The sequence below is a fragment of the Miscanthus floridulus genome, chromosome 9 (genome assembly GCF_019320115.1).
Source record: "Miscanthus floridulus cultivar M001 chromosome 9, ASM1932011v1, whole genome shotgun sequence".
NCBI classification, from domain to species: Eukaryota; Viridiplantae; Streptophyta; class Magnoliopsida; order Poales; family Poaceae; genus Miscanthus; species Miscanthus floridulus.
In genome coordinates, this window is record NC_089588.1 from 10,169,448 (window position 1) to 10,241,536 (window position 72,089).

Below are 72,089 nucleotides of genomic sequence, written 5' to 3' on the forward strand. Positions count from 1 at the left end.
AAAACAGATATGAGACACTCTTTTTTTTTTTGTCTCTTATATTATTACAAAAATTGGAAGCCCTCATAATACAACTTTTTTTATTAAGACAATGTTTGCTTAGAGGACTCAAAAATTGTGTAGCCCATATCTTTGCCGAGCTTCCTAACGCTTATCATTGTTAGGCACTGTAAGTGCAATCAAGTTCTAAGTGAGTTTTTGTGATGTTGACCACATAATTAAAGAACTAATGGCTTTGACAAGTGCTTGACATCATCAGCCTGTTTGCTTGTTGGTTTTAGCCAGTCCAAACCAGCCAGCCAACAGTATTTTCCTCTCACAACAAACCAGCACCAGCCAGCCCAAACCAGCCCAGAAACCAACCAGCGAACAGGCCGCATATCTTTAATCGTAGATACAAAGAAATAAAGGAGGAGACCCCCAACTCAAATGGATGGCTTGCAACGGCTCCAAGAGCTAGTTTAATTTATTTTATATTTTGAAATTGAGTCATAGGACAAGCCGTACTATCAAGGGGATACTAATGGTGCGCTGGGTGGAACCAAGTGCTCACTACATCTCAAATAATCCTAGCCACAAAAAGCTAGCCGAGCTGAATTCTTATCTGCTCTGGCCTGCGCGGAACCTCCGCGCTTTGGCGCCGAACCTCCGCGGCGTGGAACCTCCGCGTCCTGACGTAGAGGCTCCGGGGTTTGACAGACCCGGTCGTTTTGTGGGTGACGTGGGTGGTATTTACACCATACCCCTTCACCCCAACGGTCATCTTCTCCATTCCTTCATTCCTGACGAACAGAAGCTCTCTCTCTCTCTCTCAAAACTCAATGCTCCCAACTTCCTTGCTCAAATCTTTGTGATTCCTTGAGGGATTTGGCTCTAGAGAGTGTGAGAAAGCTTGAGAAGATCCTTCTCCTCCGTTCTTGTGCACTTGGTGAAGCCCTAGCCGCTTGGTGTGTTCATTAATCTTCGAGCTTGGCTCCTAGACGGCTAGCGGTCGCCCGGTAGCTCCCAATCTGCTGTGGTTGAGCACCGAAAAGTTTGTATTACCCTTTGTGACTTAGTTGAACCCTTTAACCTATTGCCTCGGTGATAGGCTGGAGAAGAGGAGCGAGTTGAAAAAGACTCTATAGCCTTTGTGGATAACCTCAACAACGTGAACGTAGACAAGCCTTTGTGGCAAGTTAAACCACGGGATAAATCCTTGTGTTCACTGTGATTTCTGTTGTTGTTGCTATTACTTGTAATTTAGATTGATTTTTAGGGTTTGCATCCGATCTACGAATTCCTCATCTTCTAGGTGCAACCGACTGTTTGGATAGCTGAACATACTCCTCAGGAAGGCTGGTATTACATTCGATCTATTTTTCATTCGTTAAATTCTGCAGTAGATTGATTTTATATTCTGATCACCGAAGGTTCCACGCCCAGTCCCGGAACCTCCATGCTCAAACCCGGAGGTTCTACGTTCTGACTGTTTTCATAAGTTGATTAAATTTCAGAAAAAGGCCTATTCACCCTCCTCTAGACCACTTGCTAGATCTTTTCAATTGGTATCAGAGCAGGTTTCCTCATGATAGCACTTAACCGTGTGAGGAAATGGCAAGTCCTGTAGAAAGGTACCGGAGGAAGATGGAGAGGACCGCTTTGAGGATGTTCCTAGTGAAGAGGGCCCCGAAGCTCCTGAGGATGATCCCACACCAGCGCTTGAGCAACTTCCAAAGCTCAAGCTTGGTGCTAAGGGATCCTCCAAGGGAGACAAGCAAAGGGACAAGAACAAGAACAAGGAGAAGAAGAAACACAAAGCAAGAAGAAAGGTGCAATCAAGCCCACAACCAAGCATCGAGTTGGAGAATGGATATGATGATGATGAGTACTATGCTCAAAGGCTACCAAAGAGGACGCTCAAGTCCAACACCAAGAGATCATATTCGAGTGTATCCTTTAATTATGATTTCATAAATTTACTTACTAACACTCACATCAACATACCCACGGGCAAGTTACTCCAATTTGATGGGACTAACTTTGCCAAGTGAAAGCATATGATGAAGGTTTATCTTATTGGACTCCATCCGGAGATGTGGAATATTGTGTGTGTAGGTTTTGAAGATCCCGTTGATCCCAAAAATCCCACACCAAGAGAGATTCACATGATACATCGCAATGCTCAAGCTACTAGTGCTCTTCTAAGTGCATTAAGCCCGGAAGAGTACAACAAAGTGATTAGTTTGGAGATTGCTAAAGAGATTTGGGACACCCTTCACCTTGCACATGAAGGGGTTAGTAAGGTAAAGAAGTCCAAGATTGATCTATTGATGGCTCAACTCAATAGGTTTGTCATCAAGGATGGAGAAGACCCTCAAGAGATGTTTGATAGATTGATGGTGATAGTTGGTAAGATTAGAGGCTTGGGTGGGGATGACTTGGATGATCATCATGTTGTAAAAGTGATGTTGGAAACATTTGCACCAAGAAACCCAACTCTTGTAACATTGATTAGAGAGAAGGAGAGGTTTGAAGAGTTCACCCCTAGTGATGTCCTTGGAAGAATACTCACTCATGAGCTCATGGAGATGGAGATACAACAAAGGAAGAAGTTTGGAGAACTAGAAGCAAAGATGGAGAACTTGAAAGTCAAGGAGGTAGCTCTCAAGGCAAACAAATCAAACAAGGCCTTCACCTCAAGCAAGCCACCAAGATCAAGATCAAGCAAGGTTGAGATGGTTGATTCATCAAGTGACTCAAGTGATGATGAAGATGATGAAGTGTCTTCCAGTGAGATTGGTGATGTTGCTTTGTTCATGAGGAAGTACAAGAAGGAGTTAAAAAGAGAAGGGTACAAGTTTGTGAAGAGGAGATTTCCCAACAAGCAAAAGAGAAAATGCTATAATTGTGGAAGCACGGAGCATTTCATTGCCGATTGTCCTTATGAGAACAAAGAGGACAAGAAAGACAAGAAGAAGAAGAACTACAAGAAAGATGATAAGACCCAACACAAGAAGAAGAACTATTCGGGTCAAGCTCATATTGGTCATGAATGGGATTCAAATGATGATAGCTCAAGTGAAGAAGAAACAAAAAAAGTTGCAACAATTGCTATCAAGAAGCATTCTTCTTCACCAAAGCTCTTCACCAACTTGACCGATGATGAGGAGAGGTCTACACTCTTTTGTCTCATGGGCAAAGGAGAAAAGGTAAAACATAAATCCAAGCCTAAACGCTCTCCTCCATCTAGTGATGAATCCAACATAGACTCTAGTGATGAATCTAGTGATGATGAAGTAAAAAACTTGGTAAGTAAAATATATAAAAAATCTAAGAACTTCATAGCCAAGGTGGTAGATGAATTAGAGAGAACTCAAGCTACTCTTGCCAAACAAGGGAAACTCTATGTTACTTGCAAGAAAGCTCTTGCATCGGAAAGAAGTGAGGTTGAAACTTTACGTTTGGAAGTTGACCAAGCGGAAAGTGTCATAGCTACCCTAAAGGATGATCTAAATACTCTTCAAGAAAAGAATAATGCCCTCAAGACAAGAAATGAGGAGTTTGAAGAGCAATTTAGCATCCTTTGGGATAAAACCTCACATCCTATGAAGGCAAGTGAGATCTCTAATGCATCTACTAGCAAGGGTTGTGATAGATGCTACAATGTTGATTTAGAAGCTTGTGCCACTAACCTTGCTAATATGGAAGCTATGAAGAAGGAAATTGCAAGACTCAACAATATCATAGCTAGTGGGTGGATGGATGATGCAAGCAAGAATCCCAAGTTCATTCAAGGAAGACATCCTTTCATCAAAGATGGTTTCAGCCACAAGAAGGGTGGCAAGATCGGTGGAAGGAAGATGGTGAATGGAGTGTCTTGCATTGGTGAGGTGCAGCCTATGCAGCACATGGAGGCTCCGCGTAGAAACATGAAGGTTCCGCACCCTAGAGGCTCTGCACCAAAGCATGGAGGTTTCGGGGTCTATAAGCATAGCAGCACCAATAAGAACAAGACACAACCTCAACCAAGGCAGCAAGCTCCTAAGGCTTCTAACACTCGTCTGTGGGTTAAGGAGAATCCAATTGTGCCCAAGAGAAACAAGTATGCTCACAAGCCCAAGACCCATGTATCCCAAGAGAGCATGTCCTCTAGCTATGTGTTGAGACACAACAACCTTGGTAAAGTTGTTGCCACTTATGTTGGAAATGATCTCAACATATATGTGAAAAGATCTCTATGGGTTTCTAAGATTCTAGTGGCTAACACTCAAGGCCCCAATGCTAATTGGGGACCTAAAAGAAGGAACTAAACTTGTTTTACAGGTATACTCCTCCGGTGGATCAAGTTGGGTGCTTGATAGTGGATGTATAAATCATATGACCAGAGAGAAGAGTATGTTCTCATCTTATGCCCAAATGGAAGGTCCAAGTGAAAACATAGTATTTGGGGATAATTCAAAAGGAGAAGTGCTTGGTGTCGGTAAAATCTCTATAACTCAAGATCATTCAATTTCCAATGTTTTACATGTTGATTCGTTAAGTTACAATTTATTATCTGTATCACAATTGGAAAACATAGTATTTGGGAATAATTCAAAAGGAGAAGTGCTATGATTGTCACTTTACAGATAAAGGTGTTGTAGGGTCGAGATGAAGGACTAGAGGGGGTGAATAGTCCTTTCTAAAACTTAATCGCACTAGCTAACCGAAATAAGTACGGAATTAAAACTATCGGTCTAGCCAAGACTATACCCCTCTATCTATGTTCTTTAGCACCTTGCAAAGATCCTAATTAAGCAACAAAGGTGCCAAGCTAGCTAGAGCTCACCTATCCAATTCTAGAAGCAAGGTCACACAAACCTATACCACTAGTATTTTACACACCGGGGAGCTCCTACACAATTCTAGTAAGCAAACGCACAAAGCTCCTAAGCTAACTAGCAATGCTCAATAATAAGGCAACCAGTGCCAAATTAGAGAGCGCAAATACTTAGCTACATAAACTAGGCAATGTGACTAATAAGGTTACACAAACCAAATTAGCCACATAAGGGAGCTACTTTTATGCTACACAAGCAAGAAGATAACTAGTGAGCTACACAAGCTAACCAATTACAAGAGCAACTACATAAGCACAATGTATATGAAAGTAATTACAAGCTTGTGTAAGGGAATTGCAAACCAACAGGAAGAATAATGTTGACACGGTGATTTTTCTCCTGAGGTTCACGTGCTTGCCAACACGCTACGTCCCCGTTGTGTCGACCGCTCACTTGGTGGTTCAGCGGCTAATTGGCATCACCCGCCAAGCCCGCATGTCAGGCACCACAAGAACCTACCCCAAAAATGAGGGTAGCTCAATGACACGCTCAACTAGAGTTTCTCTTCATGGCTCCCACGGGGCGAGCACAATGCCCCCCACAAAGCTCTTCTCTGGAGCACTGCACAAGCTTCTTGCGGGCTTCGACGGAGACCACCACCAAGCCATCTAGGAGGTGGCAACCTCCAAGAGTAACAAGCACCACTGGCTTGTAAGACGACCATCTAGTGCCACTCGATGCAACCTCACGATGCAATCGCACTAGAATCGCTCACTCACTCGATCAGATGAACACTATCAAGCTCAAGTGAGTTAGAGGGCTCCCAAGCACACCTACACAAGCCACCAAAGCTCAAGGGTGCTCAGCCCATGGCTAAAGGCTGACCAACACTTCTATTTATAGCCCTATGGGCTCAAATAGCCATTACCCCTTCACTGGATAGACTGCGCATCGACCGGACACGCAGGTCCACTTGATCGGACGCGCTGATCCCTGTGTCCGGTCGCTGCCGTGCTTCCACGTGTCACTAGCCGTTTGGACTAACCGTTGCTGCCAACGACTATCTCCTGTGCACGCCAGTAGTCACTGACTGGACACGCTGCTTGGCTTGACCTGACGCTGCCCCAAGCCGCATCCGATTGCTTCTAGTAATGGTCTAGAGAAGCTTTTACGCGATCGGACGCGTCCGCTCCTGCATGACCGGACGCAGACCAGCGTCTGACCAGCTCTACACCCGCACGCCAACTCCAGAGCCGCCTACATCACCGTACGTCACCTGTGACCGGACGCGCCTCTGCTCCATGACCTGACGTGCTACCTCCTAAGTTTGGTCATTTCTAGTGAGCTCCCCGAGCCTCTGTTTTACGACCAGACGCGTCAAGTGAGTCACAATCGGACGCAGCACCTGAGTCCGGTCCTTCACCGCCTACCACATGTCAACGCTACGCCCGCGCCACTGCGTCAGCATACATCAAAGACAACTGGACATGGCCCCTGAGCGTTAGGTCACTCTTCGTGCCAGTGTCCGGTCATAAGACCGAGACCGCGCGCTCTCTGCTACCACTAGACCGGACACGCTGGTCCTGCCGAGGCCAGCGTCCGGTCACTCACAGTGACCTGTTTCACCTCCGTTTCTTTGTCAAGTTGATCCGTTTCAACTTCAACTTTTTCTCCTTTGTAAATGTGCCAACACCACCAAGTGTACACCACCATGTGCATGCGTGTTAGCATTTTTCACAATAATTTTTCAAAGGATTAGTCACTCAACTTGCCACGCCACTCAATCCTAGCAACGATGCAAAGTTAGATCACTCGAGTGGCACTAGATGACCAATATACAAATAAGTTTGCCTCTCTTGATAGTACGGCCATCTATCCTAAACCCAGTCATCAACTTCTCTACACACCTATGACCGGTGAAATAAAATGTCCTAGGTTATACCTTTGCCTTGCGCATTCCATTCCATCTCCTCCAATGTCGATGCAACACATGCACCAACATGATCAATAATGATATGATCCACTTCATATCATCACGTGATCATATTGATTCATCGATCTTGACTTCACTTGCTCTTCACCGTTGCCTTGGTCCATCGACGCTAAGTCATCACTCAACTTACCCTTCACACTTGCAACCGGTCTGTCGAGCCAAGTCATGTCTTGATTTTCTCCACCTTGATCACATGACTCAATGTCATATCTCATGTGCAATGAGCTCCTTCATCATCACATGTGTGAGCTTTGCAACATCTCTGAGCCATTTCCACCTCCATGGCATATGTTGCTCATACACATATACTTGTGGACTAATCACCTGTGTATCTCATATAAACACAATTAGTCCACCTAGGGTTGTTACTCAATTACCAAAACCAAACAAGGACCTTTCAATCTCTCCATTTTTGGTAATTGATGACAACTCTACAAAGATATGGAAATTAAGCTCTTTTGGATTCATGTTGCTTGCCCAAGCAATTTTACCATGTGTAAATGATTTTGGACAAGCACCACACACCTGAAATGGTAGTATTAGCTCCCCCTACATATGTGCTAGAGTGTTTGGTTTGAAGCTCGCACATATGCATAGATTAGAATTGTGGGAGAGTAATTACTACCAAATGATGCTAAGGTGTATAGAATAAACCTTTAAAGTGTGATACCAATCGGAGTTGCACTTTTAACACCATCCTTAGCACCATGAGTAGCTAGTCAACAAAAATACTAGAGACTCCATGAGATCAACATTATAAGCAAGGTTCTAGTACCGCGTGTAAAAATACAAGTCTAGCTACCATCCTATGCATGCTAGTTATCAAATCATCATTGAAGTTCTACAACTAGCATACACCACACAAGCATGCATATCAAATTAAAAAAAATTATGCAATGCAAGCAAGCACATGACTATGCACATATCAAATGCAACCAATCAAAGTTCATGAGCTTGCTCCCCCTACTTGTGTGCTTCTCTTGTCAAGAATTTTGATCCTCCCACATTCTTCAATGTTGCTCCCTCTTTGTTCATGTCCATGTCCAACCTCTACTTCTTTGTCTCAATCTCTCCCAAAGCTTTCATATCTTTGTATAATATCTCCCCTTTTGTCATCAATTTCCATAAAAGGTGTGCTTCTCATTGATGCAAAGGCTTGCATTGGGGTAGATTGTTGAGGCTTGAATCTTTGCATTTTTGATGGACACTACCAAATATTGGAATGACCTCACTTGTATAGCTCTTAAGATACCACACATAGGATCTTTGACCTTGATACAAATCGGTGGGACACCTCCCCCTAAGTCATTGCATGGGTCATCCATTTGCTAAACTTGAGCTCTTGTAGATGAGGGATGCATTCTTTATTTGATGATCACTTAAAGTTGACAACCACTTATGGAACCATTGTCTTGCATGATTGATACCACGTGTAGATGTGATACCACTTGAAAGAATTTTCTAGTATGGAACCACTTATTGGATTTATCAATAAAAACCATTTCTTGAACCTTTGCTATCTTCATGAGTACCACTTATAGGATATCACTTGTGAGTTGATCTAGACATCACTTGTGAATTCTTGATGAAATACTTGAGTCTAGATACCACTTGAAACAAACAAACTATATATCCATTTGCATTGTTGTCTTATGCTTGTACTCTTATCACTATCATGAGCTTCTATGGTTGACTTAAACTAAATTGATTTGCCTAAGCTTCCAAGTCCGGTTTGAACCCTCTCTAAGCTTCTTCACACTCATTTGGAGGTTATCTTATCGAGGTTATACTTGTCACTTGTTGGCAATCCAAATTAAATCAAGTACTTGGGTTCACTAGCTCATGAACAAATTCATATACCAACCACTTGTAAGGTTGAGATGACGGACTAGAGGGGGGTGAATAGTCCTTTCTAAAATTAATCGCGTCGGCTAACCGAAACAAGTGCGGAATTAGAACTATCGGTCTAGCCAAGACTACACCCCTCTATCTATGTTCTCTAGCACCTTCCAAAGATACTAATCAAGCAACAAAGGTGCCAGGCTAGCTAGAGCTCACCTAACCAATTCTAGGAGCAAGGTCACACAAACCTATGCCACTAGTACTTTAAGCAATAAGGGAGCTCCTACACATGCTAGTAAGCAAAAGCACAAAGCCAACTAAGCTCACTAGCAATGCTCAATAACAAGACAACCAATGCCAAATTAGAGAGCGCAAATACTTAGCTATACAAACTAAGCAAAGTGACTAACAAGGTTACACAAACCTAATTAGCCACGCAAGGGAGCTACTTCTATGCTACACAAGTAAGAAGGTAACTAGTAAGCTACACAAGCTAACTAGTTACAAGAGCAACTACACAAGCACAATGTATATGAAAGTAATTACAAGCTTGTATAACGAGGATGCAAACCAACGGGAAGAACAAGGTTCACATGATGATTTTTCTCCCGAGGTTCACGTGCTTGCCAACACGCTACGTCCCCGTTGTGTCGACCGCTCACTTAGTGGTTCGGCGGCTAATTGGCATCACCCGCCAAGCCCGCACGTTGGGCACCACAAGAACCTACCCCGATAGTGAGGGTAGCTCAATAACACGCTCAACTAGAGTTGCTCTTCACGGCTCCCGCGGGGCGAGCACAATGCCCCTCGCAAAGCTTTTCTCCGGAGCACCGCATAAGCTTCTTGCAGGCTTCAATGGAGACCACCACCAAGCCATCTAGGAGGTGGCAACCTCCAAGAGTAACAAGCACCACCGGCTTGCAACTCGATCACCTAGTGCCACTCGATGCAACCTCATGATGCAATCGCACTAGAATCGCTCTCTCACACAATCAAATGATCACTATCAAGTATATGTGAGATGGAGGGCTCCAAAGCACTACTACACAAGCCACCAAGGCTCTAGTGTGCTCAGCTACCAGCTCAAGGCTGACCATGGCTTCTATTTATAACACCACGAACAAATAGAGCCGTTACCCCTTCACTAGGCAAAAGTCGGGATGACCGGACGCTCCGGCCTGATCGACCGGACGCTGGACCTCAGTGTCCGGTCGTGCGATGCACGCCACGTGTCCCCTTCTGCAAACAAAGTTTGTCTGATCTCAATGATCATCTATCGACCAGACACAGTAGCTTGAACTGACCAGACACAGCAACCCCAGCGTCCGGTCGTTTCCAGTAAGGTACCAGACATGACCGGACATATCCGGTCGATCGTGATCGGACGCAGCACCAGCGTCCGGTCACTTTCTGGCCTTTCTGCTCTGCCTACGTCACCACATGTCATCCTGACCGGACGCACCCTATCAGCATCCGGTCACTTCCAGCGCCAGCGTCCGGTCGAAGATCGATGCCTGCCCGCTAACTGCCACTACTGACCGGACGCTGGAACCCAGTGTCCGGTCCACTCTGTGAGACCCTATCTTTTCAGAACAGGGCGCTGGTGGCACCGTCGGACTGTCCGCACTCTATGGGCGGACACTCCGTCGATGGAGTTTCGAACCCTTCTCACCTCCATTCCATCGCCGAGTTGATCCACATCATCTCCAACTTCATCTCCTTTGTAAATATGCCAACACCACCAAGTGTACACCACCATGTGTATGTGTGTTAGCATTTTCACAATCATTTTTCAAAGGATTAGCCACTCAACTTGCCACGCCACTCAATCCTAATGACGATGCAAAGTTAGATCACTCGAGTGGCACTAGATGACCGATATGCAAACAAGTTTGCCTCTCTTGATAGTACGGCCATCTATCCTAAACCCGATCATCAACTTCTCTACACATCTATGACCGGTGAAATGAAATGCCCTAGGTTATACCTTTGCCTTGTGCATTCCATTTCATCTCCTCCATTGTTGATGCAACACATGCACCAACATGATCAACAATGATATGATCCACTTCATATCATCACGTGATCATATTGGTTCATCGATCTTGACATCACTTGCTTTTCATCGTTGCCTTCGTCCATCGGTGCCAAGTCTTGCTCAAGCTTCACCGCCACGCGGTCCATCGCTCCAAAGCCTCCGACTTGCCCTTCACGTCTGCAACCGGTCCATCAAGCCAAGTCTTGTCTTGATCTTGTCCACCTTAATCACATGACTCAATGTCATGTCTCATGTGCAATGAGCTCCTTCATCATCACATGTGTGAGCTTTGCAACATCTCCAAGCCATTTTCACCTTCATGGCATATGTTGCTCACACATATATACCTGTGGACTAATCACCTGTGTATCTCACATAAATATAATTAGTCCACTTAGGTTGTCACTCAATTACCAAAACCATACAAGGACCTTTCAATCTTCCCCTTTTTGGTAATTGATGACAACTCTACAAAGATATAGAAATTAAGCTCTTTTTGGATTCATGTTGCTTGCCCAAGCAATTTTACCATGTGTAAATGATTTTGGACAAGTACCACAAACCCGAAATGGTAGTATTAGCTCCCCCTACATATGTGCTAGAGTGTTTGATTTGAAGGTCGCACATATGCATAGATTAAAATTGTGGGAGAGTAATTACTATAAAATGATGCTAAGGTGTATAGAATGAACCTTTGAAGCGTGTACCAATCGGAGTTACACCTTTATGTTCATCCTTAGCACCATGGTTAGCTAGATATCACTTGGAAATAAAAGCACTAGATACCTTGTGAGATCAACATTAAAAGCAAGGTACTAGCATTACTTGAAAAACATACCAAGTGTCTAGCTATCATCCTATGCATGCTAGTTATCAAATCATCATTCAAGTTCTACAACTAGCATACACCACACAAGCATGCATATTGAATTTGAAAGCTTATGCAATGCAAGCAAGCACATGAATATGCACATATAAAATGCAATCAATCAAAGTTCATGAGCTTTCTCCCCCTACTTGTGTGCTTCTCTTGTCCAAGAAATTTTGATCCATCTCTTTTCTTCAATGTTGCTCCCTCTTTGTCCATGTCCATGTCCAACCTCTACTTCTTTGAGCTTTTATATCTTATCTCCCCCTTGTACAATCTTAATCTCAAAGCTTTCATATCTTTGTACAATCTCTCTCCCATTGTCATCAATTTTCATAAAAGGTGTGCTTCTCATTGATGCAAAGGTATGCATTTGGGGTAGATGGTTGAGGCTTGAATCTTGCATTTTTTATGGACATCACTTGATTGTTGGAATGACACCACTTGTAACTTGTACTACTTGTATCTTGTGTAGGGCTTCTTGAGATATCACACATAGGATCTTTGATCTTGATATCAATTTGTGGTACACCTCCCCCTATGTGATAGCATGGGTCATCCATTTGATACACTTGAGCTTTTGTAGGTGAGGGATGCATTCTTCATTTGATGATCACTTAAAGTTGAGGATCACTTGTGGAACCATCATCTTGCATGATTGATACCATGTGTAGACATGATATCACTTGAAAGAATTTTCTAGTATGGAACCACTTGTTGGATTTATCAATAAAAACTATTTCTTGAACATTTGTTATCTTCATGAGTACCACTTATAGGATATCACTTGTGAGTTAATCTAGACATCACTTGTAGATTCTTGATGAAATACTTTAGTCTAGATACCACTTGTAACAAACAAACTAGATATCCATTTGCATTATTGTCTTGTGCTTGTACTCTTATCACTTTCATGAGCTTCTATGATTGACTTGAACTAAATTGATTTGCCTAAGCTTCTAAGTCCGGTTTAAACCAATGACAAGCTTCTTCACACCTCTTGCAAGGATTATCTTGCTAATGTTGTACTTGTCACTTATTAGCAATTCAAATTAAGTCAAGTAATTGGGTTCACTAGCTCATGAACAAATTCATATACTACCACTAGATCAAGTAATCATTCAAGTAATAGTGGTAGGCTATGAATTTAAGCATTTCATTTGTTATGCATGATCCTATGAAGCATGTACTATATGCACTAACCGCATACTAGTACGGGATGAAATGATCATGCACATTACAATGATACCTTTGCTATGTTGGAGTAGAGGATAGTCACATAGATTCCAATTCATTACTCCAATAGCAATGTGAAGTCCAATTATAAGCTTGGTGAAGACCAATAGATACCATGTTGAATTTTATTCTTCACTCATATAAAATGAATACCACTTATGATCAAGTGCACTTTCTTGTTGTGGTTGGTTTGCTTTATCTTTTGATCTTTGCTTGTATGAGAGTATCAATTTGAGAATACCACTTGAAATATCATGACTAGCTCTCTTTTGGGTGTTGCTTGCTTTTCTTGATCAACCCTTTTGATTGCTTCAACTAAGCATCTCAAATGTTTCTCGGATCACCACTTCCATGTTAGCCTTCCAAGTACCACACTTGGTTCACCTACACATAGGCGGCAAGCCCCTACACTAGGGAGAAGTGACCTCTTTCCAAGAATCATTCTTGATACTCACTTGAAATGACTTGATTTGATTGATCTAAGTGATGGACTTAACTTGGTGAGTAACCTTGATTCCTTCTTTAAGTCCTTTTCTTTCTACCAAATGATTTTTAATAGTCACTAGAACTTAAACTTCAACTTCATCTTGAGTTTGATCTTGATCTTCCAATTTGAGTACCAAATATATGCAAAGTACACTCCACAATCAAATGGCCTTGTACTCTTTGCTTGTCATGCTTTTAGATCATCTCAAAACCAAACTTATATGCCTCAATTAGTTATAAACATGTTTCCAATTTGAGGACCTTTCAATCAAAGTGACTCTAGATCAATCCAACATTTATTATTTTTCTGGCAGATTTTGTACCCTTCAAAGAAATAAGCATATTTCCCAAAGTACAAATCCAAATACCACGAAATTTGGTGGAGGTGTGCATTACTAAGTTATCTAGCAGCTCTAAAAATTTGAGCTTCATTTGACTTCTAGATTGCTACCAGATTTCAATTATTTCACCACTGCTATATGCTGAAAACTGCTGCACTATAGCTGACAAGATCTACTTCAAAACCGAAGCATCTCTTATCTATTTTTCATGAAAATTGTACAACATCTTATACCATAAGTCTAGAGCATGTACACCAATTTTTATGCCAATCCAATAACTTTTGATTTCTCAAACATGGCTAAGATTACAGCTCACTCAGATTTTTAATATAGGACAGATTTCAATCACTTGAGCTATACTTCATCAAATATGAATCAAACTTGAAATTAACTCATTTGAATACTTTCACAAGACATAAATCCATTCAATTCACTTACTAAATATCATCTTATGAACTTATCCAACATAAATCAATTTAAACTTGACTACTAATCAATTATCTATTCAATCATCTCATAGAAAGCAGCATTGCATATTTATCCAATTCAATCAACTCATATGCACCCAAATGAAATGATCAACAAGAGATATACCTTGGTTAGCTCATGATCATCCAACTAGCAAGCTTCAACTCAATTATTTGCAAGTCATCAAATATATCCAATGAATTACCAACAACTTGAATTATAGCACTTGTATGTTGATAGCACTTGGACTTCACTCAATTTTCACTTGACATTGGGTTTGGATGTGCACTAAGCTTCATAACTTGATTCAACATATGATGAACAATGTGAGATCAATTGAATTAAGTCTCCAATGCCGATGGTACCTACAAACAATCATCCACTTTTTAATGGTACCCAAATAATTTTGGGTCCTCTCAAGTTAGGTGCAACATACTTAGACAGCGCCTTAGTATGAGTAGCGGGATGTTTTGCAATACAAACCATAGAGGTACCATTACCATCCTTTCTAAGCACATCATTATCAACAATTGAAATAGGCTTAGAAATATCACCTAGGGGACATGAATGTGCTATGTGTCCCCTTTCCCAGCATGAGTAACACTTTCTCTTTGCTTGAGTCTTCTCTTCTTTGCTCATGTGGTGCTTCTCATTGCCTTGCCTCTCATGGATTGCTTGAGCCTTCTTCTCAAACTTGGTAGGACACTTAGAAGTAAAGTGTCCCACACTTCCACACTTGAAGCACTTGATGTGAGCATGATCTTTCTTCTCATCTTCATTTTTGCTCATCATCTTGGCATCTTGAGTTTGCATTGGATGCCTTGCCTTTCCACCCCTTCTTGTTTTCTTCTTCTTTATCATCAAGTCACCACCATCTTCATGGTTGATCTTGATTTGAACTTGGGGTGTCTTCTCTTGCTCAACTTGTGGCTTTGGTTGAGGCTTCACTTGTTGCTTCACCAATTGCTTGGTTGGGCATATTGAGGTAAGATGACCCCAAGTGCGGCACTTGAAGCACTTGACATGCTTGAGCCTCTCATCTTCTTTTATCTTCTTGAGTTTCTCAATGTTAGGGCAACCATTTGCAAGTAGAGGATAGTAACATAGATTTCAATTCATTACTCCAATAGCAATGCGAAGTCTAATTATAAGCTTGGTAAAGACCAATAGATACCATGTTGAATTTCATTCTTCACTCATATGAAATGAATACCACTTATGATCAAGTGCACTTTCTTGTTGTGGTTGGTTTGCTTTATCTTTTGATCTTTGCTTGCATGAGAGTATCAATTTGAGAATACCACTTGAAATATCATGACTAGCTCTCTTTTAGGTGTTGCTTGCTTTTCTTGATCAACCCTTTTGATTGCTTCAACTAAGCATCTCAAATGTTTCTCGGATCATCACTTCTATGTTAGCCTTCCAAGCACCACACTTGGTTTACCTACACATAGACGGCAAGCCCCCTACACTAGGGAGAAGTGACCTCTCTCCAAAGAACCATCCTTGATACTCACTTGAAAAGACTTGATTGATTAATCCAAGTGATGGACTTAACTTGACGAATAACCTTGAATCCTTCTTTAAGTCATTTTCTTTCTAATTGTTTAAGTCATTTTCTTTCTTCCAAATGATCTCCAATCATCACTTAGAACTTAAACTTCATCTCCATCTTAAGTTTGATCTTGATCTTCCAATTTTAGTACCAAATGTGTGCCAAGTACACTTCCACAATCAAATGGCCTTATACTCTTTTCTTGTCAAGCTTCTAGATCATCTCAAAACCAAACTTAGGTGCCTCAATTACTTATAAACATATTTCAACTTGAGGACCTTTCAATTAAAGTGACTCCAAATAAATCGAATAATTGTCACTTTTCTGGCAGATTCTGTACTCTTCAAAGAAAAATGCATATCTCCCAAAGTACAAATCCAAATACCACAAAATTTGGTGAAGATGTGCTTCACTAAGTTATATAGCTTTTGTAAAAATTTGAGCTTCATTTGACATCTAGATTGCTATCAGATTTCAATTCTTCCACCACTATTATATGCTAAAAACTGCTGCACTATAGCTGACAAGATCAACTCCAAAACCGAAGCATCTCTTATCCAATTCTCATGAAATTTGTACATCATATTATACCATAAGTCTAGATCATGTACACTAATTTTTATGCCAATCAAATAAGTTTTGATCACTCAAACATGGCTAAGATCATAGCTCACTCAGATTTTCAATACAGGACAGATTTCAATCACTTGAGCTATACTTCATCAAATGTGAATCAAATTTGAAATCAACTTGTTTGAATACTTTCACAAGACATAAATCCATTCAATCCACTTACTAAATATTATATTATGAACTTATCCAACACAAATCAATCCAAACTTGATTACTAAGCTATTTATCCATTCAAACATCTCATAGCAAGCAACATTACATATTTATCCAATTCAATCAACTCATATGCATCCAAATGAAATGATCAACAAGAGATATACCTTGGTTAGCTCATGATCATCCAACTAGCAAGCTTCAACTCAAATAATTTTTCAAGCCATCAAATAATCCAATAAATCACCACAACTTGATATATGACACTTGTATGTTGATAACACTTGGACTTCACTTAATTTTTACTTAGCATTGGGTTTGGATGTGCACTAAGCTTTATAACTTGACTCAATATGTGATGAACAATGTGAGATCAATTGAATCAAGCCTCCAATGCCATGGTACCTATAATCATTCATCCACTTTTTGATGGTACCCAAACTAGTTTGGGTCCTCTCAAGTTAGGTGCAACATACTTAGGCATAGCCTTAGTATGAATAGCGGGATGTTTTACAATTGCAACCAATGAGGTACCATTGCCATCCTTTCTAAGCACATTATTATTAACAATTGAAATAGGCTTAGAATTGTTACCTAGGGGACATGAATGTGCCATGTGTCCTCTTTCCTGGCATGAGTAGCACTTTCTCTTTGATTGAGCCTTCTCTTCCTTGCTCATGTGGTGCTTCCCATTGCCTTGCCTATCATGGATTGCTTGAGCCTTCTTCTCAAGCTTGGTAGGACACTTAGAGGCAAAGTGTCCCGTATTTTTACACTTGAAGCACTTGATGTGAGCATAATCTTTCTTCTCATCTTCATTCTTACTCATCATCTTGGCATCTTGAGTTTGTATTGGATGCCTTGCCTTTCCACCCCTTCTTGTTTTCTTCTTCTTCGTCATCAAGTCAGCATTATCTTCATGATAGATCTTGACTTGCTCTTGGGGTGTCTTCTCTTGCTCAACTTGTGGCTTTGGTTGAGGCTTCACTTGTTGCTTCACCAATTATTTTGTTGGGCACATTGAGGTAAGATGACCCCAAGTGCGGCACTTGAAGCACTTCACATGCTTGAGCCTCTCTTCTTCTTTCTTCAACTTGAGCTTTTCTTCATTAGGGCAACCATTTGCAAGATGTCCCACTTCATGGCATTTGAAGCACATGAAATAAGAGAGCCTCTCTTTTTCTTGCTTCTTTATCTTTCTTTCTCTTTTTCTTTCGCCCTTGGTCATGCTCTTCTTGTTGAAGCCGGTGCCACACTTGTCCCCATAGCTTCTTTGAGTCTTCAACATACGCTCAAAGGCGACTTTTGAGTTGTAGCACCTCTCTAACTTGTTGCTCAAATTCTTCACTTCATTTTTGAGCTCATTGTTCTCCTTCAAAAGGTTAGTCTCACAAGACATAGAAGTAGAACAAGCATCTATATGTGAAGAGCATGGCATATCTAATAAATCATCACAAGAGATGGATACATGCTTCTTGTCTACATCACAAGGGTTAGCAACAATTTGTGATTGATCAATTGACCCATGTGATGAGCTCTCACTAGTTTTAGATTTTTCATTTGAAAGTTCTTTAGTGAGAAAAGCATGGTCTTGTACCAAGTTATCATGAGTAACACTAAGTTCCTCATGAGCTAATTTTAGCTCCTCATGTGAACAAGTAGTAACATAGAGTAGATGCTTTTGTTGTTCACATGTGTTCTTTAGAAAAGAGTTTTCAATTTTCAATTTCTTGGTTTTAGCCATCTCTTTTTCTAAAGCTTTGATCATGCAACCATATCTATCTTGAAGCTCCTTATATGAATCAAGATCAATCACATTTGCATTAGATACCTTACTGTCGCCTTGTGACATGAAGCAATGTGATGTAGTTGGAGAGCTTGAAGAAACATCACTCTCATAGCCCGAGCATGATCCATCATTATCACCATCAAGTGTGCATGGAGTAGCATCATCATTGGCATCACCTGTAGCATCATCATCAATCTTGTCAAGTGATCTTGTGGTATGATCATCATCATCATCATCACTTGAACATGAGGTGGAGCAATCTTCCACAATCACCAAATCATGGTCATGCTCAACACACTCATGCGCCTCCTTCTTGGGCTCATCCTCATCGTCGGAAACCGTCCCATATTTCTCATTGAGATAACTCCAAATCTCATGGGTGGTCTTCATGTCAACGATCTCTCCAAATATGCAATCATCCAAAGATCTATACATGATGTTAGTAGCTTGGATGTCGAGATCTAGGCATTTCTCTTGTGCTTGAGTTAGATTATCTTCATCCAACACATGCGAAAAGCCTACATCTACCATCCACCATATTTAGGGGTAAATAAACTTAAAATTGCATATCATCCAATTTTTCCATCGTGTAAAGTGTGTGCCCTAAAAAAGTGTGGACAATCAACATCTAGCCCATAAGTCGCCATCCTCTCGGGTCGGTGAAGACCACAAATGAGAGACCTACTCTGATACCACGTGTAGGGTCGAGATGGCAGACTAGAGGGGGGTGGTGAATAGTCCTTTCTAAAACTTAATCGTGCCGGCTAACCAAAACAAGTGCGGAATTAAAACTATCAGTCTAGCCAAGACTACACCCCTCTATCTATGTTTTCTAGCACCTTGCAAAGAAACTAATTAAACAAAAAAGGTGCCAAGCTAGCTAGAGCTCCCCTATCTAATTCTAGGAGCAAGGTCACACAAACCTATGCTACTAGTATTTTGCACATTGGAGAGCTCCTACACAATTCTAGTAAATAAAAGCACAAAGCTCCTAAGCTCACTAGCAATGCTCAATAACAAGGCAACCAATGCCAAATTAGAGAGCGCAAATACTTAGCTACACAAACTAGGCAATGTGGCTAACAAGGTTACACAAACCAAATTAGCCACGCAAGGGAGCTACTTTTATGCTACACAAGCAAGAAGGTAACTAGTGAGCTACACAAGCTAACTAATTACAAGGGCAACTACATAAGCACAATGTATATGAAAGTAATTACAAGCTTGTGTAAGGGGATTGCAAAAAAATGGGAAGAACAATGTTGACACGGTGATTTTTCTCCCGAGGTTCACATGCTTGCCAACACGCTACATCCCCATTGTGTCGACCGCTCACTTGGTGGTTTGGCGGCTAATTGGCATCACCTGCCAAGCCCGCACGTTGGGCACCGCAGGAACCTACCCCGGAAGTGAGGGTAGCTCAATGACACGCTCAACTAGAGTTGCTCTTCGCAGCTCCCGCGGGGCGAGCACAATGCCCCTCACAAAGCTCTTCTCCGGAGCACCGCACAAGCTTCTTGTGAGGTTCGACGGAGACCACCACCAAACCATCTAGGAGGTGGCAACCTCCAAGAGTAACAAGCACCACCAGCTTGCAAGACGACCACCTAGTGCCACTCAATGCAACCTCATGATACAATCGCACTAGAATCGCTCACTCACTCGATCGGATGAACACTATCAAGCTCAAGTAAGTTAGAGGGCTCCCAAGCACACCTATACAAGCCACCAAGGCTCAAGGGTGCTCAGCCTATGGCCAAAGGCCAACCTACACTTCTATTTATAGCCCCACAGGCTAAAATAGCCATTACCCCTTCACTGGGTAGACTGTGCATCGACCGGACGCGTAGGTCCACTTGACTGAGCGCGTCGATCCCTGTGTCCGGTCGCAGCCGTGCTTCCACGTGTCACTAGCCGTTTGAACTAACCGTTGCCGCCAATGGCTATCTCCTGTGCATGCTAGCAGTCACTGATCGAACATGCTGCTCGGCTTGACCTGACACTACCCCAAGCCATGTCTGATCGCTTCTAGTAACGGTCCAAAGAAGCTTTTACGTGACCGGACATGTTCGCTCCTACACGACCGGACGCAGGCCAGCGTTCGATCAGCTCTGCATCCGCACGCCAACTCTAGTGCCGCCTACATCACCTTACGTCACCTATGACCAGATGCGCCTCTGCTCCATGACCTGACGCGCTACCTCCTGAGTTCGGTCGTTTCCAGTGAGCTCCCCAAGCCTCTGTTTAGCAACCAAACATGTCAGGTGAGTCACGATCGGATGCAGCACCCAAGTCCAGTCCTTCACCTCTTGCCACATGTCAACACTACGCCCACGCCACTATGTCAGCGTACATCAGAGATGACCAGACGCGACGCCTGTGCGTCAGGTCACTCTTCGCGCCAGCGTCCGTTCATAAGACTGAGACTGCGCGCTCTCTGCTGCCACTAGACCAGACTCGCTGGTCCTAGCGAGGCCAGCGTTGGGTCACTCACAGTGACCTGTTTCGCCTCTGTTTCTTCATCAAGTTGATCTGTTTTAACTCCAACTTCTTCTCCTTTGCAAATGTGCCAACACCAACAAGTGTACACCACCATGTGCATGTGTGTTAGCATTTTCACAATCATTTTCAAAGGATTAGCCACTCAACTTGCCACGCCACTCGATCCTAGCAACGATGCAAAGTTAGATCACTCAAGTGGCACTAGATGACCAATATACAAACAAGTTTGCCCCTCTTGATAGTACGGCCATCTATCCTAAACCCGGTCATCAACTTCTCTAGACACCTATGACTGGTGAAATGAAATGCCCTAGGTTATAACTTTGCCTTGCGCATTCCATTCCATCATCTCCAATGTCGATGCAACACATGCACCAACATGATCAACAATGATATGATCCACTTCATATCATCATGTGATCATATTGGTTCATCAATCTTGACTTCACTTGCTCTTCACCGTTGCCTCGGTCCATCGACACCAAGTCATCACTCAACTTGCCCTTCACACTTGTAACCGGTCTATCAAGCCAAGTCGTGTCTTGATCTTCTCCACCTTGAGCACATGACTCAATGTCATGTCTCATGTGCAATGAGCTCCTTCATCATCACATGTGTGAGCTTTGCAATATCTTCGAGGCATTTTCACCTCCATGGCATATGTTGCTCACACATATGTACCTATGGACTAATCACCTATATATCTCACATAAACATAATTAGTCCACCTAGGGTTGTCACTCAATTACCAAAATCAAACAAGGACCTTTTAGGTGCGATCACCGTTAGAAGGGATGATTCCTCTATTGCTTTTATGGGTCGCTTGATGGGCAAGCTTTACCTAGTTGACTTCAACAAAAGTAAAGCAATGCTTGAGACTTGTTTAGCGGCAAAATCTAGCATGGGTTGGTTATGGCATCGCTGACTAGCTCATGTTGGGATGAGGAACTTGGCCAAACTTCTAAAGGAGGAACACATCCTTGGACTAACAAATGTTCAATTTGAGAAAGATAGGATATGTAAAGCATGCCAAGCCAGAAAGCAAGTAGGCGTACCACACCCACTAAAGAGCATCATCACTACCTCAAGCCCATTGGAGCTCATCCACATGGATCTCTTTGGACCGGTCGCCTATGTTAGCATTGGTGGTAACAAATATGGTCTTGTTATTGTTGATGATTATTCTCGCTTCACGTGAGTGTTCTTTGTGTATGATAAGAGTGAAGTGCAAGGGAAGGTGCAGGCCTTCATTAGAAGAGCACAAAGGGAGTTTGAGCTACCTATCAAGAAGGTGCGAAGTGACAATGGCACCGAATTCTGTAACACCAACATTGAAGAGTTTCTTGATGAGGAGGGCATCAAGCATGAATTCTTGGCTCCATATACCCCTCAACAAAATGGGGTTGTTGAGCAGAAGAATCACACTCTCATTAACATGGCAAGAACAATGCTTGATGAGTACAAGACTCTGGACAACTATTGGGCCGAAGCAATCAACACCGCTTGTCATGCTATCAACCGCCTCTATCTTCACAAGTACTACAAGAATACTTCATATGAGCTCCTAACCGGTAACAAACCCAAGGTGTCATACTTTAGAGTATTTGGGTGCAAATGTTTCATTCTTAATAAGAAGCCCCAAAGCTCTAAATTTGCACCTAAGATTGATGAAGGCTTTCTTCTTGGTTATGGTCTAAACGAGCACGCCTATTGGGTCTTCAATCTTTCTATTGGAAGAACTAAAATCACGGTAGATGTCACGTTTGATGAATCTAATGGCTCTCAAGTGAAGCAAGTTGATCTAGATGTTGTACGAAAAGAAGAGCCGCCTTGTGAAGCAATCAAGCATATGGCCACAAGTGATGTGAGACCAGTTGAAGCAACTAAAGAAGAAGACCCTCCACTCCAAGCTTCAACACCACTCCAAGGGCCAACTGTTGTCCCTGGTCCTGTGAACATGCAGGATGCGGAGGCTCTGCGCCTAAATGCAGAGGCTCCGGGGCCTAGAGGTTCCGCGCCTGAGCGTGGAGGCTCCGAGGTCTGGGACAACAATCAGCAAGAGGATGAACATATTCAAGATAATGAGCCTCAAGCTGATGTTGATGATGACAACCAACCCCTACATCAACCTTCAGATAGGCCACCTCATCTAAGAGTGCATCAAAGTATACAACGGGACCATCCTGTTGATAACATCCTTGGGAGCATAAGAAAGGGGGTAACAACTCAATCTTGTCTAGCAAATTTTTGCCAATTTTACTCATTTGTTTCCTCCTTGGAACCACTTAAGGTAGATGAAGCTCTTAAGGATCCAGATTGGGTGATGGCTATGCAAGAAGAGTTGAACAACTTTGAGAGAAATCAAGTATAGGAGTTGGTGGAAAGACCCAAGACTAATGTGATTGGCACCAGGTGGGTATTCCGAAACAAGCAAGATGAACATGGTGTAGTGACAAGGAACAAGGCAAGATTGGTTGCTCAAGGGTTCACTCAAGTTGAAGGGCTAGACTTTGAAGAGACCTTTGCACCAGTGTTAAGATTTGAAGCAATTCAAATGCTTCTAGCCTTTGCTGTCCATCATGATTTCAAGCTATATAAAATGGATGTGAAGAGTGCCTTTCTCAATGGTCCACACTCCAAGCTAGTCTATGTGGAGCAACCATCAGGATTTGAAGATCCTAAGCATCCTCACCATGTCTACAAACTCCATAAGGCGCTCTATGGGCTTAAGTAAACACCAAGAGCATGGTATGAATGCCTTAAGGATTTCTTGCTCAAGCAAGGCTTTGAAATAGGTAAAGCCAACACTACTCTCTTTACAAGAAAGATTAAGAATGATATATTTATGTGCCAAATATATGTTGATAACATAATATTTGGTAGTACTAATCAAGCTCTTTGTAAAGAATTTAGTAGGATTATGACAAAGAGGTTTGAGATGTCCATGATGGGTGAATTGATGTTCTTCCTTGGGTTTCAAATCAAGCAATTGAAGGAAGGGACACTCATATGTCAAACGAAGTACACAAGATATATACTCAAGAAGTTTGACATGGCAAATGCCAAGCCCATCAAGACACCTATGCCAACAAATGGGCACTTGGACTTAGATAAAGATGGGAAAGCCATTGACCAAAAGGTATATTGTTCCATGATTGGTTCTCTACTTTACTTGTGTGCATCTAGGCCGGATATTATGCTTAGCGTATGCATGTGTGCTAGATTTCAAGCTAACTCGAAAGAGTGCCATCTTATGGCTGTTAAGAGAATCTTGAGATATTTAGTACACACTCCTAACTTTGGCTTGTGGTATCCTAAGGGCTCCAATTTCAATTTACTTGAGTATTCGGATTTCGATTACGCCGGTTATAAAGTAGAAAGAAAAAGTACATTGGGGACATGTCAATTCCTTGGACGGTCCCTAGTGTCTTGGAGCTGTAAGAAGCAAAATTCTGTAGCCCTTTCCACCGCTAAAGTCGAGTGTGTGGCGGGTGGTGCATGCTGTGCCCAACTACTTTGGATGAAGCAAACCCTCAATGATTACGGATGTCACTTTACCAAGATCCCACTTTTGTCTGACAATAAAAGTGCCATAAAGCTTGCAAACAATCCCATAAGTCACTCAAGAACTAAGCACATAGACATCCGTCATTTCTTGAGAGACCATGAAACCAAAGGAGATATCGCAATTCACCATGTGAGCACCGAAAAGCAACTAGCCGATATCTTCATAAAGCCTCTCGATGAGTCAAGGTTCTGTGCCTTGAGGAGTGAACTAAATATACTTGACTCTTGTAACATGGTTTGAAATCTTGCATGCCTATGGTTGTTATTTTCTATTTAAACTAGATAGATTTGCAAAATGTTCATAAGTGTTTCAAAATATTGGTTCTTATGCCCAATCTTGTCTCTAGTGGCTATTGTTATGTATTGTTGACTTGTTGGCTAGCTATAAGAGACAAGAAGTCCATGACCATAATCAAAACACTTAGAAATTCCTTGGAAAATAGACCTAGTTTCTGCTCGGTGTCAGATCACGGAGGCTCCGTGGTCTAGCACGGAGGCTCCGTGCCCTGACGGTTTTGCTAGGGTTTTGGTAAAATCAAAAACAATTTTCATCTTTCCCTTTTTACCCCTCCCAGTAACTATCCTGAGTTACTGAGCTTCTCATTCACCACGCCGTGCCGCGCCCCTTGTTCGTTCTCACTATCTCTCGTGTGCATGCTCGCCTTTGCCGTCGCCATTGGCACGCCGTCGCCCTGCTCCCCTATGTCGCGCGGGCGTTTGTGATGGTGGTGCTGGAGGTAGGGACTCAGGGGAGTTCATGGAGGAGGAAGAAGCCATCTTTGTCATCTTTTGAAAGTGTAGTCATCGTCGGCCAAAATCCTTGGCTCCCTAGCTACGCCCGCAGCAGAGTAGTCCTTGAGGCCATCTGCGATCGTCATCGTCCTCCTCCCCTTTGATTTTTCACATCCAAGGTGAAACCCTAATTCCACCATGGAATCAATTTGGGTTATCTTTTTGATTGATTTCTTGCATAGACAGAGTTGTTCTAGTTCCTTAGTGCTAGATTTGATAGTACATTGTGCTAGATTCAAGTTGATAGTTGAATCAAATTAAGGGCTCATCCGCCAAAACATAGAGGCTCTAGGCATCTACGCGAAGGCTCTGGACCCCGGAGGCTCCACGTCAGAGCACGGAGGCTCCGCAATCTGGACAGACTGAGTGCCTTGATTTGCTTCAAAACTCAACTCAAACCTACTATGATGTTGCTATTATGTTTAAGCATTGTTTCTTATTTTCTGTACGTGTTCTTTTAGTTAGATGGAAGGTGATCCGGGTCAGAGAAATGAGAAGAGGTCGAAGCGCTCCAATGATCCTATCAACCACCAGATCAGAGGGATAGTTGTAAGAGAGCTTGCTAGTGGTGGTGAAGATGTTGGTCAAGGCAGTGGGCAGCAGGGTAGAGGTCGAGGCAGCCAAAAAGCTCAACCTAGAAGAGGTAGTGGCAGTAATGCTAGTCATAGCAGTGTTGGCTGTGGTGCTGGTGCTACTGGACATGGAGAAGGACCTGCCGATGATGGAGGAAGAGAAGGGAAGACCATTCCTACAGTTGGTGCGCCAGATACACCCCTCGATTCTTAGAGTTTGATTAGTCCTATATGGTTCAGCATCAGGGTGCCCTAGTGAGGAGAGAGCCAGTGATCTATGATCATGGAGTCCAAAGGTAGCACAGTAACTATCACAACTTGGGAGTGCAAGTCAAGAGAGCTAGGATAGCAAATCCCTATGCCTGGCTGAATGATAGAGGGATCGATTACAGGTTTTGGTCGCAATTTCAGTTTGACTTCTACAGGACAGTGATTCTTGCCAATGAGAAGATTGTTCAGATGAAATACATAGATTGGGATCATATTGAGAGGATGAATACTCCAGACTCTAGGAGAGTGATTGAGGTAGTGACTGAGCATGGTCTGAAAGATATCATGGGTTTCCAATATGATTGGAACCGAGGGATTTTGGCTCAGTTTCATGCCACCTTCTGTCATGATGTGGCAAATTAAACCTTCCACTAGATGACGAAAGGTGTTCACTACATGGTTGACATCACCACTTTTGGTTGTTTGCTTGGGTTTGCTAGTGGTGATAGGTATGCTGACAGCATCTAGACATAGCCTATCCTAAAGCCAGAGGACATTGTCTTTGCATATGAGAGGAGGGACTTAGCTGATGGTAGGACAATGGGTTTGAAGTCATTCTATTATGCCATGAACAACTTGTTTAGAGAGACTATCAACCCAAAAGTAGGTGACTCCACTTCATTGAGGATGTATGCCAAGAACTTGCTTGCTAGGATGGCTCCAGGTAGTGATGCTTTCTCTATTAGTAGGTTCATTTGGACTAAGTTGAGCACCTCGCTAGATGATGCTAGGAATGACCTTCCTTATGCTCCTTACATCATGTACATCATTGAGAGGGTGTCAGGCATCGAGTTTAAGAAGGATGTGGAGCACAAGCCATACAGGTAGACTCAGTGTCAGCACATAGGCTAGGAGGCACTGGTTGGGGCTACTGGCACATCAGCTATAGCAGGAGCTACACCCTTAGAGAGACCTAGCAGCAGCAGGCCTTCCTCTTCCCACCACATATCTAGGGGGAGCAAGCTCAAGGAGTTGCTCAAGAACATATTTTGCATGTGTCAATATGCTGTGGATGCCACTTATGAGGGAAGGAAGGACATCAATGACTTGAAGAGGTAGCTGGGACTTAAGGTTAGAGAGATTCTGCCACTGCCAGTGTTTCCACCCTATGAGGATAGTAGTGAGGATGATGAAGAGATGGAGTATCCTCATGATTAGGAGACGTTTGGTGAGAGTATGAACATCCTCAGACGTGAGAGAGGATAGCCCAGGCCATAGAGGCACACAACTACTACACACAGGGCTAGCAGGGTTGTTGTGAGTGACAGTGACAAGGAGTCCGTTGAGAGGACTGTTTCGGGCAGTAGGCAGCAGACCGACCCGACAGATGATGATGATAGTGACATTGGCAGTGACTGAAGTAGGGAGCAGTGAGATGACCGTGCCTTACCTCTCTTGTTCTTTCCCTTTTTGGCACCTGTTGACAAAGGGGAGAGAGGCAAGATTGAGATGTTTATTTTGTGTTGTCGTTGTCTTTCATCATAGTGATGTCGTGGTAGTGTAGTGTTGAGACGTTTAGTTGTGAGTTGTGAGAGTCGATGTCATTTTCAAACCCTTTTCATCTTAGTGATCTGTAATATTACTTTGTATCGCCTTTGTGTGGCGATTGGTGGTCGTGGACATGGATATGTGAACTTTATGTGTAATGGAATGTTAGAACTGTGGTAGAACGTTACTAGCATTCTATTTCTGTGTGGTGTCTATTTATATATATGTGTTGCTTTCTGTTCTGTTAAAATATTCTGAGTGTGTAGAACGCGAAGGCTCCGTGCCCAAGCCCGGAGGCTCCGCGGCCCAGAGGCTCCACGGTCTGTAGACCCAGGATTTTTTCTTTTATGCATAAACTATCATACGCATCATGGATTATTATTTGACACACTTCTTTTGCACCCCACGATGGCATGAATACAATGTATCTTTCACACTAGCTCTTAATATATGCAAAGTATGTCTTGAAGGGATATTTTATAATTCCAAACAAATCTTACATATATTAAGGGGGAGCCCTTGTATTCATGCTATCAAAAGCTCAATCTTTCAATTAAATGTAAGCTTTAATTATGTTGTCAACATTTACCAAAAAAGGGCAGATTGTAAGTGCAATCAAGCTCTAAGTGGGTTTTGGTGATGTTGACCTTATAATTAAAGAACTAATGGCTTTGACAAGTGTTTAACAACATATCTTTAATCGTGGATGCAAAGAAACAAAGGAGGAGATCCTCCCAACTCGAATGGATGGCTTACAATGGCTTCAAGAGCTAGTTTAATTTATTTTATATTTTGAAATTGAGTCATAGAACAAGCTATACTATCAAGGGGGGTACTAATGGTGTGCTGGGTGGAACCAAGTGCTCACTACATCTCAAATAATCCCAGCCACAAAAAGCCAGTCGAGCTGAATTCTTATCTACTCTGGCCTGTGCTAAACCTCTGCGCTCTAGCACCGAACCTCCGCGACGCGGAACCTCCGCGTCCTGACGCGGAGGCTCCTGGGTCTGACAGACCCGATCATTTTGTGGGTGACATGGGAGGTATTTATAGCATACCTCTTCACCCCCAACGGTCATCTTCTCCATTCCTTCATTCCTAATGAACAGAAGCTCTCTCTCTCTCACAAAGCTCAGTGCTTCCAACTCCCTTGCTCAAATCTTTGTGATTCCTTGAGAGATTTGGCTCTAGAGAGTGTGAGAAAGCTCAAGAAGATCCTTCTCCTACATTCTTGTGCACTTGGTGAAGCCCTAGCCGCTTGGTGTGTTCGTTACTCTTCGAGCTTGGCTCCTAGATGGCTAGCGGTCGCCTGGTAGCTCCCAATCTGCTGCGGTTGAGCACCGAAAAGTTTGTATTACCCTTTGTGACTTAGTCGAACCCTCTAACCTATTGCCTCAGTCATAGGCTAGAGAAGAGGAGCGAGTTGAAAAAGACTCTATAGCCTTTGTGGCTAACCTCAACAACATGGACGTAGACAAGCCTTTGTGGCAAGTTGAACCACGGGATAAATTCTTGTGCTCACTGTGATTTCTGTTGTTATTGCTATTACTTGTTATTTGGATTGATTTTTAGGGTTTGCATCCAATCTATGAATTCCTCATCTTCTAGGTGCAATCGACTATTTGGATAGCTGAACATACTCCCCAGGAAGGATGGTATTATATTCGATCTATTTTTCATTCGTTAAATTCTGCAGTAGATCGATTTCATACTCTGATCCCTAGAGGTTCCATGCTCAGTCCTGGAATCTCCGCGCTCAAACCCGGAGGTTCCGCGTTCTGAGTATTTTCATAAGTTGATTAAATTTCAGAAAAAAGGGCTATTCACCCCCCCTCTAGGCCACTTGCTAGATCCTTTTAGGCACCAATCAAACAAAACCTGAGATTTGCTACCAACCGAAAAAACTCTGAGGTCCGCATGTAAATGGTGGATGAAAGGAAGGTAATGTCGCCGGCAGGCCGGTGGTAGCGTTTGAAGGTAATAAAGATGACGCTAGAGTCGATAAACTAGGTAGTGTTGTGATGAAAAAGGCAACAAACACATGTATGCTGCTGAACCTCTGTTAAGACATAAAGGGTGTTTGGTCCTTACAAAAAATATTCAAAATTAGCTGTTTGTGACATTGATCCTGAATTAGCTGTCCCAACTTTTTTCTCTGATCCTAAAGACCTTGCCCATCTTTTGTGTCTCATGCCACCTCAGATCAATGACCCTAAAGCTCAAAGTGCTATGGTGGAGATTCTAGAAGAGGATGACGATGTGGTGGAGGTACTGCATCCTGACCAGTTCACTCCACACAAAAAGAAAGCCAAGAAGCTAAAGGAGCCCCTTCCTGATGAATTTCTAAGGCGCAGCAAGAGGCTTGCCAACAAGAATGGTGGTTTCAAGGGAAAGTCAGTTGTGGAGATCCTAAACCCCAAGCCTCTGGCCATGATCCCTGCATCTCCTGCTCCTGCTCCATAGCTCAATAGGAGTATTGTGGAAGGCATTGCTACTGGCTTTCTGCAGATTCATCCTAGGGATGTCTCTGATGCCCTGATCAAGTTGGATGCCAATGAAGACAAGGACTGAAGGAAGATCCCCGGAGGCACTGTTACTGGTGGTTATGCCTCCATCTTTTGAGATGTTCTTTAGCCTACCACCTCCTATGAGTGTCTTGCCTTCGTGCAAGCCTAATAAATGTATAGATGTTATCTGGTGGCTACTTTTCAGTACCATGTTTAAGCACTTTGTGATACTTAATCCTATTATCACTTAAGCTTTGCTCTACTATATCTCTGTGTGTGTGATGATCCTCTTGATTCATGAGGTTTTGTTTATTGTTATTCATCTGATTATGTGGATTTTTTTACCACTTGTTCATGGTTTGTGTTTACTGGTTTCTGGAATATCAATTTTTTCTTTTACACACCCTTTATCTTTTTTATGGATAATCATAGAAATATCAAGATCCTGGTGTGGAATATTAGGGGTATGAATTCACAAGAGAAGTGGGATGCTATTAGAGCAAAAATTACAGAAAGTGCTTGCCATATCTTATGCCTCCAAGAAATTAAAAGGGAACATTTCGATAGTTTTTACTAAAGAAGTTCTGCCCAAGAAATCTGGATAGATTTTATTTTTCTCCATCCATTGGTGCTTCTGGAGGTCTCATTACTGTTTGGAACAGCAGTATGTTCTCTACCTCACTGGTACATGCCAACAATTTTGCTGTAACTATCAAGTTTGACTGTTCTCTGAACAACTCCTTTCACTTAACCAATATATATGGACCCTCAGCTTCTGCTGAGAAATTTGGCTTTATTACCTGGCTTTTGAATTTGAACAGAACAGGTTACATCGAGTGGATTTTGGCAGGGGATTTTAACCTCTACAGGTCATCAGAAGATAGAAATAAACCAGGTGGCAACCTTGGCGAGATGCAAATGTTTAATGAGCTTATCATTGATCTTGATATTTCAGAAATCCCCTTCAGTGGATAGAAGTATACTTGGAGTAACATGCAATTGGATCCCCTGCTTGTAAAGCTAGACTGGGTATTTACCTCTGCTACTTGGAATCTCTCCTTTCCTGCAACTAACATTCAACCTCTCTCCAGGCCCATTTCAGATCACACTCCTTTTGTTATCAATATTGGAACTAAAATTCCCAAAGCTGATACCTTCAGGTCTGGAAATCACTGGGTTGAGCATGATGATTTTCTGAAAATAGTGGACCTTCATTGGAACAATGCCCCCTATTTCTCTAATTTAGCAAGAAATCTTTCCCAAAGGATGAAACAAGTAAGACATGGTTTGAAGGTGTGGAGCAAATCCTTTTCAAATCTAGGTAAGCTTATTAACAACTGCAACTGGGTCCTTCTTTTGCTAGATGGTCTTGAGGAACAAAGAACCTTATCTGAACTGGAATTGGCCTTGAGAAACATGACTAAAAGGCACCTTGCAATTCTTCTGGAAAGAAAAAGAACTTATTGGAGGCAAAGGAACACAGTTAGGTGGGTCAAATTTGGTGATGAGAACACTAGTTTCTTCCAAGCACTTGCCACATAGAATCACAGAAAGAATTTCATTATGTCCCTCTGTAGGTAAAGGACTCCCCTGCCGACCCTTTCAAAAAAATATTCGGAAATGCTTAATTCTGTGCACTGGATCCAGAGGCTCGGCGCGCACACCCGCATAGCCATCTGATGCGTGTGGGGAAGAAGACGCACCAGCCCGCGTGGCCGTCCGATGCGCTCGATGCCGAGGCCGGAGAAGACGCACGTTGGGGCTGAGCTCGACGCCACCACCGGGTAAGGCACCACCAACACCCCACCACGCTCCCGCACCCCACTCGCCCGTGCCTGACCGCGCCTGTGCCGGCTCCGGCGAAGAAGACGGCGGCGCCTATGGTTTCGGCGAGCCGCGCCACCCCTTCTTCTCCAACTCCGGCGGGGTATAGAAGGGCCGACCGGGGGAGGCAGGTAGGCCCGGTGGTGGGAATGGTCGATGGACGGTTTAGGGAAGCTGGCGGCGGTCGTGGCGGCCGGACCAGGTCGGGGCGGGGGCGCCATTGCCGAAGGCCGCCGGAGGTCACCGAAGGTCGCCATGGCCACATGCGGGAGGACTCGGGGGTAGGGGGAGGGAAAGAAGGTGGTCGCCGGTGGCGGTAGGGTCTCGCCGGAGCTCCACGGCCGCCGCCGTGGGGCGGTCGGAGGTGGTGGAGGCGGGGGCGGCATCACCGGATCTAGACGCGGGGGCACAAACTCCCACGGGAGGTGCTGGTCGCGGCGAGGGGTGGTGGCGGAGGAGGAGGAGGCACCGAGGAGGGGGAGAAGAGGAATTTACCTACACAAGCCGGAGGTGGTTTCCCGAAGGAACCACCGTCCACGTCACCCTGAATGTTTCCAACCGTCCGATCCGCGATCGTGTGACCCAGATTTGTTGAAACGGATTCTTCTTGGATCAGCTTCTCATGCTTCTCGTTGGCTTCTACTGCTTCTTGTCCGCTTCATCAGCTTCACGCCAGAATCCAGGCCAGCAAATATATATATCAGCTTCCGCTTCTCCTTAGTAAAAAGAAAAAAAAACAGCTCTCCCGTCCCCCCCCTCTCTCTCTCCGCTTCCTCCCTCGTCCTCCCGAAGCCAGCAGGGGCGACGGCCACAGCGCCGGGCTCGAGCGGCGCGCCGCGCCCGCCCTCCTCCTCCTTCGCCTCTTCCTCCTCCTCCTCGTCATCCTCCTCCTCCTCTCTCCCCTTGCCTCCCGCGGCGGCGGCGGGCGCGAGCCGACGACGCAGGCTGCAGGCGGCGCGGGTAGGGCCCGGCGGCCCCCTCCCTCTCCCCCATCCTCCGTACTCCCTCTCCCCCATCCTCCGTACGGCCTGCTCGATGCCTCCTCACGCCGGTGCACCTGCGCTCCTCCTGCCGGTGAAACCCTAGGTACCATACCGGATAGGCCAAACCCTAAACTCCGGCGTGCGCTCTCTCCAATTGTCCCTCCCCTTCCCTAAACTCCCTCTCCTCACTGCGGGGATCTTGGCCGCGCTCCCCTCTTCGCTGCAGCGAGCAAGCTCGCCCAGTGTCCATCGTCTCTTGCTATTCTCTTGTGTGCAGAACTGATATCCTTCCATGTACAATGATTATAAATTGTTACATTCATGTTATCTACTGAGGCTTGGTGATGGTGCGATGATTATCTTTTTAAGACTGAGACAGTGGAGTTCTGCAGTGATGAGTATATAGTTATTTCATTCTTCAATGAATCTTGTGACAATGTCGTTCCATTAGTTGCACATTTTATCCATTTGTTAGTTAGCATACATCCATTGTCAATGATGTCTTTGCTTCATAAAATTTATCGGTTCTTCTATTACTGAGCGCAGCCCATTGCCAATGACGTATTTGCGATTGCCCTTGCTAGAAAGGTAATTTATTACTTAGTGAACGTCAATATCAGGCTTATTTTTCTCTTTAGCTTTCCAAACTATACCTATTATTTGTGCATTGTACCTTTGCTTGTCTCAGATTAATTTTCATGGTTTGTGTCAATTTTTTGTGAGAAAAATACACTAATAGTGTTCGGGCAGCTCGTTGGAAATATTGCATGTAGAAACAATTTGGACTCATCTTGCATTGGTTGGTTGTTGGAAGGAATTTTAATAAAAGGAGGTTGCCTGCATAGTCAGTCATCGCTGATCAGTGATGGAATATAATTAAGTTACCTTGTGTGTTGTCGTACTTCCTTGCTTGCTTAGTGCGACACTGCTTTTAATTGATAGAAACAATGGTTATGCCAGCTGGTTAAACACCAGCACCTGCATGTAGCAGTTCTATGCAGACATTGGGGAAAGGAAGGTGTTGGCGGTTCTATGTACAGAAAATAATATATTTACAGTGCCCCTCCTGACTTTTGTTGGGTTAGTGTAGCATTCGTTGTTTCAGAGTTTCATGATCAGATATGATGCCTCATGTCATGTTCTTGGAGTTCCAGGAACAGATATGATGCCTCATATCATGTTTTTGCAATAATATGGGACATTGATGTGAAAAGAATATGTTATCGGCAACCGATTCAAAAGCCGATCACTCTCTGTGTTGGAGAAGAGCTTCTATAGGTGAGTTATAGACTAATACCGACTAATGAGTCTATGAATTCCAGACGGTTTACTGCTCTGATGGGAATTTTGCGGCTGCCATATGTTCGGAATAGTTCTGCAACCGTGTCTCTATTGAACTATGTTTGCCTCAAAGATGCCTACCTGACATGCCATACTGGAATCCTTTTACTGGATCTTACACCATTGTTTATTGATGGTAAAGTATACTGCTATCAGTAATGCTAAAAAGGGGGTTAGGTTTCTAATCATTGTTCTCTTTTGTTGTCCTCTTCTCAGGTTCTTGGGTCAAGGGCACATTCTTAGTATATTGATGCTATGCTGGTGCTTCATGGATTCATCTGCACATCTATGTGTCTCTAACAACAAATCAGAGGTAAAAAGTAGTCAGTCCAGTTACAGAAACAACTCTGTTGGTGATTAATTCTTTTATATCATTTCTCTGTACTCCGTATCCTGCAATATAGTTTGTCTCTGCTTTTACTTTATTTACTAAAAATGATCGCATCCACAGCTGCAGAGATTGTCTGTAGTCCGTCAAAACCATCTATAAATATAGTTAATAATTTGGCCTTTCCAAACATTAAACTCTACAAACCTATGGGAGTTAGCGTCCTCTTAGCATGGCCATGTTAGCAAAATTTACTTGAGGATGCATGCTGGTACAAGATGTTCTCTGTCACATTGACATCCCTGAAAAATTGAGTGGCACAACTATCTGTTTCCCAACAGTTCAGATATCCAAGTATTGACACTATCAATTGTTTTACGAAGATTTATTTAACTTTGGCATGGTTTCATGTACCCCTACTATTAATTGGTTCTTATTTGGAAAGCACTTTACGTATTTTGCTCTTCTGCCACGGATCATATATTCCATCTCTTGTGCAATGGCTGACCCTTTATGTGACTTCCTTCCCTGTCCTTTGCAAGCATTTAGATGTCATTTCGCTATATAGATTTTTTTTAAAAAGATCCATGCTCATTTTGATCCTACCCTTATATGCAGCAACGTATTATGATACATTTTTATTTCCATACAAAGGTGTGTGAGATCAAGACTGAGTATGTTCACCTACGGCGTCTTTGTCATTATAGTCTGACACTGCCTGCAATTCTGAAATTATTTTTCCTGGATTCAATCTGCTATAGTACAGGAATTTGTAAACCTCATTTGCCTTCCTGATTATTTAGTGGATGAGCCTGTATAATATGGAAATCACTATGCTAATACACTTGGTAAACTGCGCTGTTATGATCTATCCTTTTCCTTCAGCTCAGTCCAGGGACGTATTTGGTTTCCCTTCTGATTTTTTTGTTCTCATTGCCATTGTGATTCGCCCGTTTATACATGGAATTATTCAGTTCAAGGGACATGGTTGCTTCGATCCTCGCCTCATTCCGGTTTACATAAAACCTTAGCTATACCTATAGTAATATCTGTAATTTTGTCTTCTCATATTATGTGTGCTTCCTGATTCATTAGACCTCCACCTGGTAACTTATGCATGGTTGTCTCAGTGACCATAGAAATTTATACATTATTTTGCCTTATGCAGGTGGCAGGTGTTTTGTTGCAGCGAGTAGGGGCAAGGCAGCCGGGCCAATGGCGCGAGCGGCACTAAACTTTCAAAGCTAAATAAGAAAAAAAAATTGGTCCTAGCATTAAATTTCTAGTGTGTACCTTCATGACGGCTCAGCAACAGGCTTACCATGACAATTATGTTGCTTTTGAGTCGATGCAAGTGCCAACTGTCTGCTTGCAGCAAGTAGGGACAAGGCAGCCAGGGCAATGGGGCAAGCGGTACTGCCTGCAGTGGTCTGCAGAGTAGTAAAGCTAGTTGGGCTTCCTAACAAGGTAATTTATTACTTGGTAGCACTGCAAAATGAGGGTATTTCTATTTTTTTTCTTTAGATTTCTGAACTGAAGCTATGCATCCTTCTATGATTCATACTCTATACCTACTCACTGAGTATAGCTTTGCTATCTGAAATGTGACTTTCCTTTTACCTAATATGAACTTTGCCGCTGCAATCTGGAGTATAGCTTTGCAACCTACAAGATAACTTTGCAATACGGATATTTATATTCTGTTTCCCCTTGCGATAAACTGAATTTATATTTCTTCTGCGGTAAAATGGAATTCATTATACCTTGTCAGTGCTAAATAGTACCATGTACACTCTCTAGAAGCTGTAGTTAGGTAAATAGTTTGAAAACTACAGTTACAGTTCGGTAGTCCAATTGCTGGTGATCATATTTTAAGGCACATATATTTTTCATGGTTAAATCAAATTTGCCTAAACATTTGATCTCATTGTATTTATTTAGCCGTGCAATAGTTTCAGTTTGGAATGCAGGTACGCTCTAAACTGAATGGAAATTAGACCATGCTACTTATGAAAACCTATAGCTGTTTATTACAGTCTATATACTCCATATTCTAGATCTTCTCTACGCCTGCCTACGCGCGCAATGGCGCGCGCCTTCCACTAGTAGTAGACAACGGGGGTACGGAGAAAGCGTGCGGGCGGTTGCTTATCCTCCTGCGCGCTCAGCCACTAGTAAAATCCAAAAATATTACTTACTCCGCAAGAGGCTGTTTAGTGCCTGTTTAGTTTTTAAAATTTTGCAAAATTTTTCAAGATTCTTCGTCACATTGAATCTTTAGACGCATGCATGAAGTATTAAATATAAATAAAAAATAAAACTAATTACACAGTTTAGACGAAATTCACGAGACGAATCTTTTAAACCTAATTAGACTATGATTGAACACTAATTGTCAAATAACAACGAAAGTACTGCAGTACCATTTTCCAAAAAAATTCACCAACTAAACAAGGCCTTAGTTGCTGCTCTAGCCTAGGGGCTAGGTATCTTGATCTAGCCCTATAGGCACTCAAAATAAAATGCCTAAGGGCACTATCTGACTTAGGGTCCGTTTGGTACGGCTCCGAGGTGCTTCGGCTTCTACACTGTTTTATGCACTGTAGCATGCCAGAACCGGAGCCGGTGGAGCCGGAAATTCGAGCTTCACGGGCTCCGTGAACAGTAACTGCGCTACAGTGAGAGGAAAAAGGTGGGGAGAGAAAAACAGCTCCGATGCTACCGTGTTCATTGTAGGGGTGTCAGCCGGAGCCGGAGCTGCCGGGAGCCCGGCCAAACAAGGCCTTAGATTAGTTCTTCACTACGAGAACGAAAGACACCATAGTTTCTTCCTCCGTTCTGAAATCTAAGTTATCCAAGCTTGTCCAAAGTCAAATATTACATTTGTTTAGGTTTATATACAATTCTACCACATCATATAGGTAAGTTCCAAAAATATATTGCATAATTTAGCGTAACTTTTGATGTAGTAAATATTTTTCCTAAAAACTTAGTCAAACTTTACATAATTTGACTTGGGACAACCAGGGATCCTTATATTTTTAGGATAGTGTAGTTGCCTGTGCCTAGGTCATGTGCGAGCTATATAAGCTAGAACCAAACATGTCCATAGTTATACTTTTTATGCCATATTTGATGCAATATAAACAAAACTTTCGTGAGATTTACAAGGTTCAAGGGATGAATGAACCGAAAAATGTTCTTTGGCGTACAACCGTTTGGTCGATCCACCTTAGAGCATCTCCAAGAGCCTTTGTAAATCGCACTCTCTAAATTATCATTTGGAGAGTCATTTGCATAAATATTGCTTTCTATCTCTTTTTGCACTCCAATAGTTTTTCTATATCTCGTGCGTACTATAGAGAGCCATTTTCTATCTTCTATTTTTGGCTAGCGAAAAATCTAGAATAGAAGATGGCTATATTTGAATAACCATTTAGAGAAGTTGTTGGAGGGTAGTTTTTCACCAAAATCTCTATTCCTAGCATTTAGGAAGGATTTATAGAGTCTCTTGGAGATGCTTGTATAGTCAAATAAATATAATAATATAGTGGTGCAACTTTTGCTATATTCTTGAAACTCACTCAAGTTAAGGAGCTGATGGGCCAATAAAATTGATTTTGACCTTTCATCGGCACCAAAGTCAGAGAAGGATCCATGACTTCAGGGCAGGGCGCCCAATGTTCTTGTGGGTCCGGTTTGTAGTTACACGCTTGCAGCATGATGAGTTAAACATTTCTAAGAGTCTTTTTTTTTTAAAACTTACTCTTCAATTCTTTATTTGAAAAGTCATTTAAATAAAAAATATTTTCTATATCTTTTCAGTCTTCAATAGTTTTTCTATATCTTGTACGGACTCTATATAATCAACTTTGTACTTTATTTTTGATTAGCGAGAAATTCGGAATAGATGATGAATTACGAAGAACATAAATAGACTCTTTGAGTTATTCTTAGATTATTTCAGAATTTCAGCCGTCTAATAATAATAAAGAATCAGAAAAAGAAAAGAAAAGAATTTCAGCCGTCTCACTGTCTCTCAGAGTCACACTCCACCTCCGCACATCTAGGAATCCAGTCAATCCATGACCGTGAGACTGCTAGCTGCTATGCCTGTCTGTCTGTCTCACGGTCAATGTGAGCTGAACTGGAGTTCCCAACACATACATGTGTCGTGTGTGTTCTCCTTTTTCTTTTCTTCTCCTTTATAAAAAACTAAAAATAAAGGAATTGAAGAACAAATCGACATGCACTTAATTGGTTAGAGGTTTGGAGCTGGATCGATGATTGTGACATTGTGTCGTTGTCTGCAGCTGCTCGAAGTCAGTTGGTTGCCGTGGCCGTGGTGTGTGCAATGGAATATAGCTAGATCGATAGTACATATATATAATAGTGTCGTTAATATAACAAACAGCGTTTTGCATGCCTAAATAACACGTTTCCAACAGCAACAGCTGAATAGATGTGTGTGTGTGTGTGTGTGTAAATGAAGATACCTAGCTGGAGAACATATGTTATTCAGTCACCAATTATCAGTCGACCACGTGCTTAGCTTTTTGATAGAAAAAGAAAGGGGGCATGCAGGCAGATGCAGCAGCTAGCTGGTGTGGTGTCACAGACAAACGAAACTAACAAGAAGCTGAAAGTACTCCCAGATTCTTAAATTCTTGTGCAATCATCACGCATATATCACAATTTCTGTCTCATTTTTAGCATCGATCACATCAATATATACGCATGGCATACATGCATTGTATTTTAGTAGAAAAAATTGCGAATACAACACACAACGCCCCATAGGGCTCACACGGCTGAGATTGGAGCACTCTAGGGGCACGATCTTACATCCAACACGTGGATGTATTAGTTGCTAAACACTTTAAACCATACGCAATATTACTCTAAATCTAAAACAGATAAACTAAGCTCTGCATTTTAATCTTTTTTTGCCAGGGGTAAATCATTTTACCCCTCACTGTGTTAAGTAGCTGAAATAGGCGGAAGACGATACAGGTAAGACAAATCCGTCTTCATGGCTTATAGGTAACTTCAGGAAAAAAGAGCCATATAAGGAAGCTATAGTTTTTTAGAAGCCATCCATGAAATTTTCTCTTAAAAACGATGTTTTTATTTAATGTTGCCATTTTCATGTTCCATGAACGGAAGGAAATGACCAATTTCTACTTTTATTTCGTCTCAAAAAAATTATACTTTTATTTATACTTGGCTACTGTTTTTTCTTAACAAATGTTATGTATCAGAAGCTATTTTGAGTGTTTTTATTAAAAAAAAGAAAGAAAACTAGCGAGGCAGTTTCTTTTATACGAGTCATTCTTTTTTTTGGGGGGGGGGGGGTGTGTGTTTAAAGCAATGCTTTGATTAAGACCTCGGGTGTCTCCGTGTCTGTGTCTGTGTCTGTGTCTGTGTCTGTCGTATCTCGTATGTCCTTTGGTGTACATGAGTATTAGTAGTGTGCCGTGTGCGCTATCACTAGTCTACTACACTGATAACCATCAGAATATTTGTATAATCCAAGTACAAAGCTCACAAGTCACAAGTGTAAGAAAAATAGACCCCAACCAAATTGGACTAATGAATTTGTAAGTGATTGTTTTGTAGTTCAATATGGTGCAAGACGTGACTTGGACGAAGGCGTCATGGTGATCCCACGATCAACACCTTAAGCAAGACCCTAGAACCACAAGAGAAGACCCAAGATATCAAGCAAAGTCTAAGCACGAAGATAGGAACCAAGCCGGACGCAAGATCGCAAAGAAACATGCTCGGCAGAGTGACCGGACGTAGCAACCGGACGCTGGAACGTGATTGACCGGACGCGTCCAATCAGTTGCTCGGCAACAACAGGCGTCAGCAGCAGCGACCGGACGCTGAAGACTGAAAGTGACCGGACGCACCGATGACACTGTTCATCATCCCAGCAATACATTCAGTACTAACCAGACGCTAGCGGCTAATCGACCGGACGCAGGAACTACAACGTCCGATCGAGTACAGAGAGGTTCCAGAGCGACGAAATTACGACCGGACGCGTCCGGTGGCATGTGATTGCCGATCAGTTGATCGCACGCTCTAGCGGTCAGGACGACCGAACACGTCCGTTCAGGATGAAAGCAGCGTCCGGTCAGTAGCAGAAAAGCGGGTTTCGTCCTCAACGGCTACTTTCTCAGTGGGGCTTATAAATAGACCCCTCCAACCGGCCATTTGACATGAGTGGAGCTGAGGAAACATATCTAGGGTGTTGATACACCATTTTAGTGATTTTCACTTGCATAGAGCTTAGTGATACATTAGGTGATTAGCGTAGGTGCTTTGCGAAGTGCTTAGATTGATTAGACCACCGCTTATGCGCTTGCTCTAGGTTTAGGCCTAGTATTTAGTGAGGTTTGCATACCTCTTACCACTCGGTGCTTGCGCGTACCATTGTTATACATCGAAGGGGCCTATAGTCTTGCGAGATCACACCAACCGTCTTTATGGTGTGGCCGCCACCGTGTACCGAAGGGAACAAGGCCCGCAACGGTTCGGCCGAAAGCTTGATAATGAAGACGGCGGGGAGCGGTCTAGGAAAGGCTTGTCAGAATGCACATCGGAGACCCACTTGCGTGTGGGAAAGGCCCGAGGCTATCCACGGAGTTACCCAACCGAGAGCTTGGTCCTTGCGAGGGATTCCTTGCGAGAGGCTCCAACAAGAACTAGGGGGAAGCTTGCACGCTTCTCGATACCTCGATAAAAATACCGGAGTCATCGACGGGAGTTTGCATATCTCTACCTTACTCTTTAGCTTCCGTATTTACATTGTTTGCACAATTCCTTTTGCGGTAGAGATAGCAACACACTAGCAAAACCGTAGTTGCACATTAGATAGTTTATCTTTTACATAGGTTTTGCTAAGAGTAGAAAAAGAAGCCATAGTTTAGAGTTGGATTTTTAAGTTGCCTAATCCCCCCCCCCCTCTTAGGCGTCATGGTCCCCTACAAGTGGTATCGGAGCAGGTTGGCTCAATTTAGACCTTTGGCTTTACCGCCGTTAAGCCGATGCTATTTAGAGTGGTTGGAATAGATACCTCTAGGTCTTCGCACTTTGACGGCACTAACTTTCCCTACTATAAAGCTAGAATGGCTTGTCATCTTGAGGCGGTTGATTTGGGTGTTTGGAGAGTCATTCATGATGGGATGAAACCCATTAAGAATCCTGATAAACCCACAAAGAGTGAAGAAAAAGAAATTCATTTCATTTCTAAAGCTAAAAATTGCTTGTTTGAATCTTTTAGCATGTATGTGTTTAACCAAGTGTTCACTTTAAATACGGTACATGAAATTTGGTTAAAACTCCAAGAGCTCCATGATGGCACAACTAATGTCCGTGAGCAAAAACATTGTCTAGCTAAACAAAGTTATGATTCCTTTGAAATGAATGATGATGAGCTTGTTCGTGATATGTATTCTCGTTTGAATCTAATTATCAATGAGCTCCATTCAATAGGATTAACAAAGCTAGATTATGTGGACATCGTGAGGAAGATCATCTCCGTGCTACCATAAAAGAAATATGCGAGCATCATCACCATCATTCACAACATAGAGGACTTGAGCACCATGACCCTGGCCATAGTCATTGGCAAGATAGGGGCATTTGAAATAACACGCGAGATGGGTCAAGAAGTAGTCTCTTCATCAAGCAAAGGCAAAGCTCTCACATGTAGTGAGAAAAATAAGATGAAGGGCAAGCAAGTTGAGACAAGCTCAAGCTCAAGTTTCTCAAGTGAAGATAAAGAAGAAGATGAGGATGATGATAATGATGATAAAGATTCAAGTGATGATGATCAATCTTCTTCCTCCACCTCCGATCTTGATGAAGAATCAATCAAACTTATCAATAAGGTTGAGAAGATGATCCAAAAGCTCAATGTCAAGGGTGTGCCCATCCAAATTCAAGATATCATTTTTGCCAATCAAAGAAATGAGCAAAGGAAGAAAGGATGCTATGGATACGGTGAGTTGGGGCACTTTGTGGAAGTTTGTCCAAACAAGCCTACGCCCAAGACAAAGATGAAGGCGTGCAAGGACAAAGCCCTCACATCAATAAGGTCATGGAATGATTCTTCAAGTGAAGAAGAAGACCATCACAAGAGGTGAGGTCGCAAGCACTCATCATCGAGAACCTCACGTGTGTGCCTTATGGCACAAGGTAACAAAAAGTCTATCCCTAGTGATAGTGACAATGATAGTGATAGTGATGATGAACTACCTTCTTATGATGAAATTGTACAATAAAATCTTAACTATGCTAAAGTTTACACTAGTCAACAAAAGAAGCTTGAAAAATTAAAAGAAAAACTATATAGTTCACAAGAAGCATATAAAACCTTGCTTGAACAATATAAGACATTTGCTAATCTTAATATTGAACTATCTACTAAAATTGAGCAACTTGAGGCTAGTTCAACAACAAATGAATGCACAATCAATGATGAGCAACTTGTAAAGAAAAATGAAAAATTAAAAGAAAAGTTAGCTAGCTCACAAGATGCTTATAAAAGTTTGCTTGCTAAAATGGAAACCATGTGCAAACATTGTGATGAACTAACTAATAAAGTTGCTAATCTTGAAGCCGTCGGTACAACCCTCACCAAGGCATCTAAAAAGAAAAGTTCTATCTTTAACATGCCTAAAAAGGATGCTTCTACTTCTTGTAATAATTTATGTTTAGACTCATCCTTGTGCAACCAAGTTTGTGTTGAGAAAGTTATTGTAGATACATGCATACAAGAGGTTGCAATGGAGAATGAGCAACTCAAGTAAGAAGTGGCTCGCCTCACCAAGGACTTAACTTAAGTGAAAGGCAAGACGAAGCAAGCCTAACTTCATCAAGATAACACTATCAAGGGAGTGAAGAAGTTTGATGAAGGACAAATCGTGGTTCGCTACGTGTGCCATAAGGAAGGTCACAAGTCCTATGAGTGTAAGGTGAAGAATGGGAGAGGAGCAAAGAAGAAAGAGAAAAAACAAACAAGCAAGCTCTCTAACACCTATACCAACAAGGTGGATAAGAAGACCTCCACATCTTATCTCTTGAAGAAGAAGAAAACTGACAAGGTGATGGCCATTAAGGTGAACAAGCAAGTCAACAATGGGGTCAAACGCTTTTGGGTGCCAAAGGAGATCATTTTCAACATGAAGAGCACCAAGAATGTTTGAATTCCGAAAGGGAAGTGAGAAGTCTGATGGACTTTGGGGAATTTAGAGATTTGGCAAAGTATGGGTGCATTTCATGGGGTGCATCACATTGGATCATGTCAATTGCCAAGTGGATTAGTGAATACTATAGACCCAAATTCCCCTTCCCATATTAGGTAACTATATTTAATTCCTTTCAATTGGTATCAAGATTCAAATTCTTGCAATCTCAATTGACATCTAGTTCCTTTTCATGCCTAGGTTTGTATTTGCATGTTTAATCTTTTATCTTCCATACACTAGGTATATCTTATGGTAGGATTGCTTGGTCTCACTCTTAACCCTTGGAGCAAACCTACATGGTTTAAATTGTTTAGGAGCACGACACATAGCTTGTCTTTCAATTGTTCATCTAATATGTGCCAAAGTCCAAATTGTAGATAATTTCTCCCGAATATCATTTTCAAAAATGATTCTCACATTCATGTGATGTCATCTTTCAAGTGGTATTTTTTATTCTAAAATCAATGTGCATATCTCCTACAAGTATTTCATACTTGGTGCACAAATTTAGGGAGAGGTTACTCTATAAGTTGGATGCTTTGAGACTAACACTTTTTCAAGCTTACCATGTGTGTAGCAGTCTCATTGCAACAAATATGGAGTCCCCGAAGTTAAGCATCATACTTCAAATATCCACCACCTATTGCAAGTGGTATAAATCAAATTGGTTTCCACATGTGGTATTTCTAATCTGATATCATCTTTTGATTTCACTTTGGTATTTATATGCTTTCTCCATGTATTATATAGATTAAACTCCATTGAGTATTAATTTGCCAATTATGCATTAACTACATTCTCCATCATATGTATGCATATATTTAGGGGGAGTTCAGTCTATGTAATGTGAGAGTCAAAGTTTGTGACCTATTCCACTCCATATATAAAGGATCACAAAGTTTGACCCTCCCTTGTGCTACTAATGTCTTTCTTTTCGGTGTTTGATTCTAAAAGGGGAGAATTTATAGGACCAGAAAGCAAGCCTGATTATAATAATTTACAAGTCGTAATAGTCTAAGAAAGGGAGGATAGTGGATTATGAATTAGTCTATGTAATGGGGAAAATTTGTAAGACCAAAAGCGAGGCTTAAATCCATAATACCACATGGGGACATTTGTAAATGCAAGATAAGTTTCCAAAGATGTTTACATGTGGTACCTTTTAGCTTTACAATTAGTATCTTCAAATTGGTACCTTTTAGCATCATATAACCTTACCCTTTACATTGTATCCTAGTAAGTAGATAGTTTTTAAATTTCAAAATTTTTATTATTTGCTTGCTTTGGTCGTGTTGTCATTAATCACCAAAAAGGGGAGATTGTAAGGAAAATGGACCCTAGGCCCATTTACTTTGGATTTTGGTGTTTGATGATCAACACAACCAAATTGGACTAATGAATTTGTAAGTGATTGTTTTGTAGTTCAATAGGGTGCAAGACGTGACTTGGACAAAGGCGACATGGTGATCCCATGATCAACACCTTAAGCAAGACCCTAGGAGCACAAGAGAAGACCCAAGATATCAAGCAAAGTCTAAGCACGAAGATAGGGACCAAGCCAAATGCAAGATCGCGAAGAAACATGCTCGACAGAGTGACCGGACGCAGCAACCGAACGCTGGAAGGTGATAGACCGGATGCGTCCGATCAGTTGCTCGGCAACAGCAGGCGTCAGCAGCAGCGACCAAACGCTGAAGACTGAAAGTGATCGGACGCATCGATGACACTGTTCATCATCCCGGCAACACATTCAGTACTGACCGGACACTGGTGGCTAATTGACCGGATGCAGGAACTGCAGCATCCGATTGAGTACAGAGAGGTTCCTGAGCGGCGAAATTGCGACTGGACACGTCCGGTGGCATGTGACCGGACGCCATCAAGGCCCGTTCAATTGATCGCACGCTCTAACAGTCGGGACGACTGGACACGTCCGGTCAGGACGAAAGCAGCATCCGGTCAGTAGTAGAAAAGCAGGTTTCGTCCCCAACGGCTACTTTATCAGTGGGGCTTATAAATAGACCCCCAACTGACCATTTGATATGAGTGGAGCTGAGGAAACATATCTAGGGTGTTGATATATCATTTTAGTGATCTCCACTTGCATAGAGCTTAGTGATACATTAGGTGATTAGCGTAGGTGCTTTGCAAAGTGCTTAGATTGATTAGACCACCGCTTATGCGCTTGCTCTAGGTTTAGGCCTTATGTTTATTGAGGTTTGCATACCTCTTACCACTCGGTGCTTGTGCGCACCATTATTGTATATCGGAAGGGCTTATAGTCTTGCGAGATCACACCAACCACGTTTGTGGTGTGGTCGCCACCGTGTACCAAATGGAACAAGGCCCGCGATGGTTCGGCCGAAAGCTTGATAGTGAAGATGGCGGGGAGCGGTCCGGGAGAGGCTTGCCGGAAGGCACACCGGAGATCCACTTGCGCGTGGGGAAGGCCCGGAGCTATTCACGGAGTTACCCGACCGGGAGCTTGGCCTTTGCGAGGGATTCCTTGCGAGGGCTTCAACGTGGATTTGGGGGAAGCTTGCGCGCTTCTCGATACCTTGGGAAAAATATCAGAGTCATCGACATGAGTTTGCATATCTCTACCTTACTCTTTAGCTTCCGCATTTATATTGTTTGCACAACTCTTTTTGCGGTAGTGATAGCAACATGCTAGTAAAATTGTAGTTGCACATTAGATAGTTTATCTTTTGCATATATTTTGCTGAGGGTAGAAAAAGAGATCATAGTTTAGAGTTGGATTTTTAAGTTGCCTAATTTATTCTCTCCTCTTAGACGTCACGGTCCCCTGTAACAAGTGCATGCTATGTTTGTACATGTATGTACTTGTTACTTGTACTCGAAACTTTATTGTAAACTACAATCCGTGATATATATGCAGCAACGCGCTGGTATTCTTCTAGACCTTTTAGTTTTTCTTTAGAAATGACTAATGAGGAAATTTTAATAGAGCAATGATAGCGGGCTATGTCTACAAACGCTACTGACAAATCCATAGTTGTCCGTTAGAGAAACAATTTGGGCCTGCGTCATGCAAGGCCAATGGCCAAGGGGAAGCCCATGATCCATACACCATATTGTGGACTGGACCTCCTTAGTCCTTGCTAAGGACATAGAGTGCAACTCGTATTCATTTGAGCCCATGCATGCAAGTCCCAATCCTCAGAGCCCATGCATGCAACTCGTGTGGGATTTCCATTATTTTTGTTTCTTTATTTATTGACTGTTCGATCGAGTGTACTATGTTTAGTGGACGCTTAAAATTGTATTTGTTCACAGAATTTCTTTTACTCCGCGCTAATAAATTAAGTCATGAGACGACAAGCTTAGCGTGAACCTTGTTTTTCTCCTTCTTCTCCTTCTTTTCTCATTTCTTTATTAGTGTCTCTGTTTTTCATAGTTTAAGTTAATTTATTTTAGAACAGGGGGTAACATAATTCTTACACCTTGTATATGATGTTTCGACTCAGAACAACAAAGTGTGCCCCGATAACTATGGTAATGAGTGTTAGTGTAAGGCTCATCAGACCCTAGCTAAAGTTTAGCTGGGGCTATTTGAATCCACTGATTAGTATTTATTTACCATGCTGCCCTTACTCTTGGGCTCGATGTGGACACGGAAAAAACAGAGGGACAATTTCATCTTTAATCGTGCTTTAGCTAGGTTTAGCTAGGTTGGACCGGTTAAAGGGATTGTGCACATTTTGGACTTTAGCTAAAGTTTAGATGCCCCCCCGTTTAGATCCCTAGCAGCTAAAGTTTAGCTGGTGGATGCAAACAGGGCCTAATACTATATATCTTGGTCATGAAAATGATACAATTTTAGCTCTATATATCCCGAATCACTACGGTAATGCTAGAGTTAGGGCGTCCGTCCACTCGGACGTTGGCTTCCTGAGCCCGCGGACCAGTCCGGCCTGCTCCCCTCACGGTCCATCTAAAAATAACGAACACAATTTTCTCCGTCCTCGCTTAGTCGCTCGCTGCGCCGCGATGTCCGCATCATCCACCGAGCCCCGCCCCTCTCCACGCCGCTCCCTGACGCTGCACTCTTCGCCACCCCCGCGCCCTCCTCCATCCTCCATCTCCACTGCATTCGAGCACCCGCGGCCGCCTTTCTTCCTCTCCACCATGCTCACCGTGCGCTGATTATACATTTATACGCGCGTATAGTATGTTTCGGTTCAAGCACAATGAACGTATTAAATTACACAATTCAAGCATAGAAATATATATATATATATATATATATATATATATATATATATATATATATATATATATATATAAAGACATAGTAACACAATCAATAATAATAATTAAATGAATATATAGTTTATTTTTAACGTACTTTGAATCTCTCCGTAGGAGTTCTTTGGGAGACCACCTTGATAAACTTGCAAACATAGTAACCACAGTAGTTGTTCCCCTATTCCTGCCTCAGACACCACTTTACGAGAAAAAGATTTGTCATTCAATCTGGTGATCTGGTGAAAGCTATATGTTTAATTAATAAAGATGATGCGATTCAGGGGACTTACTTTCAAAGGGATTACATTCAGTGGCGCTTTGCATTTTTCCATGTGTTGCTTCTCAATAAAGGTTTTCCAAACACTGCCCAATAAAAAATTTGCCACGTCATCAGATATAGTTAATCATCATGTTTGTGTGTATATATAGTTGCTAGAGATACCGAAATTACCTCTGGATAATATCTATCATATCTTGGTAGTCTTGTTGTGGTTTTCTCATCGAGTCATAGATTATCAAGTGACTTTTCACCAGATCGATGTCCATCAATATCCAGTGATTGCTGCATGTGTTTATAGGATATAACGCATAACACTCATTAATTAACTAGAATCAACATATGAGCCATTAAGGATGATCGACATTATTAACACTCACTTGAAGTTGTAGGGAAAGAGTATATCCTTCTTGTGGCGTTGGTTCACTAAGAAGTTTATGATGTTACTCTCTAACTTAGACTTCCAATTAGTCTTTGGAGTAACTGGGTCTTTAAATACTATATGGAGATCAACAAAACCAATTTCATTGCAGCCTTCCTTTCTGAGCTCTGTCATTGTAAATCTGCATATATATATTACTTGTTAGGATAATTTATATGCATATACACACATATGATGAGTTTAATAATAGATCGAAAGAATTATTACTTACAGGCAATAGCAGCTAATGATAACTTTGTCCAGAGAGGTCAGGTGGCATAGTTGATGAAATTCTGCAAAGTCAACATACATAACATCATCGCCACGGAACCAATGTTCGTCTCTAATTCTGACACCAACGCAGAAGTCTCCACCGGTAGACGCCTGCATGTACCACTTGTTTAGCAGGTACATTTGCGTCCCCAGATCAGATAAGGCTTGAGGGTTGCATAGACTCTGGCCTAGTACAAATTTTTTCTTCCAAATATCAACCTCTGCCGCACTCTCAATGTTTCCATCACCAAACATCTGGTAAAGGTCGAGACCAGTCTCATCAATAAATTCACCAAGGTGATCCAAATCGACATCCGGAGGTATGTTTGCCTGATGCATTAATCCTAAATTCGAACCATATTCATTACCAACAACTAGCGGGGGGACTGATTGGTGCGATTGTTGTCCGAGTTGTGCAACTCCTTTCCCTGCCCGCTTCTTTTTTTGTGCTGTCTCAATTGACTTGGTGAGAGTGCGGTCATAGTCCGTTAACGTTGATTTGGACGGCTTACGAGATTCTCGCTGTTGTTGCTGGTAAGAAGCCACCTTTTTTCTAAGAATATCTGGAGCCACGAAGAAGTACGATTTCTCCGGGTTTCTCCTTGCTTCTTGATTCTTTTTAAGTTTGTCATAGAATCTGGACATATCTTTTTTATATGCATCAGTTACTTCTTCCTTCTGTTCAGATATTATTTTGGGAATAGCCCTTGGTTTCACGGTGGCTTTCTTTGCCGGCGGAGACTGGTTCTTCGTTTGCGGGGCTGGCCTCTTGGTACTTGGCTTCTTGGTAGGCGGGGGCGGGGGAGGCGTTGGAGACCTCCTTGGAGGTGGTGGCAGCAGCGTTGGAGACCTCCTTGGAGGTGGCGGCTGTGGCGTTGGAGACCTCCTTGGAGATGGTGTGGATGCAGCCTCGCCTTCCAACACATTGTCATCGTACAGAGCACTATGATGATCTGGCGATTAAACAATTGGATTTAGGTTGGGGGAGGATCTGCTACAAAAAAAGGAATGACATATTATTATGAGCAGATTGTTAATTATTTAAGCCAATATAAATTAATGATGTAGTGTTTTCATCCGCACCTATGGTGAGGTAGTTTAGGAGGAGGTGGAGGCGACATCCCGGGAATGATGATGTAGCGCTTGCGCCATAGAATGAATGTCTTCTCTGCTTCTCCTAGAGTCTTCTTGCCATCACCTCCAGGAATGTCAAGAGGCAAATCACTAAAACCTTTTTCAGCTTTATCTACCGAGATGGTAGCATATCCTTCTTGGATTATATTCCCATGAATCCTTGGTGTCTTGGTTCGGTCGATAGGATTAACAAGACCGATAGCCACCTTGATTGTGGAATTCCCCTTCGGAATGTGTAGCTCACACGATGTAAAAGGTTCAGTGACGTCATCCACAGGGAAGCGCAGTCCTGTGTCCCCTGGATTTGGTATCTCTGTGGAAGCGCAGCTGCTTTTCAACTGAACAGATTGGCTAATGTTGATTTCTGGCTCTGATGTCTGCTTGCTTACACTCACTGCTATTTGCACTTGCCTTCTGATTTCCTCCTGCATTCTCGCTTCAAGGTTTTTTTCCCGCTCCTGTGCTTCACGCACTGCTTCCTCCAATCTCTAGAGCCGCTGTGCCTCTTCTTCCTTCTTTCTCTGGCGGCTTCTGTAGGAAGGTCTGTCCTGAGGGAATCCATGCTCCCATGAGACACTTCCTTTGCCTCTAGTTCGGCCACCATGTTCAATAGTCCTGATGGCGTATGTGAGTTCATCCTTCTCTCTGTTGGGCCTGAACGCACCACTAGCAGTAGCTCTCTAAGCATAAAACAATCTTTCTGCTGCTTCTTGCAGTCTTGCGCCATAAACGCACTTCCCTGTCTCCTGGTCCAGTGTTCCCCCATGAGCGAAAAACTAATTCTTTGCACGCTCTCCCCACTTGAGTGATTCTGGTGTGATACCCTTGGCAAGAAGGTCTGCTTCCATTTTGTTCCACTTCTTCATGGCAGTCGGGTAGCCACCTGATCCCAAGTTATGGTGGTATGTCTTCTGTTGAGCATTACGTTGGTTCTTTATCACCCGACTCACACCCTCTTCTGACGTCTTGTACTGTACAAACTCATCCCAACAGGGCCTCTGCTTTGAGATCGGGCCTGGGACAGTAAAATCTAGTGCTATGTTCTTCTTGACATACGTCGTGTATAAGTGTTTCTTCCAAGTCTAAAACTGGGTGGCCATCTTCTTCATTGCCCAATCCCTAACTCACTCCTTCAATTCATCACCATCTATTATATCACCATAACCATCTGTTTGGAGTGTGAAATGTTCCAAGACATCATTCCAAATTAACGTCTTGTCATGATCGGAGACAAAACTAATATGAGGAGCATTGGTCTTCTTCTTCCATTCGTGGGTACTGATCGGGAGCCGATCCCATACAAGATAACCACAGTGGTACACGAATTTCGTTTTATTTGCCCCCCCGGTTCGCCTGTATCCACATTGAACTCCGAGATGATGAAGCAGCCCTCCAATGGCTTTTTGGGACCTCGAACATTTTTACTCTTCGTTGTAGTTGTTGATGTCGATCCAGAGGGCTACAAAACATAAACATTATTTTTAATGTCATGAGCACACATAAGACATATGATAATATATATAGCTAATAATAAAAAATATATACTTGGCCAATATGTTGTTGCTCATTTTGTTCAAGAGCTAAGTACTGACTCCCATCATTTGCATCCTCTTGCACGTTATTGTTAGCACCATCATCGCCGGCAACTTGAGTGCCAGTGTTGATCAAATTCATCATCAACTCCTCCTCATCCATGTTTCTCGGGTCGGCCATCTAGCTTCAAAAAACAAAACCAATATATAGTACATCAAATCTTTGCTTACATGCGTAAAATCTACGAACAATATGCATTATTAAATCTTGCCCCTCGGTCATGGACGCAATTCGCCACACTAGGGTGAATTAGGGCTATACATAAACGACCGAGGGCGAATTGCGTCGGTGACTAGGGCGAACCACGTCGGTGACATCAACAGCGCGGTTCACCCTGGTGTGATTGTTTAGCGTTAACGATAACGATAATACGAATGTTGATCGACTAGGCCGTGAGAGAGGGCGGTGTGACAAGAGTGGCGGTGCTCCACTCCGCCGTATATATGTTTGTACACATGGGTGAACGAGGGCAGCGGTGCTCCGCCGTATACATAGAAACGCATGGGCGAACGAGGGCGGCGGTGCTCCACGACGTATATATACATGCATATGAATACAAATGACGTATATATACATGTCGGTGCGGGGGCCGGTGTGCTGACGATGACGACGTGAGGCGGGCCGGCGTGCTGACGACGACGACGTGAGGCGGGCCGGGGCGGTGTCGGTGCGTGTTGTGATCCTATGTACCATGTGAACCATGTAGTCATTCATCATATGAGAAAATTCTATGCTGATAATGTAAGTATAAGTCATTATGAAATGTAAGTATATGTGTCTTATTGCTAATATAACCATTACTATTTCTGAAATGATAAGAATTTATTTTCTTCTTCTACAGGCACAGTACTTCGTCTCTGATGCTATGATATAACGTTTGAAGATAGTCTTCCCAAAAAAATATGTAATGCTCATATTACTTTAGCAACATTAATATATTATATCTGTATATTCAAAGTTCACAAATGAAGAAACGTTGAAGTTTTCCTTCATTTTTATATGATATTTACGTATATAAAATCTAGGACATTTGTAATTTACTTTAGAACATCTATATTCAGTATCACAGCAAAATATAACATTTTTTGAAGTTTTCCACCGTCTGAGAATGTACAGAGAGACGAACTGATCACCTCGAGCTCGGCAGTGGAGGGCCTCGGATGCGCGCGGAGGAGGGCACGGTGGAGGGCCACGGGCGCGCACGGAGGAGGGCAACGGGCGCGTGTGGAGGAGGGCCATGGGCGCGCGCGGTGGAGGCCGCACGAGGAAGAAGAGGGCGGCGGTGTCACGGAAGGCGAACGGACAGCGGCGCGAGGAAGAAAAGGGCGGCGGTGTTCGACGAGGAAGAAGAGGAGCGGATCGATCTGCGCTAGGCGCTGGCGGTTATATACTAGGGAGATTTACTCCCGATGCCAGCCACCAGCCGGGAGTAAAGAGTCTTTACTCCCGGTGCGCGTTACCAACCGGGAGTAAAGGTCCCTTTACTTTCGGTGCGTGTTACCAACCGGGAGTAAAGGTATACCTTTACTCCCGGTTGGTAACACGCACCGGGAGTAAAGGGTTTTTTTAGCGGGTCACGAAACGGCAGCCCACCTTTACTCCCGGATGGGCTTCCCACCCGGGAGTAAAGGTGGCCTGCAGTTTCGTTTCCCGCCTGTTTTGAGCAGACTTTTTAATAGAAATATGGATTTTCTTGTTAAATACATAGTAAATTAAATAAAAGGCATAAAATTATTTTGTTAAAAATATGGATTTTCTTTTTCTCTATTGCACATAAGAAAAATCTATAACCTAACTTTTTTTATTTTTTTGTTATAATTGTAAAACATAATGCAACTAATATTTATTATTTCGTTAATGCAAAAATGTAGTGTTTAATTAAAATTATTAAAACTATTGGTTTTGGACAGGAAATTTGTTTTCACATCATTTTAACGTTAATATTTTAATTTTTCATCACTCAATATCCTAATTTTACTTTTCGAGAGAGAAATCCCACCAAATCAAACATTGATTTAATTTGAAACACGACATAATAAACATCTGAATTCACAATTATTACATAATATCTCAAACACACACTACATTAAATCACTATATCATCAAGTGGGCACAACAGTGAACTTCTTCTTTATGTATGTCCCTTGGTTATGATCACGTCGTAACCATGGAGTGTCCTCATCATTTACCAAGATGCTAGGGTCTTTGTTCACTTTGAAGGGCAGAATTCGGTCATACTTTTCATAATCTTCTGACATGTCCGACTTGTCCTCGATTCCCACGATGACTCTTTTCCCTGAAAGAACTATGTGGCGCTTTGACTCTTTGGTTGAGTCATTATCGTTTTTCCCTCTTTTTAGTTTGGTAGACATATCATTGACATAGAACACCTGATTCACATCCTTGGCAAGGACGAATGGTTCGTCTTTGTACCCAATATTACTAAGGTCTACTATTGTCATTCCATACTCGTTGTCTACTGTTACCCCGCCTCCGGTCACCTTGACCCATTGACACTTGAACAATGGGATCTTCAAAGTAGGTGCATATTCTAGTTCCCATATTTCATCTATGCGGCCATAATATGTCTGCTTATTCCCATTCGGGTCTATGGCATCTATGCGGACACCACTGTTTTAGTTGGTACTCCTTTTATCTTGGGCTACTGTGTCGAATATGTTCCCATTTATCCTGTACCCTTTGTATGTTACGATATGCCATGATGGTTGCATAGCCAATAAATACAGTTGCTCATGGATGCTCTCATCACCTTGACATTTTTTTTGCAACAACCGCCGAAAGTTTCCATGTGCTTACGCGTAATCCAAGCTTCAGTCTTCCCTGGAAACTCGGATCATAAGAGATCCTTGTGTGTTTCAATATACGGATCTACCAAAGAGGAGTTCTGTAGAACTGTGTAGTGCGCTTTATTGAAATAATCATCCTCCGTACCAATATATGTTTTCCTCCCTAGTGTCCCCTTTCCGCTTAGTCTCCCCTCATGTCTCGATTCAGGAACACCAATCGAGTCAAGGTCAGGAATAAAGTCAACACAGAACTCAATGACCTCTTCTATTCCATAGCCCTTGGCGATGCTTTCTTCTGGGCAAGCACGGTTGTGAATATATTTCTTTAGGACTCCCATGAATCTCTCTAAGGGGAACATGTTGTGTAGGAACATAGGACCGAGAATGAAAATCTCCTTGACTAGGTGAACTAGGAGGTGTGTCATGATATCAAAGAAGGAAGGAGGGAACACCAACTCAAAGCTGACGAGACATTGAACCACATCATTCTATAGTTTAGCTAGATCAGTTGGATCAATTGCCTTATGAGAAATTGCATTGAGGAATGCGCATAGCTTCACGGTGGCTAGACGTACATTTAGAGGTAGAATTCCTCTTAATGCAACTAGAAGTAATTGCGTCATGAGAACGTGATAGTCATGGGACTTTAAGTTACAGAATTTCTTCTCTGGCACATTTATAATACCCTTTATATTCGAGGAGAATCTAGATGGTACCTTGATGTTGTTTAAGCATTCAAACATGATTTTCTTCTCCTCTTTGCTTAGAGTGTAGCTGGCAGGACGTAAATAATGGCGTCCATCATCTGTCTTCTCTGGATGCAGGTTGTCTCTTTCTCTCAAACAACGCAGCAGTGTGTGCATGCATTATATCCCTTATTTGACTGTCCTAAAAGATTACTTAGAGCAGGCCAATCATTGATTGTTACGAACAACAATGCTCGCAGATCAAAGTGTTCCTGTTTGTACTCATCCTACATACGTACACCTTCTTTATTCCACAAAATAAGAAGTTCGTCAATAAGTGGTCTCAGGTACACATCGATGTCATTGTAGGTTGCTCCGGGCCTTGGATGAGCACATGCATCATAATAAACTTTCGCTTCATGCATAACCAAGGAGGAAGGTTGTAGATACTTAGAGTAACATGCCAAGTGCTGTGACTACTGTTATGCTCTCCAAAAGGATTGATACCATCTGTACTTAAAGCAAACCTTAAGTTTCTTGCGTCATTTGCAAACTCCAGGAATTCTCTATCGATTGCTCTCCACTGGGACCCATCAGCAGGGTGTCTCAACATATTGTCTACCTTACGGTCTTCTTTGTGCCATCGCAATAATTTTGCATGTTCTTTATTTCTGAACAGACGTTTCAACCGTGGTATTATAGGAGCATACCACATAACCTTGGCAGGGATTTTCTTCCACGGACGTTCGCCCTCAACATCACCAGGGTCATCTCGTCTGATCTTATACCGCGATGCATGGCATACCGGGCATGCATCCAATTTCTCGTACTCTTTGCCATGGTACAGCATGCAGTCATTAGGATATGCATGTATCTTCTCGATTTCTAGCCCCATAGGATAGACAACTTGTTTTGCTTCGTAGGTAGTGGCGGGCAATTCATTATCCTTCGGAAGCATCTTCTTTTGGATTTTTAGTAACTCTCCAAATCCCTTGTCAGATATACCATTCTTTGCCTTCCATTGTAGCAATTCTAGTGTGGTTCCCAACTTTTTCTGCCCTGCATCACAAGTTGGGTACAACAATTTGTTGTGATCTTCTAGCATCCGCTCGAACTTGATCTTCTCCTTTTTACTTTCACATTCTCTTTGTGCGTCACGAATGACCTGACAAAGATCATCAGCAGGCTCATCTTCTGTGGCTACCTCTTCTTCAGCTTCTCCCATTGCAGTATCATTGAAGCACGCACCATCGGGAATAATATCATTATCGTCCCATTGTTCTTCTTCACCTTCTTCCATTACAACGCCGGTTTCTCCGTGCTTCGTCCAACAAATATAGTTTGGCATGAAACCCGACTTGAACAAGTGTGAATGAAGAGTCCTTGAGCAAGGATATTCCACCGTATTCTTACATATGGCACATGGGCAGCATATGAAACCGTCGCGTTTGTTTGCCTCGGCCGCACGTAACAAAGAATGCACGCCGTCAATGAACTCTTGGGAGCGGCGATCAGCATTGTACATCCAATGCCGGCTCATCTGCATTACATGATATAAATACCATATTAAAACCTAGATCATAATTAATTATTTATACAACATGTGTGCCACCACAAAAGGTACAAATTTATGAAAGCATCGCTACAATGTAGACAATCCCAACTACAACTAAAAGAACTAAAGCTAAAATACATTTTAGGAGCACAAGGATTTCACGACCAATCTCAACTAAAACAGACAGATCCCCTGATTGTGCAACATCTTTGGGCTTCTTTGGCTGGATCACTACCTCATTAGCCGCCGTATCTGCCTGTTGTGCAAGATATTTTTGCACGAGTTCAACATACTCTTCCTCCCAGTAGAAGCCTAAACATCGTCCACTGCCATCCCACTGAAATTAAAACAAAAAATTAGAACTTTAATCACAACCATCATGAAAATAGGTATAAACTAACCATAATCATTAAATACGATAAAATAACTCACATTGCGATCCGGACACTTGTAGAAGATACGATCCTTGTTGGGATCCTCTTTCTTCACTCGGTACTCCATCACAATCTTCGTCTCATCACGACACTTGCCACATGGAATGAGAGGGAGGCCCGGCCTAAGTCGCTTTGGAAACCCATGAGAGGCCGAGGACCCGGAAGCAGTTGCCATCTACTCTCTAAACTCATTTTTTAATACACTATAAATTTCTCATTTTATAAACAAATAAAATTAAGAAACTATAAAATTATCTATATCTCTAAACAATGAAGCAGTTGTCATCTTCTCTCTATACTCATTTTTAATACACTATAAATTTCTTATTTTATAAACAAATAAAATTAAGAAACTATAAAATTATCTATATCTCTATACTCATTTTTTAATACATTATAGCTCAAAAACATGTTTTAATAAATAACCATCCGTACTAGTTGACCTTGCTTACGTGATCATCTCGGCGAGCATTTCTCCACCGGACGGCACCGTACTTGGTCAAGGAAGAGCTCCGATTCTACGAGGAAGGGAACACGGTCTTCTACGACCGTTGTTGCTCTCCCTCGTAGAATCAAAGCTCCTCCTTGATGTCCGTTACCGCTCGACAGAGAACATGCTCGCCGAGCTGAACACGGTCCGCAAGTTCAACTAGTACGGATTTTCTATAATTTTCTAACTATTTTCTAAGTTTTTCATTTCATAAAAAGTTAAAATAAAAAGTACGGTGATTGACAGACTACTGCGACGATATCGGGACATGTGAATAAATAATCATCCGTACTAGTTGAACTTGCTTATGTGATCATTTCGGCGAGCATTTCTCCACCGAACGGCACCGTACTTGGTCAAGGAAGAGCTCCGATTATATGAGGAAGGGAACACGGTCTTCCACGACCGTTGTCGCTCTCCCTCGTAGAATCAAAGCTCCTCCTTGATGTTTGTTACCGCTCGACAGAGAACATGCTCGCCGAGCTGAACACGGTCCGCAAGTTCAACTAGTACGGATTTTCTATATTTTTCTAACTATTTTTTAAGTTTTTCATTTCATAAAAAGTTAAAATAAAAGTACGGTGATTGACAGACTACTGTGACGATATCGGGACATGTGAATAAATAACCATCCGTACTAGTTGAACTTGCTTACGTGATCATCTCGGCGAGCATTTCTCCACCGGACGGCACCGTACTTGCCACGGAAGAGCTCTGATTCTACGAGGAAGGGAACACGATCTTCCACGACCGTTGCCGCGCTCCCTCATAGAATCAAAGCTCCTCCTTGACGTCCGTTACCGCTCGGCAGAGAACATGGTCGCCGAGATGAACACGGTCCGCAAGTTCAACTAGCTACTTTAACCTTCTTTCATGTAAATATGCAAGCTTGAAGTGATTTTGAGCTCAAATTGCTTACAAATGAAAAAACCACAATAAAGAACCATATATATATATAGTGAACAAAATGAGATAAGACAATGGTGAAAAATGAGAGTATGAGATCGGTAACCTTTACAACTGAAGAATCGACGGAGGAATCGAAGAATGGATGGAGGAACAATGGAGGGAGGGAGGAAGCAAGAACACTACTGCAGTGAGCTTCAAAATGTGCTGAGCTCGGGCTCGGGGAGGAAGGAAACGGCCGGGATATAAAGGGGGGACCTTTAGTCCCGGTTGGTGGCTCCAACCGGGACTAAAGGTAACTTTCCAACCCCAGGCGCAGCCACGGCCCGGGAATAGACCTTTACTCCCGGTTGGAGCCACCAACCGGGAGTAAAAGTATACCTTTAGTCCCGGTTGGTGGCTCCAACCAGGACTAAAGGTACCTGCCACCTCTGTCTGGCGCAGTAGCCGTTGGGCAAGGACCTTTAGTCCCGGTTAGAGCCACCAACCGGGACTAAAGGTATCTCTAGTCCCGGGCGCACAAAATTCCGGGACTAGAGCCCATTTTAACTGAGGATCAAAGGTCTGTTCTCTACTAGTGCATGGAACATGGGCCCCTGTGTTGGATGCTCTCTTGAATCAGGCTGATGTGCAGATGGAGGATGTTAATCAGGGTCAACAATTGTGCTTCTGTGGAGCTTTTAGAGCTGTCAGTTGACCCAGTGTTTGCTTCATTGCCACTAGTGGGCTGGGCTTTAAACAAAATCCAGATGCAGTGAGGCTTTAGCCCAAGTTCTTTGCTGCTGGGCCTTCAAAACTCTCAATAAGACATTTCAGTCCCTTGGGCTGATTTCTTCACGCATCTGCTAGCTCCTGCAACCTAAGAGCTTTTGGCTGGGCCAAACTTTTCCTTTCTTCAGAAGCTTGGAGTTTTTTTTTTCTTGATCCCTCAGCAAAGCAAGGGCATTTCTTGTCCATAACCCTCTAGTTCTTCTGACTTTATCTTTGGTTGTGGCTTGTCACGGGCCACTCCTTCAGATTTGATTCATCGCTTATCCCGTCCAGAGCTGCATTTAGATGCCCAATAGCATCCTCCCACAGTTGGGAGTGTGGCCCTCCAAAGCGGTGTGGACTTTGGTCCTGTTCGCTTGTCTTATGAGCCGTACTGTTTCATCGAAAGAACAATGTTTTTCTCTCCCAACGAATCAACGAACAGTACTTTCAGCCATAGTTTTTCAGCGAAGCAAACAGGGCCTTTGGCTCGCATCCCTTCGATAGTGGCTTGCTCACAGCTGTGGGGCCTCACTGTTGTATCCTGATATACACCCTGTTCGCTTAGTTTATAAGCCATATTTTTTTTAGCCAACGAACAATATTTTTCTCTCACAACAAATCAGTCAACAGTACTTTCAGCCATGGCTTATCAGCCAAACGAACACGACGATAATAAATTTCTTCTAGGCCTCTTGTAACGATAATAACTTGTCGTATGATCCATTCCGTTCTGGATTGGGGTGGGACTTGATGGTTGGGGAAGGCCTCTGTCCTTCTCGTCCAATATCCATCCCCGCCTCTTGGTTAAATCCCCACGCTGGACCATGCGATTGCCAGCAGCAACATTACTCACTTTGGGTTAATTTGGAGTACAGCCTCACTAGGGTGGTGATGCATATCGTTGACTCGTTGTGCTTGTACTCCATCTGTTCATAAAAATAATGCAATTTTCGTTTTCTAAGGAGTCAAACTATTTCAACTTTAACTAAACTTATATAAAAAAGTACTAACATTCATGGTACAAATAAGTATCGTTATATTAGTTATAGAATTATATATTTTTATGATAAATCTATTTAGAGACATAAATGCGAATACTATTTACTATAAATATGGCTAGTTTGGCCCATACGGTTCCTATGATTGTATTTTTTTTTGAACGGAAGGAGTATGATAGAAGAACCTGAATTGTTTGATCGCACAACACATGTCACCATAGCTAGTGCCAGGAGAAAAGTCGGAGCTTATTACAGCTTAAGCCATGAGGAACAGAATCGTAAACACATCGAAGGCTTTAAGATGTTGTAGCTATTCCTAAGCTAAGAAGACAGTTAATTAGACGCTTAGCTCCTGCTAGAACCCGACCAAACAAATGCTCCATCAAAACATATTTTATAGAAAAATAAATAATATCAATTTGATCTTCTTGCAATTTTTCTACAAAATCTGATCAAATGTTGGGTCGCCACATATACATGTTTTGACTCTGCTTGTATACGTCACGCTGATGCTGGCACGGGACTCATGGATGCCCTAGTCCATGGTGTAAGCAATGTTCATAAGCTCCTTTGCATGCTTCTCCCAGAGTGCGACGAACACGTCCACCCCACCCACTTTCCGCAGGCTGGGTATCAGCACCACCGCCCCGTCCAGCGGGACCTTCGCCGGCAGGATCCCGGCGAGCCGTCCGCCGCACCCAAAGTCCAGGCGGTGCAGGTCCAGGTGCAGCCAGCTGTCGGAGTCCACGTCCGGCAGCAGGACGTTGTCGTCGTCCCCGACCGTGGGCTCCAGCTCCTCGCCGCCGTGCAGCTCCCCGAAGTCGATTAACGACTGGAAGTACTGTCGGTCGCGCGCGCGCACGCCCGCTCGGACCAGCGCCGCCGCGTCGGCGAGGGTGCCCCGGGCCAGGTCCCTGGTGCTGGTGGCCGCGCTCGCCGTGAGGACTGTTGAGTGTAATCCTGCATACACCGAGTCTGACAGATGGAGCAGCTCAAAGGAAGCGTGGAGGTTTACTGAATGTGACTATCAAGGTGGGAACTGGGTAAGTTTGAATCAGCCGAAGACAGTGGTGTGGTGACCGCGCCCACGTTCTCCTCCGTCGAGTTGCAGTTATCATTTAAGTGTGTTTAGCCTATGTTTAGGCAGTTGATTTGCTAAGATTAGTGCGTGAGTTTGCTACTGGTATAAGTAGCTTGTCCAAGCACCCGTGTTAACTGGTTGGCTCATTTGTAATCGTCATGTGCTGTTCACAAACATCTGAGTAAAAGAGCTCTGTTAGCCGACAGTTCTCCTATGTTCTTCAGTGTTCAGTGCCTGTTTTACATTTGATCCATAATCCGGTTAGGATTAGCCACTGTATGAGCGTGTGACCTTTGATCCTATATCCTACATTTGGTATCAGAGACATAGATCATACAATTGAGTCCACAAATACCACAAAGTTGAGTCCATGTCGTCCTCGGGAGGAGATGGTTCGCGGGGAGTCAGCGGCGGCGGCCATCATCAGGTCTTCCCGTCCCTGACGGCGATGAACTACACTAGTTGGTGCATCCGGGCGCAGGCGATCATGGAGGATCAAGGGTGGTGGGAGGTTGTGGAGCTGCCGAAGGGCACTTCGGCGGAGAAGCAGTCGGAGACAGTTGCAGGCAAGGATAGGAAGCTTCGATCTCACTTGCTTCAGTGTTTGCCTGATGATTTGCTGATGCAAGTTGCCACAAAGAAGAGTGGAAAAGAAGTTTGAGACTCTTTGAAGGCAAGGTTCGTGGGAGCAGTTCGAGTGCGGGATGCACGGTTGCAAACCTTGAAGAGTGAGTTCGATGGGTTGAAGATGAAGGAAGAGGAGTCGCTTGATCAGTACACTGGAAAACTGACAGCTATGTCAGTCAAGTACAGTAATCTTGGATGGACTCTGGATGATGCAGCGCTTGTGAAAAAATTGTTCGACACCGTGCCTGATCGTTACATCAACGTCATAGCCGGGATCGAGCAATTTTATGATTTGTCCAAACTTGCCTTTCATGAAGCTGTCAGGAGACTGAAGGCATTTGAAGAACGGATGAAGCAGGGAGCAGGATCCGTGAGCAACAATAGCAGCGGTCAGTTGCTGTTGACCCAGGATGAGTGGGAGTCAAGATACAAGAAGTCTGGGGGAGGTGAATCCTCAGAGAGAGGAAGTGGTGGCGGCCGGGGTCGAGGTCATGGCCGTGGTAGAGGTCGGGGTGGCCGTGGTGACTCATCTGGGAGAGATGGAGCTGGAGGCACCAGAGACAAAAGCCACATAAAGTGTTTCAAGTGCCACAAGTATGGACACTATGCCAACAGGTGTCCTGAAGCAAGGAAGGAGACACATCATGCTCGTGTAGATGAAGGCAAGGAGCCTCAAGCTCTCATGCTTGCAGAGACTGAAAGTGTTGTCTCAGAAAGCAAGGGGGAGAAAGTGTATCTGCAAGAGGGAGGGGTGATGCCAGAACTGCATCTGACTGGTGGAGGTGATTCATTAGGAGACATGTGGTATCTTGATAATGGAGCAAGTAACCACATGACTGGAGATTTGGGTAAATTTAGTTCACTTGATGAAGGAGTCACTGGCAAAGTGAGGTTTGGTGATGGATCAACTGTCGAGATCAAGGGCAGAGGGACAATATTGTTTCAGTGTAAAACTGGTGACCAATGGGCTCTTACTGAGGTATTTTTCATACCAAAGCTGAGAAGTAATTTAATTAGCCTAGGTCAGTTAACTGAAACTAGTCATAGAATACTACTTGATGATGATGTCATAGAGGTCTGTGAGAAAAATCCCTGTAGATTGATCATGAGAGTTGGTAGAACACAAAATAGACTTTACAAAGTTGAACTGAAGATAGCAGTACCTGTTTGTTTCCTCTCTAGTGTCACTGAATAGGCATGGTTGTGGCATGGTAGATTGGGTCATGTAAACTTTAACTCAATGAAACTCTTGGCTAATAAAGGCATGGCAGCTAGTGTCCCTGCAATTGCACACCCAGATTAGTTATGTAGAGCTTGTTTAGCAGCTAAACAGACAAGAGTATCATACCCTGGAGTAGCAAAGTGGAGAGCATAGAAGAAGCTAGAATTAGTTCATGTTGATCTGTGTGGCCCAATTACTCCAACAACTGCTGGTGGGAATAAATATTTTATGTTGCTAATTGATGATTATTCAAGATGGTGCTATGTGTATGTGTTGAAATCCAAGGATTAGGCTCTTGATGCTTTTGTAAAATTCAAAGCTGAAGCTGAGAATGTTACTAGGGAAAAAATTAAGGCATTAAGATCTGACAGGGGGGGGGGGAGAATTCCTTGCAGCAGCATTCAGAGATGTTTATGAGAAAGCTGGAATTCAGAGACACTTGACTACACCATACTATCCACAGCAGAATGGGGTTGTAGAAAGGAAAAATAGAACAGTGATGGAGATGGCAAGGTCTCTGTTGAAAAGTATGAATATGCCAGGAAAGCTTTGGGGTGAAGCTGTGAGACATTTAATTTACTTGCTAAATAGATTGCCCACTAAGGCAATGGCAGATAAAACACCTTTCGAGGGTTGGTGGGGAAGAAAACCAAACCTGGGATTTTCTGAAGGTGTTTGGAAGCACTGCTCATGTCAGAGTTGCTGGTCCACACTTAAAGATTGCTTGATGTGGCTGACAACAAAATTGTTGTCAGTAGAGACATTGTGTGTGAAGAAAAACAGCCATGGAATTGGCCAGACAACTCAGTTGAGGATATATCAGCTGATTTTCAAGTTGATGATGTGTCCGAGGGAGGAAGGTATGTAATGGACACTGTAAATGGTACTGATGATGTACAACAGGCACAGTTAGTGTCAGGGGGAGCATCAAACAGTACAGAAAATCAAGGCAGTGTATTGCCGGATCAACTACAATATTCTGGTGATACAACAGAAAATGAGGCAGTAGCAGTCACTCCTAATCACTCAAATGGAAATTCTGCAAATGCATCAGCAGTGAATGCAGCACATTCTTCAGCAAGTCTAGTTGGTGAACAGTCACATTCAGTTGGACAAAGCTCTGCTAGTAGTGCAGAGGAGAGTCCAGTCAGGTTCAAGAACTTGAATGAGATATATGAGATGACTGAAGAAATAGAGTTGGATTCAGATACTGAGGCTTTGTTAGCAATAATGGAGGAACCTAGTTGCTACAAAGATGCTGCTGGTGATGAAAATTGGCAAGCAGCCATGAAAAATGAACTGCAGTCAATTACAAAGAATAGGACTTGGGAACTGGTTAAGTTTCCACCTGGGAAAAGACCCATTGGTCTTAAATAGGTGTTTAAATTAAAGAAAAATGCAGAAGGAGAAATAATCAAGTATAAAGCAAGATTGGTAGCAAAGGGGTATGTTCAAAAACAGGGAATTGATTTTGAAGAAGTCTTTGCGCCAGTTGCTAGACTTGATACAGCGAGGATGATCTTGGCATTAGCAGCTAACAGAGGCTGGCAGGTGCATCATCTAGATGTGAAAACAAGATTTCTCAATGGTGATCTTGAAGAGGAGGTGTATGTTTCTCAACCTGAAGGTTTTGAGGTGAAAGGGAAGGAGAAATGTGTACTGAAACTCAGCAAGGCATTGTATGGTCTCAGGCAAGCTCCAAGAGCTTGGAATGTGAAGCTTGACAAGAGTCTGAAAAGCTTGAATTTCACCAAGTGTGCTTGTGAGTCTGCTGTGCATACAAGGGGAACAGGAAGAAATGCAGTGATTCTAGGTGTATATGTAGATGACCTGATTGTGACAGGAAGTGATCCAGCTGAAATCATGAAGTTCAAGACAGAAATGACAACTCAATTTGAGATGAGTGATATGGGGTTACTATCATTTTATCTGGGTATTGAGGTTGATCAGCAGCTTGATTTCATCACAATAAAACAGTCTAGCTATGCGAAGAAGATACCGGGTCAGTTTGGCATGGGTGATTGTAACCCAGCCAAGATTCCAATGGATCCAGGGATCAAGCTTCACCAAGATAAGAGTGGTGAGCCTGTGGATGCAACCGAATATAGGAAAATGGTGGGATGTTTGAGATATTTGCTGCATACAAGACCAGACCTAGCATATTCAGTTGGGATGACTAGCAGGTTCATGAAAAGACCTACAGTAATGCATATGAGAGCAATCAAGCAGATATTGAGGTATCTCAAAGGAACAATTGAGATGGGACTTGTATATACTCAAGTTGGAGGTGAAGAGGTGTTAGTGGGGTACACTGACAGTGATCTGTCTGGAGATTTGGTTGGAAGAAGGAGCACTGGGGGTATGGCATTCTACTTGAATGGTAATTTGATTACTTGGTGTTCACAGAAACAGAAGACAATGGCCTTATCATCTTGTGAGTCTGAGTTTATGGCAGCAACAGCAGCAGCTATGCAGGCTATATGGCTCAGAAATTTGCTAAGTGAGTTGACTTCAGCAAAGGGAAAAGTGGTGGCACTGTATGTTGACAATAATTCTGCTATTGCACTGATGAAAAACCCTGTGTTTCATGGGAGAAGCAAGCATATAGATACCAAGTATCATTTCATCAGAGAGTGCATTGAAAGGGAACAAATTGTTGCAAAGAGAGTTGGAACAGCAGAGCAGAAGGCAGATTCACTGACAAAGGCTCTTGCAGCTGGAAGTCTGATGGTGATGAGGCATTTGCTTGGTGTTAGAGATCTCAGTGTATTACAGGATTAAGGGGGAGAATGTTGAGTGTAATCCTGCATACACCAAGTCTGACAGATGGAGCAGCTCAAAGGAAGCGTGGAGGTTTACTGAATGTGACTGTCAAGGCGGGAACTGGGTAAGTTTGAATCAGCCGAAGACAGTGGTGTGGTGACCGCGCCCACGTTATCCTGTGTCGAGTTGCAGTTATCATTTAAGTGTGTTTAGCCTATGTTTAGGCAGTTGATTTGCTAAGATTAGTGCGTGAGTTTGCTACTGGTATAAGTAGCTTGTCCAAGCAGGCTCATTTGTAATCGTCATGTGCTGTTCACAAACATCTGAGTAAAAGAGCTCTGTCAGCCGATAGTTCTCCTATGTTCTTCAGTGTTCAGTGCCTGTTTTACATTTGATCCATAATCCGGTTAGGATTAGCCACTGTATGAGCGTGTGATCTTTGATCCTATATCCTACAAGGACCACGTTGCCGAAGAAGCCCCGCGCCACGGTGTCGGCGCCGAGGCGCGCGTGGCCGTCCACCGAGGCGTAGAGCGCCGTGCGCGACGCGTCGTCGACGCGGCCGCGCGCCAGCGTGATCTTCCACCACAGGTGCGCGGACACGGTCTCGAAGGTCGTGTACCGGTTCTCCGGCGCAGTGACCGCTTTGAGCCCCGCCACGAACTCGCTCGGGAGGTGCAGCAGCACGTTGGTGATCTCGGAAGGGTCCACGCGGTGCGGTACCGGCCTGCTGGCGGCGGCGTCCTCGGGGCGTAGGAACTCGGTGCCGTGGCACGATGGCGCCCGGGCCGTACGGCGCCGGTGGTAGCTAAGGTTTTAAATAGCCGGCTAAGCAATTTAGCTTTCTATGTCCAAAAACAGGCTATAGCCGGCTATATCGGGCTATAGCGGCAGCTAAGGGCTAACTTGTATATGAAAAAATTTAGCTAAATCCTTCTCAAACAGCTATAGCCGGAGATAGCGGAGGCTATAGCCGGAGATTTAAAACCTTGGTGGTAGCAGACCGCCGTCGTCGAGTGGTGGCTTAGCGCCGTTGTTCTTGGCGCGGACGGCGTCGGCCCACGCGTGGAAGAATGTGGACATGGAGTAGCCGTCGGCGGCCTGGTGGTGCGCGGACGAAGCGATGACGAGGCCCCCGCACGCGAAGCGGTTGATCTGGAGCATGAGCAGGTGCGGCGGCAGCGGCGCGGCGTCATCGCCGCCACCACCGACTGGCACGTGCAGGCTCGCGAGCTCCGTCGCGGGCGCGAGCGGGAGGTGGTCCGAGAACGCGGACGGCACCGTGGCCTCGACCACGAGCGCGCCCGCGCCGCCCCTCCCCGTGACGAAGAACGGGCGGCGGCGTGGCTCGTCGTCGACGAGGCGTGCAGTGAGGAGCGGGAACCGCGGGAGCGTGGCGGCTAGCGCGTCGAGGAGGGCCACGTTGGTGGGGTTGGGCGCGGCGTAGGCGTACAGCACGGTGACGTGGTAGGTGGGCGCGACGAGGTCGAACACCGTGAGCGGCACCTCCGTCGACGGCTCCGACGGCGGCGCGGGTATCACGAAGCTCCGCTGCACCTGCACGTCCATGCTAGCTAGCTCTCGAGAGTGAACTACTAGCTAGCACTTGTGACATGTGAGTATACTGAAGCGGCTTTAATTTGTGAATATGCAGCTAGGCAATGGCAGTCTGTCTATCTATATATCTGTCTACCGATCGATCTATGGATAGACCAATCTATCTATCTCTACCGAACAACCTGCATGTTCCAATGCACACTTGACACTTGCAAACCGGCCGGTCAGTTTTGGAGCGAGTGGGCGCGGTTCATCTCGATGGATCAGTGGTGCTGTGCTCGGTGGTGAACATGATGCTCGATGGCGGCATGTGCACGTGCAATAGGCCTCGCGCTCATGGTCGGCGGCACCATGGACGGTCTACTAGCTAGCTCTCGAGAGTGAATGACTTGTGAGTATAGTTTAGCGGCTTTAATTTGTGATCGATCCCGACTTGCATTGTGAGAGTGCAACAGCTAGCTGGAGACGATGGAGACGGTGGTGGCGCCGGCAGCAGTTGTATGCAGCATTGCAGCTAGGGACCGACAGTCTGTCTATCTGTTTATCTATCTATCTATCTTGCAGCTAGGGACCGACAGTCTGTCTATCTGTTTATCTATCTATCTATCTACCTATGATAATAATACGATAAGGACGTCCGTCCCGTGACCCCATCCGGACGCGCTCTCGAAAAAAGGAAATAAAAGAAAAGAAAAAAGATCCCCGTCCGCGCTAGCTGCAGCTGCCTTCATCCGTCGCTCGCTCAAGCCCAGTCCCGCCCGTGACGCTGCTGCTGCCTTCAACCGTCAATCGCTCAAGCCCCATCCCGCACGCGATGCTTGGCTCCCCCCATCTCGCGCCATGCTCTATCTTGCGCTGTGCCACGTGCCCCATCTCCTCTCTCACCCCACCCCCACCCCACCACACAGGCACGACCGTGTCCGTCCCCATGCCATCATTGGACTGTCAGTCGGCTCCGATGGATTCGTGCTGTCGGTGGTGGCGAGGGTGCTACAACAGCGCACGGCGTGTGGGGGCGGCCTAGGAGATGGCGCTCCTCGCGGGGCCCCTCTAGGCGGCGGCCTTCCTTGGCCTCCTGCTCGGCTGGGCCTCCTCGGCCTACTCCTTCTTCGTCGTTGCCACTTCAATCCCACCAAATAGGCCGTGGCCGCACGACGAACACTGTGTTTAAAGTGTTTCAAACGTTTCAAAGTTATGTTTCAAATGTTGCATCTGGATGTTGCGAAAGTAGATCTGAGATGTTGCATATGTTTCGATGACAATATACACATGTTGCAAGCCTATGTTTTAAGTGTTTTACGTGTTTCAGACATATGTTGCAAATGCTTCATCTGGATATTTCAAAAGTAGATCTTGGTGGTGCACATATTGCAATGGCTATACACGCATGTTTTAAGTGTATGTTTTATGTGTTTCATCTGTATTCAGGCGTATGTTACAAATGCTTTATCTAGATATTTCAAAAGTAGATCTGGTGTTGCACATGTTTTTTTACTCTGGTGTTGCACATGTCGCAATGGCGTTACAACGGCTTTCCTCGCATGACGCGCCTCACCCTCCTCTCCCTTCCCTCCCTCCCTTCCCTTCCCTTCCCTCCATCTCCTTTGTCGTAGCAGTTCGAGCTGGACAGGGAAACCATACCCGACTAGCGCGCAGTCGCCCACGGATCGAGGTGGATGGCCTTGGGTGAGCCCAACGGCGGCGCGATGCCTGCATGGTGGCCCTATAGCAAGCTGAGGTCTACACCATCCGCTCACTACACGTGGAAACAGAGCAACGTCCGATGGGCGTCCGTTCAGACGTCCAGACGCTAGTCCTGCCGATCTATCTATCTATGTATCTATCTCTCTGTCTCTCTACTGAACAATCTGCATGTTCCAATGCACACTTGCAATCCGGCCGGTCTGGTTTGGAGCGAGTGTGTGTGGCAAGTGGTGCGGTGCTCGGTGGTGAACGTGATGCTCGATGGCGGCATGCGCCGTAGGCCTGGCACTCGCAGTCGGCGGCACCATGGACGGTCTACAGTTCGTCTTCCAAGTCTAGCTCCGTGAACCATCTTTTCTTGCTGCCTGTGAGTCTACACGGCTGTAGACGACCAATTTTCAGCCCTGCCATACCATGGTTTGTGTTTTAGGGCATGTTTGTTTGCTGCCTAGACCGTGGCCCTGCCATACCATGCTGCATTGCATGAGTTTGCCGACGAAGTCCTGTTCCATCATTTTCCATCAACACAGATGAGATGAATGGTGTATGGGTGACTCAAGCCCCACATCACCAAACTAGAGCTTCAGCAAGTTTAAGGGTGCGTCGTTTCTAGGATGAAAACGGTCAGGATATATCCTGTAACATCCCGCATCATTTTCTACATTTGACTTGCTTATTGAACTCGTATTTGCAGACAAATCCGAAATCGGTACGAAATATGGTATGCCAAATTTGAAAACGGGATGAAAACGGTTTAGATGTTATCCCGACCGTTTTCTACTTTTCCAGTTTTTGTTCAGGATATCCTATTTTTTAAATACGGTATATATCTTTTTTGGCCTCACTAGAAGTTCAACCCAACTACAACAAGGCGCAATCTTAGAAAAAATGTATCTTTTTCATATGATCTCACAGATGAAGATGGTTTTATATGAAAATTGTAGCTCTCGACAGATCTACAACTTTCTAGTTTTTGAATTTTTTCATTTAAGGTCGTTAATATGCTTAGGAAATTAAACAAAGTTTCAGCAGTATATTAATCGCGTACAAACGCTTGTCGTCTTAGGAAAATCATATCTTTCTTATATGGTGTCAAATGGAGATACTTTTTATATGAAAGTTGTAGCACTTGTTAATTGTTATGCACTTAGTCATGCGCTTGGTTCTATGGGTCAGCATTCCATATTAATTTTTCGTATACCGACTGTGTTCTACATAATTCCGCTTGAATTAGTTTGTTTTCAAAATTCTCGATATTCCATAAATTCGTGGTCATTTTTGTGTCCGTCTGGCTTTATCGTTTTCGCTTTTGTTTCCATATTCAAACGTAGAAGTAGAAAATGGTCGAATTTGACTAGATTTATAAAATAATATCAGCATTGGTATCTTCTAATATGTTTATCATGAAAATATATGTATTAATGATCTAATGATACTTACTATGTATTGATCCCTCTGTTCTCAATTATAAGACTTTATGTTTTTTCTAGATACATAGCTTTTTCTATACATCTAGATCGGTATGCATGGTGTCTAGATACATATATATTATACTAGAAAAGACAAAAATATCTATAATCTAAAACGGATAAAGTATTATAAATATTAGTATGTTTTTGTATTGTTTAATTTGTAAAATAAAAGAAAAATTAACTTCTAGGAAAACGGGTAGTCGCACTGAGATGGAGGGAGTAGATGTCAAGAACCATTGAAGAGATAGTGCTTGAACGCGGCCGGGAACACGCGTAATTAGAGAGGTTACTATACATGTAGTCATGTACAGATGTACTACCGTAGTAATGGAAAAGTACTCGATGATTTAGCTAGGATACAAGGAGCATCATCCGTCTGTGGCTCTATAAAATGGAGGCCGCAGATCAGAGCTGGGCAGGGCAGCCACCACCTAACGTCCAAACCTCACATCACTGAACGCAACACAAGCTATAAGCTAGCAGAGCAAGAAGCTTTGCATTTTGAGTGAACGATCAGGGATGTGCGGCATACTTGCTGTGCTAGGGTGCGTCGAAGAGGCCAAGAGCAGCAAGAGGGCGCACGTGCTGGCGGCTAAAGCACCAGAGCATCAGGTGGGCGACTGCTACCTCTCCCACCAGCGCCTCGCCATCATCGATCCAGAGCCCCTCTTTTTTCTTGGAACCGAGGGCGAGCCCCATTTCCATTAGAGATCAACGGAAATACAGCAGAGTTTTAGAATGTATCAAAAAGCAAAAGAGATAGCAGAACCAGGTTTAAGACTACATCAGTACCACCAGATTGCTACCTAGCGACACCAGAAAACAGCTAGACCAACAACGGTCAGCCAAAAGGATCCTAAGCTTGGCCACTTCAAATCGCCGAGTTTTAATTTGTTCAGCATCTTCATCTTCATCTGCATCCTGAGGGCGCCAGAGGAGGGATTGGTCAGCAACTAGATTGCGATCTTGAGCATATCATTGACGCCTTGAATAAGCAATTCCTTGTCTTCATCACTTTGGAGGCCTGCCTAGAATTTCATGAGCACACAAGTTTGACATATAATCTCAATTGGGTTATTCAGTAATTTTCATCAAAACATGCTTTATTACGAGTTTTCCATATTGCCCAGTAAATGGCAGCAATGCCCAGAACATAATTTTTTTTGCCATTTGGGAGCCATTTTTCTCACACCAGCTCCAGCTTTGGGAGGTATTTAGAGGGATGTCAGAAGCTCCCAAACATGTAGCAATGGTAGCCCAAACAATTTTAGAAACAGAGCAAGTGAATAGCAGGTGATTCACAGTTTCAGGTTGGTCACAAAAATAGCAGGAGGGTTGACCTTTCTAGTTTGTATTAATCAAGTAGTCTTTAGTAAGTATACCATTGTTTTCAACAAGCCACAAAAAAATTTAAGCTTGGGAGGGATCT

General features: G+C 43.4%; 1 protein-coding gene and 1 pseudogene across 1 annotated transcript; one reads left to right on the forward strand and one right to left on the reverse strand.

Moving 5' to 3' along the window:
• The first annotated feature begins 2,075 nt into the window (after window positions 1–2,075).
• On the forward strand, window positions 2,076–26,735 carry LOC136479200 (uncharacterized). Its single transcript, XM_066477138.1, has 7 exons — window positions 2,076–4,109; window positions 21,926–22,924; window positions 22,997–23,071; window positions 25,531–25,818; window positions 26,049–26,162; window positions 26,283–26,356; window positions 26,492–26,735. The coding sequence occupies exons 1-7, from the start codon at window positions 2,076–2,078 to the stop codon at window positions 26,733–26,735; spliced, it is 3,828 nt and encodes a 1,275-aa protein (XP_066333235.1).
• A 34,034-nt stretch (window positions 26,736–60,769) lies between these two features.
• LOC136483251 (tryptamine hydroxycinnamoyltransferase 1-like) lies at window positions 60,770–67,496 on the reverse strand (annotated as a pseudogene).
• Between the last annotated feature and the right edge of the window lie 4,593 nt (window positions 67,497–72,089).

Coding starts and splice junctions, on each gene's coding strand:
- LOC136479200 (XM_066477138.1), top strand. CDS start 2,076: ATGTGGAATATTGTGTGTGTAGGTTTTGAAGATCCCGTTGATCCCAAA. Junction 4,110..21,925: donor CTCACAAGCCCAAGACCCAT/GTATCCCAAGAG, acceptor GTGTATGATAAG/AGTGAAGTGCAAGGGAAGGT. Junction 26,163..26,282: donor ACTCTAGGAGAGTGATTGAG/GTAGTGACTGAG, acceptor ACCTTCCACTAG/ATGACGAAAGGTGTTCACTA.